Raw genomic sequence first — 72089 nt, forward strand, 5'->3', positions numbered from 1 at the left:
CATGTAGCAGTGCTGTGTACTGTGTAGCACAGCTGTATGTGTAGCTTGCATGTAGCAGAGCTGTGTACTAAGTAGCAGAACTGTGTACTGTGTAGCAGAGCTGTATGTGTAAACTGCATGTAGCAGAGCTGTATGTGTAACCTGCATGTAGCAGAGCTGTGTACTGTGTAGCAGAGCTGTATGTGTAACCTACATGTAGCAGTGCTGTGTACTGTGTAGCAGATCTGTATGTGTACCCTGCATGTAGCAGAGCTGTGTACTGTGTAGCAGAGCTGTATGTGTAACCTGCATGTAGCAGCGCTTTGTACTGTGTAGCAGAGCTGTATGTGTAACCTGCATGTAGCAGAGCTGTGTACTGTGCAGCAGAGTTGTATGTGTAACCTGCATGTAGCAGTGCTGCGTACTGTGTAGCAGTGCTGTATGTGTAACCTGCATGTAGCAGTGCTGTGTACTGTGTAGCAAAGCTGTATGTATAACCTGCATGTAGCACTGCTGTGTACTGTGTAGTAGAGCTGTATGTGTAACCTGCATGTAGCAGGGCTGTATGTGTAACCTGCATGTAGCAGACCTGTATGTATACCCTGCATGTAGCAGAGCTGCGTACTGTGCAGCAGAGCTGTATGTGTAACCTGCATGTAGCAGAGCTGTATGTGTAACCTGCATGTAGCAGAGCTGTGTACTGTGTAGCAGAGCTGTATGTGTAACCTTCATGTAGCAGAGCTGTGTACTGTGTAGCAGAGCTGTATGTGTAACCTACATGTAGCAGTGCTGTGTACTGTGTAGCAGATCTGTATGTGTACCCTGCATGTAGCAGAGCTGTGTACTGTGTAGTAGAGCTGTATGTGTAACCTGCATGTAGCAGCACTTTGTACTGTGTAGGAGAGCAGTAAGTGTAACCTGCATGTAGCAGTGCTGTGTACTGTGTAGCAGGGCTGTATGTGTAACCTGCATGTAGCAGAGCTGTATGTATACCCTGCATGTAGCAGAGCTGTGTACTGTGCAGCAGAGCTGTATGTGTAACCTGCATGTAGTAGAGCTGTATGTGTAACCTGCATGTAGCACTGCTGTGTACTGTGTAGCAGAGCTGTATGTGTAACCTGCATGTAGCAGGGCTGTATGTGTAACCTGCATGTAGCAGACCTGTATGTATACCCTGCATGTAGCAGAGCTGTGTACTGTGCAGCAGAGCTGTATGTGTAACCTGCATGTAGCAGAGCTGTATGTGTAACCTGCATGTAGCAGAGCTGTGTACTGTGTAGCAGAGCTGTATGTGTAACCTGCATGTAGCAGAGCTGTGTACTGTGTAGCAGAGCTGTATGTGTAACCTACATGTAGCAGTGCTGTGTACTGTGTAGCAGATCTGTATGTGTACCCTGCATGTAGCAGAGCTGTGTACTGTGTAGTAGAGCTGTATGTGTAACCTGCATGTAGCAGCACTTTGTACTGTGTAGGAGAGCAGTAAGTGTAACCTGCATGTAGCAGTGCTGTGTACTGTGTAGCAGGGCTGTATGTGTAACCTGCATGTAGCAGAGCTGTATGTATACCCTGCATGTAGCAGAGCTGTGTACTGTGCAGCAGAGCTGTATGTGTAACCTGCATGTAGTAGAGCTGTATGTGTAACCTGCATGTAGCAGAGCTGTGTACTGTGTAGCAGAGCTGTATGTGTAACCTGCATGTAGCAGAGCTGTGTACTGTGTATATAGAGCAGTGTGTCTAACCGCATGTAGCAGAGCTGTGTACTGTGTTACAGAGATGTGTGTGAAACCTGGGAACTATAAAAAAGTGTAAAAAAAAAAAAAACATAAAAATTCAGATCAACCCCCTTTTCCCAAAATGAAAATAAAAGAACTAGAAAAATACACATCATGGGTGTCGCAATGTGTAAAAACACCCATTGTATAAAAATATATTCCCCATACGGCCAAATGTCCGATTCGCCATTTTTGGTCGCTTCATTTCCTACAAAAATTTAAATAAAAAGTGATCAAAAAGTCTTAAACACCCCAGAATGGTATCAGTGAAAAGTTCAGATTGCCCCGCAAAAAAATGGGCCCCACCCAGCTCCCTACACATAATTACAAAAAAGTTATAGGGCTCAAAATATGGCGACAAAAAAATAAATCTGATTTTTTTAATTTTATTTTTATCACTATTAAAACGCAAGAAAAACGATACATACAAGGTTTCGCCGGATTCGATCTGACCTGTAGAATAAAAGTAACCAGTCAGTTTTATCGCACATCGAATGTCGTAAATAAAAATCCCGTAAAACTGTGGTGGAATTGCTTTTTTTTTTTCAACAGGAAGAATGGGAAGTTTTACCATCTGAGAAAATAAGGAGCCTCATCCACAACTACCACAAAAGACTTCAAGCTGTCATTGATGTTAAAGGAGGCAATACATGGTATTAAGAACTGGGGTGTGTAAACTTCTGATCAGGGTCATTTGGGGAGTTTGTGTTGTGATTATGATTTATAAAGAGTAAACACAGTTGTTTGACATAAATGGCTTCAGCCGACCACTAACCATGAGCGAGAGAAAAGTGTCCGTGTTATTATTCATATTCTCTGAACAATGGTTAAAGGGGTATTCTCATTTTAATGATCACTGTTAAATCTGTTAATGATTTGACAGTGATCATTTTTCTAAATACATTTTATTACCCAATTCCCACCCTTTTTTAGAAAATAAGTCACCTCTTACCTGATGTTGTCTTTGGTCTCCCCTGGTTACGGCCACCTCTCCTGTCGAATCCCGCCGGGCCGCGCAATGTCCTGAATGCGCATGCCGCCGCGCATGCGCCATGATGACTTCTTCCTGGCCAGTATGGTACAGAGCCACGAACGCGCATGCCGACTCTGTACTATACAGGCCAGGAATAAGTCACCATGGCACATGCGCGGCGGCGTGCGGGTTCTGGACATTGAGCGGCCCAGCCGTGAGAAAATCTTCAGTCTTCTGCGCAAGCGCGGCCCGGCCGGGAGTAAAATCCAGGAAGTGAACGTCGCGCTCAAGGAAGGTAAGTATGAAAAGGGAAGATGAGAATACCCCTTTAAGAAATCATAAATTCTGCAAGGGTATGTAAACTTATCAGCACAACTGTAAGTAGCTGTGTGATATCAATCTGTGGAATCTGGAAAGCATAAGAGGATGTGCACCATGGCCGCTGTGTGCCTGTGGTTGTATTGTGGACACAGGGCACCAGCCGTGTGCATCCCACATCCGTGATGTCGACCTATTCACTTGAACGGAACGGAAACATGGATCGGATCCCCACAGAAGCACTACAGAGTGCTTCCGTGGTGTTTCTGGCCGTGCCTCCGCACAGCAAAAAAGTAGAACATGCTCACGGACCCATTCATGTGTACGGATGTGTACGGATCTGGGTGGGGGCTCATTTTTTGCAGGGCAATCTGAACTTTTCACTGATACCATTCTCGGGTGTTTAAGAGTTTTTGATCACTTTTTATTTAAATTTTTGTAGCAAATGAAGCGACCAAAAACGGCGAATCGGACATTTGGACTTTTTTTTCTGTTTTGCTGTTTGCTGTATGGGGAATATATTTTTATACAATGGGTGTTTTTACACATTGCGACACCCATGATGTGTATTTTTTTAGTTCTTTTATTTTTATTTTGGGAAAAGGGGGGTGATCTGAATTTTAATGGGGGTTTTTTACACTTTTTTATAGTTCCTAGGTTACACACACATCTCTGTAACACAGTACACAGCTCTGCTACATGCAGGTTACACACACATCTCTGTAACACAGTACACATCTCTGCTACACAGTACACAGCACCGCTACCTGCAGGTTACACATACAGCTCTGCTACACAGTACACAGCACTGCTACATGCAGGTTACAAATACAGCTCTGCTACATGCAGGTTACACATACAGCTCTGATACACAGTACACAAATCTGCTACATGCAGGTTACACATACAGCTGTGCTACACAGTATTTAGCACTGCTACATGCAGGTTACACATACAGCTCTGCTACATGCAGGTTATACATACAGCTCTGCTACACAGTACACAGCACTGCTACATGCAGATTACACATACAGCTCTGCTACACAGTACACAGCTCTGCTACATGCAGGTTACACATACAGCTTTGCTACACAGTACAAAGCTCTGCTACATGCAGGTTACACATACAGCTTTGCTACATGCAGGTTACACATACAGCTGTGCTACACAGTACACATTTCTGCTACATGCAGGTTACACAAACAGCTCTGCTACACAGTACACAGCTCTGCTACATGCAGGCTACACATACAGCTCTGCTACACAGTACACAGCACTGCTACATACAGGTTACACATACAGCACTGCTACACAGTACACAGCACTGCTACATGCAGGTTACACATACAGCACTGCTGCACAGTACACAGCACTGCTACATGCAGGTTACACATACAGCTCTGCTACACAGTACACAGCTCTGCTACATGCAGGTTACACATACAGCTCTGCTACACAGTACACAGCTCTGCTACATGCAGGGTACACATACAGATCTGCTACACAGTACACAGCACTGCTACATGCAGGTTACACATACAGCTCTGCTACACAGTACACAGCTCTGCTACATGCAGGTTACACATACAGCTCTGCTACACAGTACACTGCTACATGCAGGTTACACATACAGCTCTGCTACACAGTACACAGCTCTGCTACACAGTAGACAGCTCTGCTACATGCAGGTTACACATACAGCTCTGCTACACAGTACACAGTTCTGCTACATGCAGGGTACACATACAGATCTGCTACACAGTAACCAGCACTGCTACATGTAGGTTACACATACAGCTCTGCTACACAGTACACAGCTCTGCTACATGCAGGTTACACATACAGCTCTACTACACAGTACACTGCTACATGCAGGTTACACATACAGCTCTGCTACACAGTACACAGCTCTACTACATGCAGGTTACACATACAGCTCTGCTACATACAGGTTACACATACAGCTCTGCTACACAGTACAAAGCTCTGCTACATGCAGGGTACACATACAGTTCTGCTAAATGCAGGTTACACATACAGCTCTGCTACACAGTACACAGCTCTGCTACATGCAGGTTACACATACAGCTCTGCTACTAAGTACACAGCTCTGCTACATGCAAGCTACATATACAGCAGTGCTACACAGTACACAGCACTGCTACATGCAGGTTACACATACAGCTCTGCTACACAGTACACAGCTCTGCTACATGCAGGTTATACATACAGCTCTGCTACATGCAGGTTACACATACAGAACTGCTACATGCAGGTTACACATACAGCTCTGCTACATGCAGGTTACACATACAGCTGTGCTACACAGTACACAGCTCTGCTACATGCAGGTTACACAAACAGCTCTGCTACACAGTACACAGCTCTGCTAGATGCAGGTTACACATACAGCACTGCTACACAGTACACAGCACTGCTACATGCAGGTTACACATACAGCACTGCTACACAGTACACAGCACTGCTACATGCAGGTTACACATACAGCACTGCTACACAGTACACAGCACTGCTACATGCAGGTTACACATACAGCACTGCTGCACAGTACACAGCACTGCTACTTGCAGGTTACACATACAGCACTGCTGCACAGTACACAGCTCTACTACATGCAGGTTACACATACAGCTCTGCTACACAGTACAAAGCACTGCTACATGCAGGTTACACATACAGCCCTGCTACACAGTACACAGCTCTGCTACATGCAGGGTACACATACAGATCTGCTACACAGTACACAGCTCTGCTACATGCAAGTTACACATACAGCTCTGCTACACAGTACACCGCTCTGCTACATGCAAGTTACACATACAGCTCTACTACACAGTACACAGCACTGCTACATGCAGGTTACACACACATCTCTAGTACACAGCTCTATTTGATGGCTACAGTTCTGTACACTCTACCATCTGCTGTGCACATCTGACCCCTCCCACACACGTGACTCGTCACATGGTCATGACATCATCACAGGTCCTTTGCCTCTCCAGCAGCTAGCAGCTCCATCAGGTGAAGAGTGTGTGTAGTAGGGCATATTTTTAGTTAGGGAGGACAGAGTGGCTGATGTCTGACGGAGTTTTGGCTGATGTCTGACGGAGTTTTGGCTGATGTCTGACGGAGTTTTGGCTGATGTCTGACGGAGTTTTGGCTGATGTCTGACGGAGTTTTGGCTGATGTCTGACGGAGTTTTGGCTGATGTCTGACGGAGTTTTGGCTGATGTCTGACGGAGTTTTGGCTGATGTCTGACGGACTTTTGGATGAGGGAGGACAGAGTTTTGGCTGATGTCTGAGGGAGGACGGAGTTTTGGCTGATGTCTGAGGGAGGACGGAGTTTTGGCTGATGTCTGAGGGAGGACGGAGTTTTGGCTGATGTCTGAGGGAGGACGGAGTTTTGGCTGATGTCTGAGGGAGGACGGCGTTTTGGCTGATGTCTGACGGCGTTTTGGATGAGGGAGGACGGAGTTTTGGATGAGGGACAACTGAGTTTCGGATGAGGGAGGATGGAGTTTTGGCTGATCTCTAAGGTCTGATGGAGTTTTGGCTGATCTCTAAGGTCTGATGGAGTTTTGGCTGATGTCTGAGGGAGGATGGAGTTTTTGATGAGGGAGGACAGAGTTTTGTCTAAAGTCTGAGGTAGGAGGGAGTTTTGCCTGACGGAGGATGGAGTTGTGGATGATGTCTGACGATGTCCTAATATGTATGCCGTACATATGTTAGTTTCACCTTTTACGTTGGATTACTGAAATAAATAATCTCAGGTGTGTACTTGTAGTACAGCTGTTTGTGTGAGCATAACATGCAGAGTGTTCAAGAAGAGAATTCTTGAACATATTGGAGATATCGTGACAAACGTGACAAACCACTTTCTAGACGTGCTGTACTCCATCATGAAGGGATTACGGGAACAATAAGGTTCTCTATGATACCGACCATTAAACATTCGATTAGGGGCGGAGACTTCGATAGAATTCTCAAACAAAATGAGTCCAAGTGGATCCACACACTAAACACAACTATGCCTGTGGGTCTCAATGATAACGTTGATTTTTTCATGTTTTTTGTAAACCTGCCAACCAAAATATCCTTCAATCGGGCCAGTATCTTGGTTTCAGTGAATCAACCTCTAATAGGGAATTGGTAGCCATTCCCACACTGGTATTCAGGGTCTGTGTTTATATACAGACGTGGACAAAATTGTTGGTACCCTTTGGTCAATGAAAGAAAAAGTCACAATGGTCACAGAAATAACTTTAATCTGACAAAAGTAATAATAAATTAAAATTCTATAAATGTTAACCAATGAAAGTCAGACATTGTTTTTCAACCATGCTTCAACAGAATTATGTAAAAAAATAAACTCATGAAACAGGCATGGACAAAAATGATGGTACCCCTAACTTAATATTTTGTTGCGCAACCTTTTGAGGCAATCACTGCAATCAAACGCTTCCTGTAACTGTCAATGAGACATCTGCACCTCTCAGCAGGTATTTTGGCCCACTCCTCATGAGCAAACTGCTCCAGTTGTGTCCGGTTTGAAGGGTGCCTTTTCCAGACTGCATGTTTCAGCTCCTTCCAAAGATGCTCAATAGGATTGAGGTCAGGGCTCATAGAAGGCCACTTTAGAATAGTCCAATTTTTTCCTCTTAGCCATTCTTGGGTGTTTTTAGCGGTGTGTTTTGGGTCATTGTCCTGTTGCAAGACCCATGACCTGCGACTGAGACCAAGCTTTCTGACACTGGCTAGTACATTTCTCTCTAGAATTCCTTGATAGTCTTGAGATTTCATTGTACCCTGCACAGATTCAAGACACCCTGTGCCAGACGCAGCAAAGCAGCCCCAGAACATAACAGAGCCTCCTCCATGTTTCACAGTAGGGACAGTGTTCTTTTCTTGATATGCTTCATTTTTTCGTCTGTGAACATACAGCTGATGTGCCTTGGCAAAAACTTCGATTTTTGTCTCATCTGTCCACAGGACATTCTCCCAGAAGCTTTGTGGCTTGTCAACATGTAGTTTGGCATATTCCAGTCTTGCTTTTTTATGATTCGTTTTCAACAATGGTGTCCTCCTTGGTCGTCTCCCATGTAGTCCACTTTGGCTCAAACAACGACGGATGGTGCGATCTGACACTGATGTTCCTTGAGCATGAAGTTCACCTTGAATCTCTTTAGAAGTCTTTCTAGGCTCTTTTGTTACCATTCGGATTATCCGTCTCTTAGATTTGTCATCAATTTTCCTCCTGCGGCCACGTCCAGGGAGGTTGGCTACAGTCCCATGGATCTTAAACTTATGAATAATATGTGCAACTGTACTCACAGGAACATCTAGTTGCTTGGAGATGGTCTTATAGCCTTTACCTTTAACATGCTTGTCTATAATTTTCTTTCTGATCTCTTGAGACAGCTCTTTCCTTTGCTTCCTCTGGTCCATGTCGAGTGTGGTACACACCATATCACCAAACAACACAGTGATTACCTGGAGCCATATATATAGGCCCAATGGCTGATTACAAGGTTGTAGACACCTGTGATGCTAATTAGTGGACACACCTTGAATTAACATGTCCCTTTGGTCACATTATGTTCTGTGTTTTCTAGGGGTACCATCATTTTTGTCCATGCCTGTTTCATGAGTTTATTTTTTTACATAATTCTGTTGAAGCATGGTTGAAAAACAATGTCTGACTTTCATTGGTTAACATTTATAGAATTTTAATTTATTATTACTTTTGTCAGATTAAAGTTATTTCTGTGACCATTGTGACTTTTTCTTTCATTGACCAAAGGGTACCAACAATTTTGTCCACGTCTGTATCTGCCTGGGGATTTTTTTTGTGGGTCTCTCACTATGTACCAGTAACATTCCCCCCCCTCCCTTCCTTTCCCCCCAGTACCGCTCATTTGTATTCATCAGTACTTGATATTGATTATTATTATACTTAATGGTATGTTTTGCGATCTGTGGCTCGCCATTCTTTATGTTTGCGCGTTCAGTCACATGATCGGTGTCACATGCGGGCATGGGGCCGGTCTATACTATGTGACCAGCCGTGACAGGGGCCGGAGTGCGGGATGGAACCCGACCTGGTCGGTTGTTGTAGGGGAGTATCGTTTATTTATGAGGTAAGTTCTAGACTTGACAGCGGCGAATCAATGGATATCGTATATCTGGACTTCTCCAGAGCATTTGACACTGTACAGCATAAAAGGTTAGTATATAAAATGAGAATGCTCGGACTGGGAGAAAACGCCTGTATGTGGGTAAGTAACTGGCTGAGTGATAGAAAACAGAGGGTGGTTATTAACTGTACACACTCAGATTGGGTCACTGTCACTAGTGGAGTACCTCAGGGGTCAGTATTGGGCCCTATTCTCTTCAATATATTTATTAATGATCTTGTAGAAGGCTTGCATAGTAAAGTATCAATTTTCGCAGATGTCACTAAACTGTGTAAAGTAATTAACACTGAAGAGGACAGTATACTACTACAGAGCGATCTGGATAGATTGGAGGCTTGGGCAGATAAGTGGCAGATGAGGTTTAACATTGACAAATGTAAGGTTATGCACATGGGAAGGAATAATGCAAGTCACCCATACATACTAAATGGTAAAACACTCTGTAACACTGACATGGAAAAGGATCTAGGAATTTTAATAAACAGCAAACTAAGCTGCAGAAAACAGTGTCAGGCAGCTGCTGCCAAGGCCAATAGGACAATGGGTTGCATCAGCAGGGGCATAGATGCCCGTGATGAGAACATAGTCCTACCACTTTACAAATCATTAGTCAGACCACAGATGGAGTACTGTGTACAGTTCTGGGCTCCTGTCAACAAGGCAGACATAGCAGAGCTGGAGAGGGTCCAGAGGAGGGCAACTAAAGTAATAACTGGAATGGGGCAACTAGAGTACCCTGAAAGATTATCAAAATTAGGGTTATTCACTTTAGAAAAAAGATGACGGAGGGGAGATCTAATTACTATGTACAGGTCCTTCTCAAACAATTTGCATATTGTGATAAAGTTCATTATTTTCTGTAATGTACTGATAAACATTAGACTTTCATATATTTTAGATTCATTACACACCAACTGAAGTAGTTCAAGCCTTTTATTGTTTTAATATTGATGATTTTGGCATACAGCTCATGAAAACCCAAAATTCCTATCTAAAAAAATTAGCATATCATGAAAAGGTTCTCTAAACGAGCTATTAACGTAATCTTCTGAATCAACTAATTAACTCTAAACACCTGCAAAAGATTCCTGAGGCTTTTAAAAACTCCCAGCCTGGTTCATTACTCAAAACCGCAATCATGGGTAAGACTGCCGACCTGACTGCTGTCCAGAAGGCCATCATTGACACCCTTAAGCAAGAGGGTAAGACACAGAAAGACATTTCTAAACGAATAGGCTGTTCCCAGAGTGCTGTATCAAGGCACCTCAGTGGGAAGTCTGTGGGAAGGAAAAAGTGTGTCAGAAAACGCTGCACAACGAGAAGAGGTGACCGGACCCTGAGTAAGATTGTGGAGAAGGACCGATTCCAGACCTTGGGGGATCTGCGGAAGCAGTGGACTAAGTCTGGAGTAGAAACATCCAGAGCCACCGTGTACAGGCGTGTGCAGGAAATGGGCTACAGGTGCCACATTCCCCAGGTCAAGCCACTTTTGAACCAGAAACAGCGGCAGAAGCGCCTGACCTGGGCTACAGAGAAGCAGCACTGGACTGTTGCATGTCATTCGGAAATCAAGGTGCCAGAGTCTGGAGGAAGACTGGGGAGAGGGAAATGCCAAAATGCCTGAAGTCCAGTGTCAAGTACCCACAGTCAGTGATGGTCTGGGGTGCCATGTCAGCTGCTGGTGTTGGTCCACTGTGTTTTATCAAGGGCAGGGTCAATGCAGCTAGCTATCAGGAGATTTTGGAGCACTTCATGCTTCCATCTGCTGAAAAGCTTTATGGAGATGAAGATTTCATTTTTCAGCACGACCTGGCACCTGCTCACAGTGCCAAAACCACTGGTAAATGGTTTACTGACCATGGTATTACTGTGCTCAATTGGCCTGCCAACTCTCCTGAACCCCATAGAGAATCTGTGGGATATTGGGAAGAGAAAGTTGAGAGACGCAAGACCCAACACTCTGGATGAGCTTAAGGCCGCTATCGAAGCATCCTGGGCCTCCATAACACCTCAGCAGTGCCACAGGCTGATGGCCTCCATGCCACGCCGCATTGAAGCAGTCATTTCTGCAAAAGGATTCCCGACCAAGTATTGAGTGCATAACTGAACATAATTATTTGAAGGTTGACCTTTTTTTTTAAGACTTTTCTTTTATTGGTCGGATGAAATATGCAATTTTTTTTAGATAGGAATTTTGGGTTTTCATGTATGCCAAAATCATCAATATTAAAACAATAAAAGGCTTGAACTACTTCAGTTGGTGTGTAATGAATCTAAAATATATGAAAGTCTAATGTTTATCAGTACATTACAGAAAATAATGAACTTTATCACAATATGCTAATTTTTTTAGAAGGACCTGTAGTCAACCTCAACAATATCAGAACCGTCATTCCAATTGGAGAGGTAGAGGACGAGGTAGGTGTAGATCTAGGACAGGCATGTCCAAACTGCGTCCCTCCAGCTGTTGCAAAACTACAACTCCCAGCATGCCCTAATAGGTGAAGCTATCCAGGCATGCTGGGAGTTGTAGTTTTGCAACAGCTGGAGGGCCGCAGTTTGGACATGCCTGATCTAGGAGTTCCATTTCCAGATACCAATCAAGGGGAAATCAGCAATTTCCCTCCAAACAATGGGACCCCTAACACCCTCAGACAACAGGGGAAGAACGTATGATTGCTCGGGGCGGGGAACATCAAGAAGCGGTAAAATCATCCACACTCGGGTGCCTCCTTCTCCTCAATATCCTCCACTATAAACACCACACCTTTTTTAGGTCAACCTCCTATGAACTCTTATGCCCTGAGAGACCGGGCATAACTACTGCCCCAACAGAACAAGAGGCACTAATCTCATCTTGTACCAATTCAGTGGTCCTCAATCTGTCAGGAGTGGTGCTATCTAATACCGAACAAGCCATTTTAGCGAAAGGCTTGTCTTTTGTACCGACCACCCGGTTTTAACCTGTTTGCATGGGTGAAGGACCTTCACCTGTTCATCAGAAAATTAAGATGGCATAAAATCTTCTGCTCCTCTGACAGAAAGAGATGCTTAGAGTTGGGGCTTGAACCCAGTGATCTACAGGGTTTATGATGATCTGATTGGACTGTTAGATGAAAGTGAACGCCCCAAGGGACCGGGCCCCTTCACCACCCCGAAAAATAAGAGCACTGAAATGCCCCCTAAAACCTTAGGGGAGGCAAATATTGACCTCTATTTGAGATCTGTCACTAGGGACCTTGAGAGAATCGAACTAGGATATGGCTACAAAAACTATGTCTACAGAAATGGAAGCATTACAACACCTTAGCACGAACAAAAAGCTGGTAATTAAGCCCTCAGATAAAGGGGGTAATGTGGTCGTCATGTCTGTCCAAGAGTATATGGACATGTGTGTATCACTTTTGTCCGACATAGAGTTACGAAGTACTCAAATCTGACCCCACCTCTTTCTATTCACAGAAGCTGTCCCAGATGCTGCAGGGGGTCTTTGAGGGAAAACTAATTGATCTGAAGGAATTTGAATACCTTTAGACCACCTTATCCTAGAGTAGCAGTGTTCTGCCATTGCAGATCCGCAATACATTACAGACGTGTGAATGGACCCTAAAGGAGCATTCACACAATTGAAGGATGGTCATGCCAATGTTGCAGATCGCAAACCGCGGATCAGCTGTGTGTACTCAGCATCGTGATGCAGACCCAATGGCTTCAATGGATTTATGATTTGCTATCTTCTGCGACAGACACGGAACCAGAAGCACACTGAAACACACGGAAGCCCTTCCATGTGCTTCCGGGTCCATGCCTCCGCACTTCAAAAGATAGGACGTGTCCTATATTTTGCAGCATCAGGCAAATCAAGGACCCATTGAAGTCATGTCCCATGATCACGTGAATGTTGCCTAAGAGCTGCCCAAAACTATTAAGTCCCTGTATGCTAGATCCCACAGTTACTGACCTTGACCACTTCATAGAACCACAGGGAAGGTTTAATAAATATTTTTTTGTGGACTAAACCTGGAGTACATCTCATAGGGCCAGATTTATCATTAGCTCACGTCAAAATAATGTAGTGAAAAAGTTGCAAAGTTTTGCGCAATCGCTAAAACTGCACAAAAATTCGCGACTTTTTTCTGCTTTGTGCTATGCTCGCCAGTTTTCTGAAAGTGGGAGTGTTTTCTTATGTAAATAAATCTCTAGACAGATTTAATATTGCGACAATTTAAAAAATTTCACTTCACTTTTTAATAGCACATGCGACTTTTTCGTAAAGACGTGCGACTTTTGTAAAGCCGCTTACTGAGAGATAAACTGCTACCGTCAAACCACATTTATCACAGTATTAAAGGACCATTAATAAATCTGACTTAGCCAAAAGTGACTTTGGACATGTAAAAGTGGAGTGAGATGTAAGTGTAATGATAAATCTAGCCCATAGTGTTATGCTGCACTTTTCACACTGGCCACTAGGTCTAATAATAGGTCATGATCTTATGTTCTGCACAGCTGACTTTTCAGTAGCTATCATCATCACAGGCAGAATTACAGTGACAAGTAACACCTCTATATAGATAAGACAGGATCCACTATTCCTATTAGGTGATATCATTCACAGCTGATTGTCTCCCTCTTGACCTCTGCACAGGCCACACCGCATGCCTAGAAACTCTCATACAAGTCAGGCTGAATGCACACGGCTGCGGAACACGGATGTGAGCGGTCCGTGGTATCCCGGCCTGGCATCCTGCTGACAGCAGGAGAGCATGGCGTCTTTGGTTGCTATGACGCCGTGCCCTTTATGCTGCACTTCAGTAATACACTCGTATAGATCATACCAGTGTATTACTGTAGTGCAGCGGCTGCATGAAGCGCATGGCGTCAGAGCAACCAATCAGCAGAATGCCAGGCCGGGATACCACGGACCGCTCAAGTCCGTGTTCCACGGCCGTGTGCATTCGGCCTCAATGGGATCAGCTATTGTCCATTGAGTGTATGGTCTGTGTAGCTGCTAACAAAGAATAGAAAGTCTTAACCCCTTAGTGACCAGCCTGTTTTGGGCCTTACTTACCAAGCATTTTTCTTCCTTTTTTTCATTGTCGCTTTACAAGAGCAATAACTTTTTTATTTTTCCATCTATATAGCTTTATGAGGGCTTGTTTTTGTGGGACAAGTTGTACTTTTAATGGCGCGATTTTGGGGTTCACATAACTTTCTGATTAACTTTTATTAACACTTTCTGGGAGGGAGATGGGGAAAAACAGCAATATTGCCACTGCGTTTTAATGCTATAAATTTTATGGCGTTTTGGTATAAATAACATAATATCTTTATTCTCTGGGTCAGTACGATTACAGTGATACCAAATACATATAGCTTTTTTCTGTTTTACTACTTTTGTGCGATAAAACCCCTTTTTTTTTTAAGGAATCAAATCTTTTTGCATCGCCACTTCCGAAGACCCATAACTTTTTTTTTTCTTTCGAGTTGTGTGAGGGCTTGATTTTTGTGGGATAACTTGTAGTTAACAATGATATCATTTTGGAGTAAATTCCGCTTTTTGAGCGCTTGCTATGTTTTTTATTTTGTAACTATAAATTAGCAATTCTGTAATTCTTTTTTTTTTTTTTTTTTACAGCGTTCCCTGTAGGGGATAATTTACATTATGTTTATTTAGTGTGGGTCATTATGGATGCGGAGAGACCAAACATATGGGAATTTAAAAAATATATTTTTTTTTTCATTGAAATGCGTAATTTCAATGGAAAAAAGGCATATTTTACTGGAATTTTTTAGTTTGATAAGTGTTTTTTTTTTTTACTTTTTTTTACCACTTTATAGTCCCACAAGTGGACTATAACAGACAACATTCTGATTGACTTTAAAATGCAATGCACTATTCCTATAGTGCATTGCTTTTTAATGTCAGTGCTATACTGACCTTGACCCGCAGGCTGCGGGAGAGAGGCACAGCCTGCTGGAAACTACTCGAGGCTGGTTTGGGGCCTACATCAGACCCCAGCCTTCCACACATGCGATGGGATGCGGGGTGCCTATGGGAGACAGAGGGAGTCCGCTCCCTCTGTGAGTGCTTTACATGCGGCGGGCGCCATTGCCCACAGCATATAAAGCATTTAACAGTCTGGATCAGCACTCCTGCCAGTGCGGGCTGTGAGAGCCAAGCACCCATTTCCCGCTGCATGGAGGACCCGTGAAGGGCTTAGAATGAGCTGCTGTGAAAAAAAGCATCAGCCCAGCCTAAGACCCCTTGCTGACCGCCATAAAAATAAGTATGGGTGGTCACTAAGGGGAAAACATGTTTTAGGCCTAGTGGCGAATGTGAAAATTGCAGGATTATGTAATTTTTTTTACAATATAACGACATGGAAAAATTTTAAAAAAATTTAAAACTTGATTTAAACAATGCAGTAGGTCATTTTCTGATGACACATTACCTTTAATCCTTTCATGACACAGTGATTTTCTGTCTTTGCTTTTTCATTAGTTTTTAATTTTCTATTCACATAGCCATATGAAGGCTTGTCATTTGTGGGACAAGTTGAACTTTTTAATGGCATCATTTAGTACTGCATATGATATAGTGGGAAGCTGCAAAAAGATTCCAAACGGGGTAGAAATGGAAAACAATTTGGCCTTAGTTTTACGAGTTTCTTTTTATGGCATCCCCTATGCAGTAAAACTGACCTGTTATCTTAATTCTCTGGGTCAGTATGATTACAGAGATTACCACATGTATATAGTTTTTCTTGTGTTTTAATACTTAAAAAAAACTGTATAAAAATATTTTTTTTTCTTTTCGTCACCATATTCTGACTCCCATAACTTTTTTTTTATATTTACCTTTTTATTTTTACTTTCTTAATTTCCCCTAGAAGACCTGAACGTACAATTATTACATTGCTTCTCCCATACACTACTGTGATTCAATACAGTAGTGTATGGGAAATTCTGTATATGCCTGCATTGGGATGTCTTCTTGTAAACACTATTTCTGATGTTCTGTTTCTTTCTTGTTATATTATATGGATGTTGTTGCTTTCATCCTTTGTATGTTTTATATGAAAACCCAATAAAATGATTTAAATAAAAAGTCTATTAAAGATACAATGGAGTCACGTAGTATTAATCCTACTCTTAATTCCCTGATGCACTGCAGATTTACAATCACAGTATCAAGTTTATCGAACAATTTGACATTCTTGGATTCTTCTTTCTAGAGTTTCAAGAACATTTTATGTATAACTGTCTGGTCTATTGAGGCCTGTCTACTAGACCGCCCACGATCCCAAGAAGAAGAGGGTGTGACCACTATATAATGTAGCGAGCATATTGAATGAGTGTGCTTGGCTCTTTCCATATTTCCAGAGACTTTATGCCCTCTTGCACACAAACGTGTGCGCTTCGTGGCCGTGCTGCGGGCCGCAATGCACGAACACCCACCGTGGGGCAGCCGAAGCGGATCTAGGACCCATTTACTTTAATGGGTCCGCGATCCGGCTGTTCCGCAAAATATGGACATGTTCTATCTTTTGCAGAACGGAAGTACAGGACAAAACACCACGGAAGCACTCCGTAGTGCTTCCGTAGGGTTCCTTTACGCAACATTGCACACGGATCAGTGCCTGTGTATTGCGGATCCAAAAAACGGCCACGGAGCGCACATGTTCGTGTGCAAGAAGCCTATAACTGGTCGCCTACCCTCAGGATAGGTCTTTCAGTATCCGACACCCGGAACCCCTGCTGATCAGCACTCCTCTGATAGACGCAGCCTTCTCGCAGGTTTGCCTAGGCCAGTGATGGCACGCATTCACAGGAGCGCCAATGCCTTCTCAAACAGCTGATCGCGTGGGTCCTCAGTGTAGGCCCTCAGATCAGATATTGATCACTCCTGAGGATAGGTCATCAGTTGTAAAATCTTGGAAAAAACCCTTCCAAATCAGTGGGTCCTAACAGTTGCACCGCCTAACACCAGACTTTTATGGCAGCAATATGCTCATCAGCAACATGAATATGGGTGTGATTGGACCATTGGCTTTTAGCTGCAAAGAGATGTATAGAGTCTGGCCAGACACCCTCATAAATAGTAAAAATGTTGGTGGTCTAGGCTAATGAAAGGGTAAATGGTACTTTGTTATCCTGTTTTTACAAGAATCCTCTCTTATGATAATTTTGTTCAGCGTCTTTTTCCAATCCTGCACCCACCATGGAGACCAGTGCTGGGTCAGGGATAGACAGGAAAATGTAAGTGGACTGGGAGCCCCTAGACAACTGAGTTCACCCACTCTCCGACACCAACCCTGTGGCCTATGCACTAAAGTCTGTGCACAATAGGCCTCAACACTGGCACCTGACGACGCCAAGCGTCATGTAGTCACCGGGCTGCATTTCTAACATACATTGTGTATTTTGCAAATAACGTTTTTGCCTCTATGCATTACACTCTCCTCACACACCTTGCATTGGGTTACATTCTCATGTTGCGTGACAACGATATTCTGGTTACATACTACCTGGAGTCATCTGGGGACGTGCAAGCCGCCCACCCATCGCTCTTAGGCCTCATGCACACGGTCGTTCCGTTTTTTGCAGTCCGTAAATTGCAGATCCGCAAAACACGGAAGCTGCCCGTGTGCCTTCTGCAATTTGCGGAATGGAACAGGCGGTCCATTGCAGAAATGCCTATTCTTGTCCGCAAAATGGACAAGAATAGGACATGCTAGATCTTTTTTATGCCTATTCTTGTCCGCAAAATGGACAAGAATAGGACATGCTAGATCTTTTTTTTGCGGGGCCACGGAACAATGGATGCGGAAATGCATCCATATGTCTTCCGTATCTGTTCAGTTTTTTACGGAACCGTCTATTGAAAATGTTATCCCCAGCCCAATTTTTTCTATGTAATTAGGCTGCCGGAAAAGAATAACGCTAGTGTGAAAGTAACCTTAATGTATACAGTATATGCCATATGGAAAAACGGAACAGAACCACTACTGGGGCGGGGGACGGAAAAACAGCCCTCAAAACACTGAAACAGACATATGGTCGTGTGAAGGAGCCCTTAGGCATTTAACTCCTCACGCACCAGATGTACAGTACAGACCCCCGGCACCTGTTAGAGGGCTCCGCTCCCTGTGTTGACTACGTGATGCGGCAGGGGGCGCGGTCCTGGGGGCGGAGCTTCATTCCCCAGCCGTCTGTGCGGCCTCCAGATAACAGCTTCCCTGCCCTGTGCCCATTCTCCTGGTGGTCTCTGCGAGCCTGGTACATGATGCACTTCAGTAAGATAACGGGCTTCAGCGTGGACCTCAGCCCCAGTGCCTACGGGGTGTACACGGCCGGGGATGTGCTGACCGGGCAGGTGGCACTGGAGCTCTGTAAGGCCATGAGAGTTACCGCTCTGGAGGTCTGTGCCAGGGGGCTGGCCACCGTGCACTGGCTGGAGACCCGCAGCATTGGCATGAATACAGTCTACAGCGACTTCACCGCCCACGAGACTTACTTAAGAAAGAGGCAGCACTTGATAAGAGGTAGGTGGGTATCGTGCCCCTTACAGAATGAGATTAGTTACACTGCTCCCTCTGTGTGGTGGGTACAACTTACAAGCCCCAGGAGCAAGCGGGGATGCCAGCTCACCCCCCCCCCCCCCGCGCAGGTAATTCAGGCTTCTTGGCAAAAAGCTGGCATTCACCCCCTGGCATAACTTATCAGCTGCCCTCATTTTCCAGTGGTTGTTCCAGCATTTACCTCTGGACTGCTGCCTATATTCCAACTGCCTACAAGATTGCCCCCAACCAAGTTGGCATCAGTGTTCTCCTGATAACCTGCATGACTGGCACTATGTACCAGGCAGAACTGCATGTAAAGGAACACAAAATGCTTAGCCTAGTGGTGGCAAATCACCAGTTACTGTACACAGGGAAGGGCTCTGGGACTCCACTTTGCAGTATGCTTTATGTACATATTTGGTGCAACAGACATGAGTGGTAGACATCCGTATACATGGCTAACAGAGTATGTTCACACCCGCTGCGTATCCGCTGCGCTTTCTCATTTTGACAGCTCAGTTGAATGGATTTAGACTGTTGACAGGCTCGTACCACAGTGTTGTGCGTGGTAACCTCCATAGCACGGTCTAGAAAACTGCACGTGAAAAATCATCAGCCACATAATCTGCGGACAACGGAAGTGGTCTCAGCGCAATTTCGGCATGAAATCTGCGCCGAAACGCCAGCGAAAAGTCCATTGTGTGAATACACCCAGAGGGTGCCTTCACACGTAGCAAATTGTGTTGCAGAAATGACCTCGGACTGAAATTCAGTTCCATTCACATGAATGAGGCTTGCCAAAATCAATGTGCTTCCTGCCAGATGAATGGAATAGGCCCCTAGCATGCAACATCCCTCATGACAACACTTCCTGAGCCTCTGGGAGCAACAGGGGTGTTCCCGTTGCACCTAGAGCTCAGCTGTTTCTGCAGCTGCTGTGCCCCCTACACGTTAATTGACAGGGCCAGGATGCCTGACCCCATCAAAGTGGAGAGGGTGCAGCAGTTGCAGAGAGCAGAGTCTCTGGGTGTAACCGTAACGCTTCCCCCCACCCCCACCGTTGCTCCTAGGAGCTCATTTGCATATATTAAAACTTTATTTTCCTCAGCAATGCGGGCACATATGGACAGGGACCAACACATGCCTTCAGCTGCCAAGTGCACATGGAACAGGTCAGCCAGTTTCATAGGTACACATCTGCTGACCAATGCCCTCTAAATTAAAGGGGTTGTCCGGGATTGGGGACATTGGTGTAATAGTACTAGAGTGACATCCATCCATCCCTGTCCTACCTTTGCCACATATTTCTGAAGCCCCGTTTTCATATAGGAAATTCTTAGCCGGAAGTGACTGTTTTCTTATACTCAGTGACGTACCGGGTCTCTTGCAGGAGAGCAAAGCCTCTTCTTCCGACTGCTCAGGGAGCCTGGTGACGTCACCGGCTCTGATGGGAGGGCTTCAGCGCTGCTCTAGCCAGTAAAACAGCTAGGGCAGCGCTAATGCCCGCCCATCAGAGCTGGTGAGGTCACCAAACACACTGCCGGGCGGAAGCCTCTGCCCGGCAGTGTGTTATCGTAAACAAAAGAGCCTTTGCCCTGCGCGACTTAGTGCAGCGCAAAAGAGAGCATCGGAGCAAGTGGGTGAAAATGGAGGTTTGCTCTGAACCCGGACAACCCCTTTAAGCCTCATTCACACGTCAGTGATTTTTGAGCCAAAACCAGGTGCGGCTCTAAACACAGAACAGGTGCAGATCTTTCCCTTATACCTTATCTCTGCGGAGGCTCCAATCCTGGTTTTGGCTCATAATCACTGCCCAAAACACTGACGTGTGAATGAGGCTTTATGATGAGGCAGTCCGTGCCCCTTAATTGAAATCTATGCAGCGACTGAGTCCGCAGGAGCAACACGTGAGGCATGGTGGGCCGATAGGGGTAGTAGTTGATTTACTCATGGCTAGCAGAACCTCCCTGGACCGGCGTGTAGTGATGGGAAGGACAGCACCAGTTCTTTTGGGGCACTCTGTTTGTCCAGAGAATCCCGCCAGCTGGTGTTTGAGGTGCCCTGAGTGGAATGTTTTTTTTGTTAAGGTGCCTTGGCGGCAGGGTTCCTGGTATTCGTGACGCCAGCAACGTTAGGTGCTAAAGAAAAGTAATAAACTGAGTCCAGACCTTGTGTGAAGTTCAATAGCAGCTTTAGGCCATATGCACACGACCGTTGTGTGTTTTGCAGTCCGCAAACCGGGGATCCGCAAAACACAGATGGCGCCCGTGTGTGTTCCGCAATTTGCGGAATGGACAGCCTTTAATTTAACTGCCTATTCTTGTCCGCAAAGTGCGGACAAGAATAGGACGTTATATTTTTTTTGCCGACCACGGAACGGAGCAACGGATGTGGACAGGACATGGAGTGCTGTTCCCATCTTTTACGGCCCCAGTGAAGTGAATGGGTCCGCATCTGAGCCTCCAAAGCTGAGGCTCGGATGCTGACCAAAACAACGGCTGTGTGCTTGAGGCCTTACTTGAATAAATGTTCTCCGACAGTTTACAGGCGTTATCTTGGTTCCAGCAGGCATTATATTACATTTGAACATAACAGTTACAAGAAATAGATAGGCACATTGTTACGGACCTGAAATAAATAACACAGGTGACATGGAATTAGCCTATAGGAGACAGTAGCAGGGTGCAGAAGTGGTAATGGCACTCTGGGTCATTACATCTACACCAGCTCATAGCTGGCTTAGGCCCCTTTCACACGATTGTGACTGATTAGGTCCAGATGCGTTCAGGGTGCGTTCAGTGAAACTCACACTATTTTGCAAGCAAGTTCACTCAGTTTTGTCTGCGATTGCGTTCAGTTGTTCCGTTTTTTCCGCGCGGGTGCAATGCGCATTGATGCGTTGTTCACACGCGTGATAAAAAACTGAAGGTTTACAAACAACATCTCTTAGCAACCATCAGTGAAAAACGTATCGCACCCGCACTTGCTTGCGGATGCAATGCGTTTTTCACGCAGCCCCATTCACTTCTATGGGGCCAGGGCTGCGTGAAAAACGCAGAATATAGAACATGCTGCGATTTTCACGCAACGCAGAACTGATGCATGAAAAACAACGCTCATGTACAAAGACCCATTGAAATGAATGGGTCAGGATTCAGTGCGGGTGCTATGCGTTCACGTCATGCATTGCACCCGCGCGGAAATCACACTCGTGTGAAAGGGGCCTTAGATTTCAGTAATCGTTTACTCCAGTTTCTGGAGTACATGATGATCAATGTATCAGGGCTGATAGTCCCGCCAATGCACTGCCCTTGCCATGCCTCTATTCAGAAACTGGTGAGGGTGGCATAAAAATACCAATTACGACTAGGTTTAAAAATGTGGCAAAACTGACTTTTACAACTTTGCAATGCCAAATACAAGGCGTAGGGGATCTCTCCCCCTGTTCCCATGATAACAGAAACGACTTGACGTAGGCAGGAGGCTTTATCACTGCGGAAACTTCTCCATGTTTTATCTTGTATTATAGCATTTGTAGTTGTTCACCTCTACATGTCTGGGGAGATTTCTTAGGACTGTGTGTACGCCAGTTGAGAAAAATGGCGCAGACTTGTAAACAATGTTGAATTGGTTGGCCACACCCACTTTTACAGACGACTGTTGCTTGAGTCAGTAACTGTTAGGCCCCTTTCACGTGAGCAAGTTTTCAGCGCTAAAGCCTGGCCCATTTATTTCAATGGGTCTGTGTACATGAGCATTTTTTTTTTCACGTATCACTTCTGCGTTGCGTGAGAATCGCAGCATGTTCTATATTCTGCATTTTTCACGCAGCCCTGGCCCCATAGAATGAATGGTACCTTCATTGAAAAACACATTGAATCCGGAAGCAAGTGCGGATGCAATGCATTTTTCACTGATGGTTGTTAGGAGATTTTGTTTGTAAAACTTCAGTTTTTTTTATCACGCGTGTGAAAAACGCATCAAAACGCATTGCAATCGCACAGACAAAACTGAGTGAACTTGCTTGACAAATGGTGCGAGTTTCACTGGATGCACCCTGAACACATCCAGAGCCAATCCGTCACGCTTGTGTGAAAGGGGCCTAATGTGACATATAACCTTTATACACGTTTTACAGTAGAACTTGACCTAATTCCTTAAATATCCAGTTTTACTTGGTGAAATTAGAGCTAAGAAGATAAAGATCAGAAATAGAAACTAACACGCCCCTGAAATTCTTACCATATTTTCTTATGCTTGGAAGAAAAAAAAAAAAAGCTACTTTGCCAATTCCATCTAGAAATGAACCCAGTCACCCCTGAGAGCTTTCAATGGAAGGGAATGGACGTATGCGCCCTCTTGTGGTAGTGTTGTGAAATGCCTCTGTACGTGGCCAAAGCATTACATGGATCCGTCCTCTGTCTTTTCTGTTTTCTATTGTGCCATAGAAAATGGATCCGTTCCCATTGACTTACATTGTGTGTCAGACGTAGCGTTTTGCTGTCCGCCTCCAAAGCGGAACGGAGACGGAACGGAGTCAAACTGATGCATTTTGAGTGGATCCTTTTCCATTCAGAATGCATTAGGGCATAACTGATCTGTTATGGACTGCTTGTGAGAGCCCTGAACGGATCTCACAAACGGAAAGCTATAACGCCAGTGTGAAAGTAGCCTAACTGGTTTATAGTCAGCAGCAAAGCAGATGAGATTTTCACCGATGTCATCCACGCTCCGCAAAGTATCCGCACCAAAATCCACATTTAGACTGGCGCTGGTGTAAATAAATGTGCCCCTATGGCCTCATGCACACGACAGTATTTTTTCACGGTCCGCAAAAACGGGGTCCGTAGGTCCGTGACCGTTTTTTCGTCCGTGGGTCTTCCTTCATTTTTGGAGGATCCACGGACATGAAAAAAAAGTCGTTTTGGTGTCCTCCTGGCCGTGCGGAGCCAAACGGATCCGTCCTGAATTACAATGCAAGTCAATGGGGACGGATCCGTTTGACGTTGACACAATATGGTGCAATTGCAAACGGATCCGTCCCCATTGACTTTCAATGTAAAGTCAGGAGTCCCTTTACTTTCACACTTACGTTCAGAGCGGATCCGTCTGAGACGGATCCGCTCATATAATGCAGACGGTGGCTCCGTTTAGAACGGATCTGTTTGCATTATATTGTTAAAACATTTGTGTGAAAGTAGCCTCAAACGGATCCGTCCAGACTTTACATTGAAAGTCAATGGGGGACGGATCCGTTTGAAAATTGAGCCACCGTGTGTCATCTTCAAACGGATCCGTCCCCATTGACTTACATTGTAAGCAGCATTCAGGTGTCCGCCTGCTGAGCGGAGCGGAGGCTGAACGCCGCCAGACTGATGCATTCTGAGCGGATCCGCCTCCACTCAGAATGCATTAGGGCTGGACGGATGCGTTCGGGGCCGCTCGTGAGCCCCTTCAAACGGAGCTCACAAGCGGACACCCGAACATTTTAACTTGAAGCGTCCCCATCACCATGGGAACGCCTCTATGTTAGAATATACTGTCGGATATGAGCTACATCGTGAAACTCAGATCCGACAGTATATTCTAACACAGAGGCGTTCCCATGGTGATGGGGACGCTTCAGGTTAGAATATACTAAAAAACTGTGTACATGACTGCCCCCTGCTGCAGACCCCCCCCCCCCCTGTTTTTAACTCATTGGTGGCCAGTGGGCCCCCCCCTCCCTCCCCTGTAGTTAACTCGTTGGTGGCCAGTGTGCGCCCTGCCCCCCCTCCCTCCCTCTATTGTAATAATAGCATTGGTGGCAGTGTGCGCCCCCCCCCCCCCCTCTATTGTAATAATAGCATTGGTGGCAGTGTGCCCCCCCCCCCCCCCCCCCCGATCATTGGTGGCAGCGGAGTAGAAGCATCATACTTACCTGGCTGCTGGCTGCTGCGATCTGTGTCCGGCCGGGAGCTCCTCCTACTGATAAGTGACAGGTCTGTGCGGCGCATTGCTGTCACTTACCAGTAGGAGGAGCTCCCGGCCGGATGCAGACATCGCAGCAGCCAGCAGGTAAGTATGATGCTTCTACTATTGCTAAGGCTAAGTAACAATGGCAACCAGGACTGCAGTAGCGTCCTCGTTGCCATGGTTACCGATCGGAGCCCCAGCGATTAAACTGGGACTCCGATCGGAACTCCGCTGCCACCAATGATCTGGGGGGGAGGGGGGAGGGGAGAGGGGAGGCCGCACACTGCCACCAATGTATTAAAAGAATAGAGGGAGGAAGGGGGGGGGCGCACACTGCCACCAATGTATTAAAATAATAGAGGGAGGAGGGGGGGGCAGGGGGGGGGGCGCATACTGCTACCAATGTTAATGCAATAGAGGGAGGGGGGGGGGCGCACACTGTGCCACCAATGTTATTAATACAATAGAGGGAGGGAGGGGGGGAGGGGCGCACTGGCCACCAATGAAATTTAAACTGGGGAGGGAGGGGGGTCTGCCCGGATCTCTTACAGGGGGCTATGATAGCACAATTAACCCCTTCAGGTGCAGCACCTGAGGGGTTAATTGTACGGATCACGGCCCCCTGTATGAGATCGGGTGCTGCCAGGCAGCAGGGGGCAGTCATGTACACAGTTCATTGTATATTTTAACTAGAAGCGTCCCCATCACCATGGGAACGCCTCTGTGTTAGAATATACTGTCGGATCTGAGTTTTCACGAAGCTATGAAAAAGCTTTTATGCAGACGGATCTTCGGATCCGTCTGTATGAAAGTAACCTACGGCCACGGATCACTGACACGGATGCCAATCTTGTGTGCATCCGTGTTCTTTCACGGACCCATTGACTTGAATGTGTCCGTGAACCATTGTCCGTCAAAAAAATAGGACAGGTCATATTTTTGGGACGGACAGGATACATGGATCACGGTCTCGGCTGCAAAACGGTGCATTTTCCGATTTTTCCATGGACCCATTGAAAGTCAATGGGTCCGCGAAAAAAAAACGGAAAACGGCACAACGGCCACGGATGCACACAACGGTCGTGTGCATGAGGCCTTAATCTGTATAATTCTACACCGTTTAATGTCAAACAGACATAAGGTAACCTGATTTTTCCCACTGAAGGGAGACTACAGGTGAGGGATTATTACTTGGAAGTCATGTTAATCCAGAGTGGCGTGGTCAGAGACCTCTTCTATGAGACGTGGAAAGTTGTGCAGCCCCTGCTGAGAATGCTAATACTAAGCATATGCTACAATCCAGAACACATGCTTAGCATAGGGAGTGTGCCACCAGGTCCTACTGCTGTCATGCCTCTGCTTCTTAGCTGCATTACAAAAATCCACTTGCGCCTCAGAATCTGAGAAGGGGGGGGGGGGGGGGGGGGAAATGTACTAAAACTGATGTTTCATAGGTCTTAGTCCACACTGCGTTGGCCTCTTCAGGGGCATTCACACAACTGGGCCTGCTTTGTTTGTTGTTCTGCATTCTGCGGATCAGCATGCCCCGCGCCCTTTGTTAGACATGCCTACATGTTCTATGTTTGTGGGGTTTTTTTTGCGGGGCCGTGGAACAGACATGTCCACATCTTTTGCAGAGGGTGCTGGGGGCAGCCAATAGCAGGCGGCGTCAGGCCTCCGTACTGTCCCCCACTGTCGCCGGATGTTTTGATTTGCGTGACGGGGAGATGCAGTGGTGGGTGCTGGGGGGCCATTACCAATCAGGTCCTGCTATGTAAAAGATCCTTAAATACGCTGTTTGGCTATCTACTAGCGCCTCTCTCCTGTACAGTACTATATGTCCTGCTCTGCCTTCTGTTTGTGCCAGGATGAGTTGCTCCTTTGGACACCAAAAGAGGGTGGCTCAATTTTTTATATTTTTTGGGGTACATTGTGTACTAAACAGCACTCCTCTCCTCCTCATAGAAAGTGTTTTCCAGCAGCTATTTTTAGTATATGTAAGAGCTTGCTGAGTGAGTGCCAGAAAGCTGCTAGAAGGGGTTGTCCATTTACTATAATGTTTCCCCCCCCAGTGGTTGAAGCCCCACCGATCACTAGAATGGGAGCTTGTGTTCTCCTTTCTGAAGGAGCGCCTGACACACATGCATATGCAGCCTCTGCCTTCGGATGTATAGGACTCTATAGCGATCAATGGAGCAGCTTTGTGCTTACACATCCTATGCTCCATTCAAACAGGGGGAACACGGGCCCCCTTTCTAGTGTCGGAAGGAGCACCACTGGTTTGTGACTAGAGGATAAGTTGTCAACCCCTTTAGAACAAAAGAAACCATTTACCATTCCATCGATGAAGCTTTGGTCCCAGCTGCTGCAGCCCCCATTGGACCAGAAGTAGTCATGTTAACTGCTGCAGCCATAATTTCAGAATTTGGCACCTCTTTAAACGCAACATTTTTCTCTAAAATTGTTACTCCAGTTTTTTACACTACCCCATACTGGAGTAAGATTGTGTCTACACTTAATTAACATAGATAACCGTGTCCACTTTTTCACCAACTTTGAAAAAGTAGCAAGTATGCAGTAAAATCAAAAGAAGTTGCAAAGTAATAAAATAAAAATGTAACCAACTTTTTTCACGCCCGAATTTTGGCACATAAGGGTTGATAAATACTGTTCACGGTCTTATATATTAGGTATTTAGCGTACTCTAAAAGCTCTTCGACAACCTAAACACCCCTTTAGTGCCAATTAGGAAAACACCCATACCATATTGAGCTTGTTTTTGTTCTCGTCATGACCCAATTGTTGGAATGCATCCAGCCCTGTATTAGAGCAAACAGATGTGAATCTGTGATTTATATTCTAGAGAGGGGAATGAGGCTTCACATGACTGAGACTTGAGCGCAGAAAAAGAGTAATGTAAAAAATGTACCAAGCAATGTTTTTCTCTTCAGATATTTTTGTAGGAAAATGTAAAGAAACTTCCAGACAGCGGCTTTATGGAGGAGCAGAGGACAGGGCACTGGATACAGCAGGGACTGTTTGCTGACAGTGGAATGATATCACAGGAATGTGCTCGGAACCTGCCAAATCTTTCTCTATATTGGTCTCCTGGGAGGCTCCGCAGAAGGAAAAAGCTGCGGATGGTCAGCAAAACATGTTTACTATGAGGGGCCTCTTTGCTAGAAACCATAATATGAAGTACCATAGCATGCAGAGCCTCATCCATGGTCATGAAAGCAGTGGAAACACTGACCGCGTATTAAATTAGTGTGATATATAGCGGAGTCTGCTGGCATGGAGCGAGGTCACCAGTCATGGTCTGCAAGCGAGGTGGCATCTGTAGTGGACACAGCGGGGAGATTTATCAAAATGGGTGTAAAGGAAAACTCATAGCAACCAATCAGATCTTTGCATTTTCAGAGCTCCTTAAGAAAATGAAAGGTGGAATCTGATTGGTTGATATGGGCAACTAAAGCGTGTTTCACAATTGCGCTGTGGCTTTCTGTTTTTGAGATCCAGCAGAGGATCTCCAAACCGGAATTAAACGGATCCGTGTCATTTAATACATCTGGATGCATCCGTTTTGGCCGGATCTGGTTGTATTAAATCTAAACTGGATCTGGTATGAAAATCATAATCAAAAGTCAATGGGTGCCGGGTCGTTTTTTTTGCTAACAAAAATTAAATGGATCCGGCACCATTGACGTACATTTTATTTATTTTATTTTTTTTTTATTTATTTTTTTATGCCTGATCAGCATATTCCGTTTCACAGACCGGACACAAAGCCGCAGCTTGTATCAGTTTTGTATCCAGTCAAAAAATGCAAGAAAACGGAACGGGATACATCCTGATCAGTTTTGTCCCTATTAACAATGAATGGGTACAAAACTGATCTGTCCTCAGCCGGATCTCAAAACTAGAAATCCATGACGCTAGTGTGAAACAGGCCTAAGCCAGTTTTCCTTTACACCAGTTTTGATAAATCTCCCTCAGTGTGTGTGTGTGTGGGCTCCGCTCTCCTTGAATTTAGGTGCCCATTTTGCAATTAATAGAGTGATTTCCCATCCAGACTGAGGTCACTTTGCTGGGGTGGATGGGCAGATATTTTTGTTCAAAATATATCTTCTAAGCACTCTCATGTTTATATTCATAGTAAATGTGGTATTGGTTTATATATAGAAAAGACTATACTTTTTAGTACATTTATAACAGCTGATTTTTGCCTATAAACAAGTTTAAAAAAATGCACAGAAAACCACACAACACAAAGAAAACAACTTTGTATGACACCAGCCTTATGAGAAATTATTCAGCCCATGATTTTGGGCATACATTCTCTGCTCTGTGGCAGCTCATTAACATACAGGTAAAAGATTTCTCAGCACAAGGTAACACAAGTGGATATTGGATAAAACAAAGGGGGTCATTTACTATCAGCGCTACGCCAATTTTTGGCTTAAGTCAGAAGACCCCATTGCTGCACAGGTGTTTTTTGCACTTTGCCCACCACTAACGTGTGGTAAAGGATTGGAGGGCAGAAATTTACTAACACTTAAGTGGGTTATCGGGTGACCTAGGGAGTCTCATCCCCTTTGTGGCCCGCTATTGGCTGCTGCCCCCTTTGCGACGGGGAGATGCAGCGGCTGCAGTCAGGGATTGGAGTCGTTTTTACTCCTGTCACATGGACTGCCGGAGGTGCGCCAAATTTATGACTAGGCCTGCACTATCAAAGACCAGCGTAAAAAGCCGGACTTTGATAAATAAAACCCTAAGGCCTCTTTTACACGAGCGTGGTGTGTGAGGGCCTGATAAGATGCGGGTGCGTTGCCGTAAAATGCACGATTTTTCCGCGCAAGTGCAAAGCGTTTTAATGCGTTTTGCACGCGCGTGAGAAAAATCTCCATGTTTGGTACCCAGACCCAAACCCGGACTTCATCACTGAAGTTCAGGTTTGGGTTAGGTGTTGTGTAGATTTTATTATTTTCCCTTATAACATGGTTATAAGGGAAAATAATAGCATTCTGAATACAGAATGCAAAGTAAATTAGGGATGGAGGGGTTAAAAAATAAAGTTAACTTACCTGCTCCATAGCTGCCGGTCTCTGATCTATCTTCAGGACCTGGCAAAAGACCTGTGGTGATGTCACTGTGCGCATCACATGGTCCAATCACATGGTTCATCACCATGGCGAGGGACCATGTGATGAGACCTCACCACCTTAGCCGGCAGCTCAACATTACAGAATAAGAAAGAGATCCGCAACTACGCGATCAAGTGGACTCTGTGAGTACATTTTATTATTTTTTTTATAATTTTTTTTTTTAACCCCTCCGTCACTATTTTACTTTGCATTCTGTATTCAGAATGCTATTATTTTCCCTTATAACCATGTTATAAGGGAAAATAATACAGATCGGGTCCCCAGCCCGATAGTCACCTAGCAACCATGCGTGAAAATGCACCACATCCGCACTTACTTGCGATTTTCACGCGGCCCCTTTCACTTCTATGGTGCCTGTGTTGTGGGAAAAAAGCAGAATATAGAGCATGCTGCGAATTTCACGCAACGCAGAAGTGATGCGTGAAAATCACAGCTCATGTGCACAGCCCCATAGAAATGAATGGGTCCGGATTCAGAGCGGGTGCAATGCGTTCACATCACGCATTGCACCCGCGCGGAATACTCGCCCGTGTGAAAGGGGCCTAAAAGTGAATCTAAGGCACAATGAAGGCAGATTAGACTTTCCTGTTCTATCCATCTGAATGGGACTTGTAGAAACAATCTAATGGAGATGGATGGCAAATTAGTTTCTCCGCCAAAACTGCCACATGAACTAAGGATTCGCATGCGATTTCATTTTTTTTTTTTTTTTTTTTTCTTTCAGCGATTTGGAGTGCATAGTTTTAATGACTTTTTTATGAAGTGATTAGATTTAGTATAGTTCATACATGTATAGTGTACAACATGTGTTTCTCCTATTTTTTAAAGTCCTATATGGACTATGGAGGAAATAGAAAAAAAAAAACACCATTGACCACAAAAACCTTAGAAAAAAACACCAAGAAGCACAAAACGGTGTATGTACACTCAATATGTTGCTATACATTTTAAAGGGGTATTCCCATCTGTACATTTATAGCATATCCAGAAAATGTGTCATAAATGTCCAATCCGCTCTTAATGGAAGAATGGGACCCCATCATGCTGCAGTGAAGGGAGAGGTGGCTACGCATGTGCGTCTCTCTCCAGCCACTGCTTTTGGGAAACTCGCCAGGTGTGCTTACTGGGCTGTACAGTAAGGCCTCATGCACACGGCCGTTGCCCAGCCGTGGCCATATTGCTCCCGCATACAGCGGGTCCGCAATACACAGGCACCGGCCGTATGCGCCCCGCATCACGGATGCAGACCCAGTCACGTGTTCTGTTGTGTTTTTTTTTTTTTTTACGGTGCGGACGGATCACTAATCAAGCTGAATGGATCTTGTTCTGTCCCAGCCACCGCACGAATGCAAATTGCGGTCCCCAATGCATGGACGCACAGTCTTATATCAGTGAATGGAAAGAGCTGCGCATGCGCCCCCACATTTATATTCACTGCACGAGATGGGGTCTCATTCTTGAGATTTGAATGGGTCCCAGAAGCAAGATCCACACCTATCAGACATTTCTACCATATGACCTAAAATGTCCATATGGGACAACCCCTTTAAGGAAACATCTGACCATAGCATTTTAGTTCAGAAAACCTTTTTACCTTTTTTTTTTTTTAATCCTGTTTAGTTTTAAAAATTATTCTTGCAAAGGCGGCTTTGACGTTTTTTTAAAGTTAAATTGAAATTCTTACAAGGGCCAAACATCTTGGTGGCATACACCAGCTCGTCCTACATGTACGTCGCTGTGCAAGCTCAGAGCAGTTGTCACCTGAGAAGACTTACCTGGCCATTTCAAGGTGCTGTCTGGCCGATCACTTTCTTTTTAGAAAGGCTCATACTGGCACAAACAAACAAAAGAAGTTTATGGGTCCATTTAACAGGAGCATATGGTAAATGGAAACAATGGGAAAAGCCCATGACTAATACCATAGGGAAATTCCAGTAATTCCCAGTTTCCCTTTCAGTTCTCTATTTAGACAGTATTTTTAAAAAACTTATTGACCTAACAGGAGTTAGGTAAGGTCGCGGTAATGTCTAAGCGGCTGAGGCACACTTTATAAAGGCTGCTACATTTATAAAGAAGTCTATTCAGGGGAGAGAGCTATGTGGTTCGGAAACTGTGACCTTGTCTACTCTCCACACTGTAGTACTGCATGTGTCCACCAGATGGCAGGATCCTCCCAGTCTTACTTTGTGCTGACAGTGGTATCTTTGACTTCTTTTCAGGATGTAGACCATTTTGTGGTTTAGGAGTATAAACTGCACATCTCCAAGTATCATAATGTCATAAGCCTCAAAACATTCCCTACTTCACATCTCAATATCCCTCTATGATTCTTAAAGGGGTTGGCCACTTTATTTCAACGTTATACCCGGAATCTTGCCGTGGATGAAACGTCACTTGCTAATACATGTTTATTACAGCTTCTGGGCCATTTTTACATTTATTTGAAGCCCCCCTGGCCTTTAGACAGGGCCAGAAGTTTTAATAAAGAGGTATTGGTAAGTGATTATCATCCACAGTAAGGTGTCAATACTGAGTTAAGGTCCTTTTACACAAGCGATTATTAACTGAAAGATCATTGTTGGTATGACCATTCCTGATATTTGACCAGTGTAAACATGTCAAGCAGTTGAACAAGAGTAGCAGCAGATCTTCTAAACATGCGACTTGCTGCTCTTTGTAATGGAAATGAATAGTATTTTACAATAGTAGCATGAATAGTAGTATAATAGTAGTATACGCAGTACGGGCACGGAGCCCTTGCGTTCGTGGGCAAGAGGCCTAATTGTGTATCCACAGATACCTGTCAGTCACTGATAGTTGTATATGGGGAGATGTTATCAAGGATTGATAGCATTCTCAGTGTAAGTGTGTATACATGCATAGCAGTCAGTCACTGGTAGTTGTATACAGGGGAGCTGTTATCAGTGATTGTTAGCATACCCTGTGTGAGTGTGTATACATAGCTGTTCTTCACTGATAGCATATGCCAGAGACTTTTGTAAGTCTTTAGCTGACACTCTAGGATTCTTCTTCACCTCATTGAGCAGTCTGCACTGTGCTCTTGCAGTCATCTTTACAGGACGGCCACTCCTAGGGAGAGTAGCAGCAGTGCTTAACTTTCTCCATTTATAGACAATTTGTCTTACCGTGGACTGATGAACAGCAAGGCTTTTGGAGATACTTTTATAACCCTTTCCAGCTTTATGCAAGTCAACAATTCTTAATTGTAGGTCTTCTGAGAGCTCTTTTGTGTGAGGCATCATTCACATCAGGTAATGCTTCTTGTGAAAAGCAAACCCAGAACTGGTGTGAGTTTTTTTTATAGGGCAGGGCAGCTGTAACCAACACCTGCAATTTCATCTCATTGATTGGACTCCAGTTGACACCTCACTCCAATTAGCTTTTGGAGATGTCATTACTCTACGGGTTCAGATACTTTTTCCACCTGCACTGTGAATGTTTACATGGTGTGTTCAATAAAAACATGGTAACATTTAATTCTTTGTGTGTTATTAGTTTAAGCAGACTGCGATTGTCTATTGTTGTGACTTAGATGAAGATCAGATCACATTTTATGACCAATTTGTGCAGAAATCCATATCATTCCAAAGGGTTCACATACTTTTTCTTGCAACTGTATGTGCCTCTACACCAGACATCGCTGTGCTGACCACGCCCTCTGCACTGCCGGCTGCTGCTTATTGCTCTCTCCCTGTATTCTTGAGGAAAAAACATTAACCCCTTCAGCTGCACAGACTCTGGGCTGAAGGCTTTACTGAGTAGCTGCAGGCAGTGAGGAGACAAATGCTGGGCACAGGAGCTGACAGACTGGAGGAGTTCTGCAGAGCATTGCACAACAACAAGTAGGGAGAAGATCCGGGGGGGGCGCAGAGATTGTTATTGCAGGTGAACAAAGAACCAGGGAAATGAGGAAATATATATTTTATTTTATTTTTTACCTAAAACTTGCTTAGCTTAGTTATATATTGCTGCCCATCAGATTTACAGTGCTGTTTTATTTATTTTTTATAACTCGGACAACCCCTTTAAACAAGCAAGAGGATATGCAGTGAGAGGAGTTTAGAGGCAGCACCCTGTACAGGCCAACATCAGCTTTAAAGGGATTCTGTCACCTCCCCTAAGGCAAAAAACGATTTAAAACCAGCCATGCAGCACAGCTTACCTGGATTAGGCTGTGCTGTTCAATCTTGAAATCCGTCCAGCAGTTAGTTCAAAAAACGAGTTTGATCAATGAGGAAATGCGTCCTGAAGGTGCCCAGAGGGGCGTTTTTTTCTTCTGAGAGAGCCCAGTCCCGCCCCTTTTTCAGTGCCCAGCCCGCCTTCCTTTTACTTCCTAACCGCCGCCCCCAGCCTGCCACAGCCTCTCCTGCCTCTCCTCCCCCTCCCTCCTTGCCGAACGAAGTCTCGCACAGGCGCAGTACCCACTGAGGGCTGCGCCTGTGCGATCATCAGGAGACTGAGGGCGGCAGCTTCATCTTCGTCACTGGGCATGCGCCGAGCCCAGTGACGTCCGATGCTCGCTCTTCCCTGCTGAGGGAAGAGCGAGCATCGGACGTCACTGGGCTCGGCGCATGCCCAGTGACGAAGATGAAGCTGCCGCCCTCAGTCTCCTGATGATCGCACAGGCGCAGCCCTCAGTGGGTACTGCGCCTGTGCGAGACTTCGTTCGGCAAGAGGGAGGGGGAGGAGAGGAAGGGGAGGCTGTGGCAGGCTGGGGGCGGCAGTTAGAAAATACAAGGAAGGCGGGCTGGGCACTGAAAAAGGGGCGGGACTGGGCTCTCTCAGAAGAAAAAAACGCCCCTCTGGGCACCTTCAGGACGCATTTCCTCATTGATCAAACTCGTTTTTTGAACTAACTGCTGGACGGATTTCAAGATTGAACAGCACAGCCTAATCCAGGTAAGCTGTGCTGCATGGCTGGTTTTAAATCGTTTTTTGCCTTAGGGGAGGTGACAGAATCCCTTTAAAATTCATCATAAAAGGAAGTTCCATCCTTTTCCAGGGCGCAGAGGGTGTGTTTGTTTTCAGAATTGGGAGGTATTACCACAATTACTTGGCTTTGCAGTATATAGTAGTCTAGTGTTCACAGTGGCTATAATCACGTGCACACTGTGACACATTCTTTAGTGTTATGGTAAATAATCGTGCCAGTGTTGATTATCCATTTACTAGAGTAAGATGCACATCATTTATTGAGCGGTAGATGTGCATCTCTGCCCCTCTGTGCGCCAGGAACTCCAGTCTATGCCAGCTAGGAGCTGGTGCAGACTTGAACAATAACTTATATATATATATATATATATATATATACACACATACACCAGCCTAGCAGGCTTAATACCACACTTGACCCAGATAAACAATTACATATCGATAAAATGTAACTTTTAATTGTAAGTGTTAAAAAATTAATTGTGAACCAAACAAAAAAGGTTTAAAAATAAACTGTTCCCTGTGTTTACTGTCTAACCTATTAATATTGTATTGCTAATAACAGGGATGTGCACTCTCCCTGCTAAGTAGCGCGGGTGCTGCTGCCTCCTGAGTAATTGCCAGTTACTTCACTGCTTCTCTTTTGGAACCTGAACTTCCTATTGTAAATGCACTCTTAAGCCTCATGCACACGTCCGTGGAACACGGTCCGCGTGATACCAGCCTGGATTTCTTCTGAGTGCAGGAGCGCACAGCGTCATTGGTTGCTATGATGCCGTGCGCTCCCTGCTGCCGCTGCAGTACGGTAATACACTGGTATAGATTATACTAGTGTACTACCGTACTGCGGCGGCAGCAGGAAGCACACGGCGTCATAGCAACCAATGACGCCGTGCGCTCCTGCACTCAGAAGAAATCCAGGCTGGTATCATGCGGACAGTGTTCCATGGACGTGTGCATGAGGCTTTATGTGTATGCACTCTTTGTGACACGAATAGAACACTAAAACCTAACCCTGCCCCCAGACATGTGTCGCCAGCTAGACTGGCTTCCTCAGGGGTTTTGGGCAGAATTGAAAAGGAACGCCACACACTAGATATAAATAGCTAATACAAACAGATTGACAGGTGAGTCATCAAAAGACAAAGGAAGACATCATCTGAATGGGTATTAACATTCATAGTTACCCAATGTCGCAACAGAGTTTCCAGCCTCCATTACACGGCTCAGCCACTCGGGGTGTTTGTAGGGCGTATACTCATAAACATCCTGCGCGATGTCGCACTGCGCACCGACTTGGAACTTGAATGTGAAACCCCGGCCTAAACTGAGGATGCTCGCGGACTTGAATGATTCTTGAGATGAATAATGCGAAATGCGCATGTTCTGCGCAGCAAATGGATGCACATGAACTCTAAAATAACCAGGGATGCACACTCCAAAATAACTGAGGGTGCGCACGAACGTAGAAAATGCGCATGTCCTGCGTGACAAAAAGGTGCGCTTGAACTTAGCGGTAAGTGTATAGCAAAAAGGAGAAAAAGACCTGATAGAAGTGACTGGCTGAACCCAATAAGAGACATAACAACCTGTCCAAACATGTATACCATCCTGAACTTGTAGTGCGTTAAATGCATGACTTAATACTCATCATACAAGATGCATATCTAAATCCTTTGATAAAAAATAATTATCAATGTGGCATTACTACTGCTCACGTCCAATAGATATGCATTACAGTAGCATGACCATATCTTCCATCAGCATTGGTCTAAAGAAAAGAAGAATAAGTAAAACCTTCATTCAATCCCTTTGGGCTTAAACTGTCCAGCCTATAAATCTACTTGGTCTCTTCTTGTAATAGGATCTTGTCCAAATTTCCCCTTCTGGCCCCAAGTGATTTTTTGCAGTTGCCCCAGAAAAGAAGACATTTGGGGTCACCTGCAAGATGTTGTCTGACATATCTCAAAATTGCAGTATCCGCTTTGGTATTGATGCTGCTAATGTGCTGACAGATACGACTTCTGAACTCTTGAATTGTTTTACCCACATAAATCTTATGACAAGGACACTGAGCAACATAAATAATACCTGTGGTCTGACAATTAATAAACTCTGATATTGCAACGTGCCAGTCTGCAGGGGTAGAACATGTGAGGTTCACGGTGGGCCGGAATGTATATACAGTTCATCGGTTACTCACAGTTTAGCAGTCGCCTCTCTGGGCCAGCAGTACAGTGAAGGGGAGAACAGCACTGGTTTCTCCAGGGCATGCTCTGTTACAGGGGACATCGGCCAGGTGGTGATTGAGTTGTCCTTGATGGTGATTGATTGCTGAGTGCTTTTGTGGCTGGGCCCCTGACTTAAGTAATGTTGTGATGCCAGCACCTTTGTGGTGCAAAATGTTGAGGATAGTAGTGGTATGAAGTTAGAAGAATGATGCAGGTTTAAATCCAACGGTAAACTTTACTATAACCAGGTTCTTGATAACCGTTTACATCCAGTAATAAAACAGTCTTTGGTATACCTGCAAGTTGGATGTGATGAATCCCATTAACAGGCTGTGCTGGTAGTAATGTGTCAGGCTAGGGTGGGTAGTTAGGTACTCGCTGATATTCAGCTCCTTAATCTGGTTCTGTTTCTCAAGCTCTTTATGGCGAGGCTGCCAGAAGCTACTAAGTCCTTCACCTTGAATCCAAAGGTCCTTAAAAGCCTGAATAAATGGCTGTTGTCCTTTTGTGTTTATATCCACTCTGTTTCCCTCAAATTGCCTTGCATTAAACACAGCTACCAGCTGCACTCTCACTCCTTCACCTCCTACTCCTTCTCTCAACTGACTAACTAGGCCTGAACTGCACTATATATACTGTGGTGCTCCCCCATCTAGTGGTGGATGTATGTAGTGCACCTGACAGCCTGGTAAAAAGGGATTTCACATAACACAATGCAGCATGATATTACAGAAGATGACAAAAAGCTTTTGCAGTTCCCACATGAGCTAGTGGGACGCTGCATACCCCCCTTTGTTTAATATGTGTCGCCCTCGACACATTCTGTACGAAGTCTCCTGAAAGATACAAAAAGGGAAAAACATGCAAACCAGCATACAGGTATAAATAACAAGTAGCATGAAAATGCACATTATGAAAATACACTAAAGTACAATCTTGGTGACAAGGGGCCGTCGTCGTTCTCCAAGACTGGTGAACTGGGCCGCGGACCTGGCACAGCGAACGGTGAAAACCAGGATAGTCCATAATAGAATTAACAGTAATCCTTCCCTGAGCAAAATGTCAATAGAGGAAAATCACGGAGGCTCAGGTACGTTAAAGTCTATCTCCGGGCACAAGGCTTAAACGTTGCAACAAACAAGTAGAAGGTTTGTAGAGTCCCTTTGGGGTAAGGCAAAACAATCAAAGTAACAAGTCTGTCACCTGGCTCTGTAGCTTCAAATTGTAGGAAAGGGAATTACTGTTGAACAGGCAGGGCTGGAAGTCTTCTTCTTGGCCACGGTTGCAGAAAGTCTCTGTAACGAGCAGGTGGTTGTCCCTTAGTAGTCCGGTTGGATCTCCGAAGTGGTAGAGACTCCATAGGCGTTGGTTCCAGAGAACGGGGTACATCAGGGTTTTCTGAGGATCCTCCATGAGGTAGTCCGTCTGACTGAAGTGGAACTGTATTTACTTTTGCAGGTACAGGAATATTAAGCCACGGCATAAGGAGCCACTGTAGAGGATCTGATTTCCGTAATAATTTCCCAATGGTCTGCATTTGTCCTTCTGGTTCAGCTGGTTTTTCAGGCACTTGTACTGTGGATGGAATTTCCTCTTGAACAGCTCTTTCTAGACACAACTTTAAGGCGGTTGCGATGCACTATTTGTGGTGCTCTGTTTTCCTTAGTGATTTCATAGACCTCATTCTCACCTTTAGGAATAGCTGTAATGAGGTAGGGTTCTCTTTACCATTTGCTATCCAGCTTGCTAGTGCAATGATTATTTTCAGCCACACATGGTTACCAATTTCTAAAGGTTCTGCTTTAGCAGACTGATTATAGTCATTCTGTTTGTTGCGTGCATTTGCCATGCAGATTTGGACAATCTCCTGGGCATCAGCTAGGCGTTTTTGATGTTCACTCACCCAGTTAGTTAATGGTAGAGGATTAATTGAATCTGGAACTTGCACATCTAGGGTGTGATCTGCAGGCAACTTTCCTTGGCTGGCAAACCTAAGATAATATGGAGTATACCCAGTAGAACAATGGATAGCATTGTATATAAGTATATATATCAATTGAGGTAGTAACGTTGGCCACTCGGTCCTCCTAGCATGTGGTGCAGCCCTCAACATTTCAATTAAGGTTTGATTCATCTTTTCACAAAGTCTGTTACCTTGAGGATGGTAAGCTGTTGTTCGGATCTTCTGGCAATTGTGAAGTGAGCACAGCTCATGAAACAATTGGGACTCTAAGGCAGATTCTTGATCTGTAAGAATCTTTTCAGGTCATTCATAGGGCAACAGGAAGTTTTTCCAGAAAACATTTGCGGTGGTTTTGGCTGTCAAGTCTTTAACAGGTACGGCTACAACAAATTTGGTGTAGTGATCAATTGTCATGGCGTAGGTATACCCTGAGCGACTTGGTTCCAACTTTACATGATCAATGGCCCCTATTTCTAGAGTTTTGCTCACGACGGAATGTAATGGTGCTCTCTGGTCATGCCTTTCACTTCTTCCAATGGCACAAGTAGAACATTCTCGACAACAACTCTCTATCTCCTCTCATTCCAATAAAATCTTCGGATAGTAGCCTCAGTTTTTTGTACCCTAAAGTGTCCCTATTTATCATGGTACATTTCAAGGACGATTCTGGCATCTCGGCGTGGTATTAAGATCACGTACAGCCGATCGTTGGGGATTGGATCCAGGGTTCTTCTTAACATTAAGCCCTTTTGCATGAAGAGTTGTTTTCGGTGTCTCCATAGCTTGAGTAACTTTGGATCTGCTTTTCTCCGGCGGATTCTTTCCGGGGTTCTTCCACTGGTGAAGAAGTCTGTAAGTTCACCCAAGACTCTGCTTTCTGATTGCAACTTGATCCAACCTTCTTTTTCAACTGAGGGTTTCTGATCTGTCTGTTGTTGGAATTGTAAAACTTCTTTACCTTTTTGACGCTGATAACATCTTGTTGGGCAAAATGTCGGTAAAAAGCAGGCATCTCCACTTCTTCCCATACATCTATCTGTTCAGTAGGATCTTCTTTGGTGGGCAAGAGAGATAAGGCATCGGCATTTTCATTTGACTTGCCTGTTCTGTACTTGACGGTGAAGTCGTGGTTGGCAAGACGTGAGGCCCATCTTTGTTCTAAGGCTCCTAACTTGGCTGTGTTGAGATGCGCCAGTGAATTGTTATCGGTATAGGCCACAAATGGGGTTGTTGTAAGGTAGTCTTTAAACTTTTCAGTGACGGCCCAGACAAGTGCTAGGAAGTCTAACTTGAAGGAACTGTAATTCTGGTTATTTTTCTCAGCACCTCTAAGAGATCTGCTAGCATAAGCAATTACTCGCTTTACCTTTTTGCACCTGAGACAGGACAGCTCCCAGGCCTCTCTGACTGGCATCAGTGTAGAGATGGAATGGCTGTTGATAATCCGGATAGCCCAAGATGGGTGGCTCTGTCAACTTCTTCTTCAGGAGTTGGAAAGTGATTTCCCTTTCTTCATTCCATTCAACCGATATCTGGGATTTCTGGTACTTTTAGGATGTCCTCTTAGGAGCTCTTGCATCGGTTCAGCAATCTGAGCGAAGTGAGGGATGAAACATCTGTAGTATCCTGGGAAACTAAGAAAACCTCTTTTACTGTGGTAGGAGTAGGCCAATTCCGGATTGCTGCTATCTTTTCTGGGTCTGGCTTGATACCTTCAGCGCCAACTACATGTTACAGGTGCTTAACTTCTGACTTTAGTAGATGGCACTTATAGGCATGAACTTTACCTCTGAAATAGATAATCACACTTTTTTTTTTTTCTGGGCCTAAAGATCTCCGTGAACTCAGGTGGTCGTATCCTTACAGAAGTGTATCGAAAGCCCACTTCTACCAACAATTTACTGCATGGGCAGAGCTATCATCCGCTGTCACTTAAAAGAGGAATACCTACCGGTCAATACATCAGAGCCCGGAGGAATTGTACGTAAGAAAGTATTAAAGAAAGTAGTAATGCCACATTGATAATTATTTTTTATCAAAGGATTTAGATATGCATCTTGTATGATGAGTATTAAGTCATGCATTTAACGCACTACAAGTTCAGGATGGTATACATGTTTGGACAGGTTGTTATGTCTCTTATTGGGTTCAGCCAGTCACTTCTATCAGGTCTTTTTCTCCTTTTTGCTATACACTTACCGCTAAGTTCAAGCGCACCTTTTTGTCACGCAGGACATGCGCATTTTCTACGTTCGTGCGCACCCTCAGTTATTTTGGAGTGTGCATCCCTGGTTATTTTAGAGTTCATGTGCATCCATTTGCTGCGCAGAACATGCGCATTTCGCATTATTCATCTCAAGAATCATTCAAGTCCGCGAGCATCCTCAGTTTAGGCTGGGGTTTCACATCCAAGTTCCAAGCCGGTGCGCATTGGGACGACGCGCAGGATGTTTATGAGTATACGCCCTACAAACACCCCGAGTGGCTGAGCCGTGTAATGGAGGCTGGAAACTATGAATGTTAACAACACCCATTCAGATGACGTCTTCTTTTGTCTTTTGATGACTCACCTGTCAATCTGTTTGTATTAGCTATTTATATCTAGTGTGTGGCGTTCCTTTTCAATTCTGCCCAAAACCCCTGAGGAAGCCAGTCTAGCTGGCGACACATGTTGGGGGGCAGTGTTAGGTTTTAGTGTTCTATTCACCTGTGTTCTGTTTTTGTCACAAAGAGTGCATTTACAATAGGAAGTTCGGGTTCCAAAAGAGAAGCAGTGAAGTAACTGGCAATTACTCAGGAGGCAGCAGCACCCGCGCTACTTAGCAGGGAGAGTGCACATCCCTGTTATTAGCAATACAATATTAATAGGTTAAACTGTTCCCTATGTTTACTGTCTATTTTTAAACCTTTTTGTTTGGCTCACAATTTAGTTTTTAACACTTACAATTAAAAGTTACATTTTATTGATTATGTAATTGTTTGTATGGGTCAATTTTGGTATTAAAGGGAACCTGTTGCCTGGAATTTGTATAGAGCTGAGGACATGGGTTGCTAGATGGCCGCTAGCACGTCCGCAATACCCAGCCCCATAGCTCTGTGTGCTTTTATTGTGTTAAAAAAACAATTTGATACATATGCTAATTTACCTGAGATGAGTCCTGTCCCTTAGATGAGTCCTGTCCCTGAGATGAGTCGGGGACAGGACTTATCTCAGGTTACTAAAGTTAATTTGCATATGTATCAAATCGTTTTTTTGGCACAATAAAAACTCAGAGCTTAATTTTTATTTTATTTTTCAGTTAATATACCTATACCCAGTTTTTGGCGTAAGTTGTAATAAATCCAGCGGGCTGCACTAAGACTTGCCCCTCCCCTTTTACTGTCCCTTTTGAAAAATGGTGACAAGCTTAAAAAGTCGCAAACTATTGCGCACACCACAATAGTGTAGCTAGTGCATTAGCTTAAGCATTATCTCATTACTGAAGCAGATTGCCTACTTTTATCTTCATGTGGTTGGTTTACATATAAGTATCCTTCCTTTTTCTCATAGTAGTGTTACCCTTTTCTACACTGGAAGTCACTGGGAATGGAAATATGTCTTAATACGCCTAATTAGACAAAGACATTAGATGAAGTTCATTAAGGAACATCATTTTTGAGATGGTAAATCTGTTCATTAAATCATAAAGTATTCCAACCAAATTTTTCCTGTTTTGGCCTACTCTGGGCCTTCTTCAGATTATAGATCTAAAGTCGCTTTGGTTAAAACTTCGATTGAATGCTGTACGGAGATCCACCTCCATACACCATACAAATGCATGGACTCCGGCGAGGTAAAATTCATTATCACTTGAAAACCATTTTAAAACTTGAATACAAAGTCGGCTTCAGTACTGTCTGGTACTTCTGTACCAACGCCGACTTTGGACTCGAGTTTTAAAATGGTTTTCAAGTTTAAAAAGTTATTCACCAAAGTCTTGCGAGGCTTCGATGTTGACGAATTTAGCCTCGCCAGAGCTCATACATTTGAATGCTGTTGGTAACAATGCCTAAAACAGACAAGAATAAGACATGGTGTTTTTTTTTTTTTTTTTTTTTTTTTTTTGCGGGGCTACGGAACAGACATACTGATGCGGACAGCACACTGTGTGCTGTCCGCATTTTTGGCGGACCCATTGAAATGAATGGGTCCGCATCCTATCCACAAAAAAAAACTGAACGGACACGGAAACAAACAACGTTCGTGTGCATGTAGGCTACTTTCACACTGGCGTTTTAGCTTTCCGTTTGTGAGATCCGTTCAGGGCTCTCACAAGCGGTCCAAAACGGATCAGTTTTGCCCTAAGGCTTATTGCACATGATTGTGTGCACTCCGTGGCCGTATTGCGGACCACATTTGCGGATCTGCAATACACGGGCACTGTTCCGTGTGCATTCCGCATCACGGATGTGGACCCATCTAGTTTAGCAGATGGTGCTATACAGATACATTTTATTGAAGAACACAGTAGCTATACTATATTTTTTTAACTACATCCCGTTATAAACATATTCAGATGACGGTGCCGATTTGAAAAATGTTGTATCATTTTCAAAGGACAAGCCCTTAAATTTGTAAAATTAAAATTAAGGTGGGTTCACAACACATTTTTTATCTCTGTTTAGCATGTAGATCAGGGAACCTCCAGACGTACACGTTAAACATGCCCATCAGTTAGATGGAAGATTAAAGCGTATCCTTCTGCCCTCAGTCTGGCTGGTATACTGCAATAAAACAGCACGGAATAACGTAGTAGGCTGCGCTATTCCATCCTGCGGTGTCCTGTTAAAAAAAATAAAATCTATAATTGCCTGTGGGTGACAAATGCCTCTGTATGGCATCAGTCACTAGCCTCCATTAAATGGATGCCTCAGAGAGATCCTGTGATGTCACTGGCCATATATGGATCTCATGGAGACACAGCAGAGGGAGCGCGGTACAGCTCTGCTGCCATGGAGAGGAGCTGTCTGCTATTCTGCTGGCAGGGCTGTGCACGAGTCCCATGAGGATTTGTATCTCCTGTGCCCTACCGCTGCTACCTATGATTATTAAAGTGCCATTCATTCCATGGTGCTGTACACATACATGTCCAATGAGCATGAACAAGAAGGAGAGGACCCTGCCCGCTAGGGCTTACAATCTCCATATAATGCAGTGAGAACAGAGATGACGGTCTCGTAATAGGCTGGAAACCCTTGAAGGATAAAAAGGAGAACAGCATTTAGGGACAAATACTCAGAGGTTTCATTCGGTACATGTTTGTGTGGACAGCATGTGATCTTATGTGCAGTCATTTAGCATATTCTAGTCCACTGTTCACACTGACACAAAGTTAGGGTCCATTCACACATCCATATGTGTTTTGTGGATCCACAAAACGCAGACACCGGCAATGTGCGTTCCGCATTTTGCAGACAAGCATGGGACCTGTTCTATATATTTTTTTGGGAACGGAATTGCGGACCTGCTTTTCCAGATCTAGGCAGCACATAGTGTGGCCCCTCAGAAATGAATGGGTCCGCAATTCCATTCCGCAAAATGCGGAACAGAATGGCGGATGTGTGAATGGGGCCTTATTCTGATGCCACAGGCAATACTGTACAGCAGTCTTGAAAAGTATAGAAAAAAGTCACATCCAAAACCTAGTTGGACTTTGTTCACATTGCAGTTATTTCTCCACTTTTGACGGCAAGAATAATGCACCATTCAGCACTAGTCTCGCCGTCAAAATAATGGAAACCTCAACGGATCCTAATAGAAGTCAAAGGGTTACGTAGTTCACTGTTTGGATCCTAGCACAGCATCCTGGGGGTAGTGCCCGATGAATGTCCACGTAACCACACTGGTTTTCTGTGATAGGTATGTGGATGTTTTAAGGCCCTTGGGACGATAATGAGGAACAGACATTCATTCAGCAGATGATCGGCCCATCGATGAGAAAATGCTGATCGGGTCTGTCAATAATCACTGTCCTGTGTAGAGAGGCGATGCGCTGCTGGATGTACCATCTATGGAATGTATTGTAAAAAAAATTTCGGTTAACCGCTTCCGCATGAAAAAGAATGACACTACTATAATTACCTTTTAATGTGAGTCACTCATTTGGCACAGCTTGAATTAGTATATCATACAACGTGTCATTGTATGGCTATACATAGCATTTCAAGGAAATACTGGCTACAACCTGAAGTCCTTTATGTCAGGAAGGGTTATGACGAATTTAAATAACACTGTTCTGGTTTCGAAGTGGCGACATAGCCCTGTGTTTTTTTTTTTTATCCGAAATTGCATAAACCACCAGGGTTGTCAAATGGGTTTTCCAGCATTTGATACTGACGCCCTGTCCTCTGGATAGGTCATCATTATCTGATCAGGGAGGGTCTGAGACCCGGGACCCCCGCCAATCAGCTGTTAGAGAAGGCACCGGCGCTCCTGTGAGTTTCACGGCCTTCTCTCTGCTCACCAAGAACCCCTGGAGAAAGGATGTCGGGGAAATATCTCTCAATGTTTGGGAATCTTAGTGTATTTGGAATGACTAAAAAGCGATCATACCCTCTATATTGGCCAAGTAGGGGTCAGTGCCTGGTGGATAGTATAATAGGGAACATTGAGAGATTATTTTTTTGCTAGTGGTTGCTGCTTTGGGGAAGCAAGGGGGCGATGTTAAGGGTTGCAGGTTTAGGGGGACAGCAATGTTAAATATCGTACTTTCAACCAGTGGCGTACATAGAGAAGTACGGGCCCCATAGCAAGGATCAATCCAGGCCCCCCCCCACACAGGACAGAAGGGTTTCTGCCTAAACCCTTTTTAATGATCCTTGGGCCATTTTTTTTCGACTGCCTTATTTGCTAAAAGATGTTCCTTAAGGCCTCATGCACACGACCGTTGTTGTGTTCCGTTCCGCAAAATGGGATTCCGTGATCCGTTTCCGTTTTTGTTTCCGTGTGTCTTCCTTTATTTTTGGAGGATCACCAGACATGAAGGAAAGTAAAAAAAAAAGTCAAGTTTGCCATGCAAATGATAGGAAAAAAACAGACGTGGACGCGGATGACAATCTTGTGTGCCTCCGTGTTTTTTGACGGACTGGAACCACGGACGCAGATGACAAACGGTGCATTATCCAAGTTTTCAACTGACCCATTGAAAGTAAATCGGAACAACGGACACGGAATCCATAAGGGTCCATTGACAAGTTGGCAAAATGGGACGTCAAATACCGCAATTTTGCGGAACAGGTGTGGACCCATTAATTTTCAATGGGGGCGGAATGTGCTGTCCACATTGGTGGATCCGCACTTCCGTTCTGCCAAAAAATGGAACGTGTCCTATTCTTGATCACAATTGCGGACAATAAAAAGCATTTTCTAGGAGAGTGCCTGCAATGTGCAGTCTGCAAAATGCAGAACGCACATTGCTGATGTCTGAGTTTTGCGTTTCCTCATTACACATACGGACGTGTGACTGGACCCTTAGGAGGGTAGAGCCCTGACCAAGTTTTCACCCCCAGGAGAAAAGAGGATGATCCCAACTGGGCCCCCTCTTGCCCTGGGCCCCCTAGCAGTCACATGGTCTGCTTTCAATATTCTTTTGTGATGTGGAGTTTTAGACATAGTGATATAGCACATGAAGGCTATCACCTTTATTGGGCTCTGTTCACATCTGGGTTACAGGCTCAATTACAGATTCTGTCAAATTGGCCAGAAACATTTGCGCCAGATGCAGCACTATTTTTCCCAGCAAAATGATGATCCAACAGACTTAGGCCTCATGCACACGGCCGTTGCCAGCCCTGGCCTGCAAACAGCAGATCCGCAATATGCGGGCACTGGCGGAGTACTTCCCGCATCACAGATGTGGACCCATTCACTTGAATGGTTCCGCAATCCGGAAGGTGCGGTGTGGAACAGAGGCACGGAACCCCACAGAAGCACCACGATGATAGAAAAATAGGAATTCTATTTTTATTTTATTTTTGCTGTGCTGTGCGGACGCATCACGGATCCATTCAAGTTGAATGGGTCTGGATCGTCGCGGCAGCCGCACAAATGTTGCCCGTGCATTGGGGACCACAAATTGTAGTCGCCACTCGCCAGTGCACAGAACGGCCAAGCAATGGACATGTGCATGAGGCCTTAAAGAACCTGTCACCGGGGTTTTGTGCATAGAGCTGAGGACATGGGTTGCTAGATGGCCGCTAGCACATCCGCAATACCCAGTCCCCATAGCTCTGTGTGCTTTTATTGTGTAAAAAAACTGATTTCATACATATCCAAATTAACCTGAGATGAGTCCTGTCCCTGACTCATGTCACATACAGGACTCATCTCAGGTTAAGGGAGCATTCACACAACTGTGTTTTTCTTCCGTGTCCGTTTTCGCAATTTTTTGCGGACAATGCACGGACCCATTCATTTCTATGGGTCTGCTAAAATTGCGGAATGCCTTTCATTGCCATCCGTGTGCTTTCCGTTCCGTGTGTCCGTTCCTTTTATTTTAGAACATGTCCTATACTTGGCCGCAAATTGCAGTCCGTGGCCCCATAGAAAGTCATTGGGTCCGTAAAAAATGGATAGCACATGGAAATGCATCCCTATGTCATCCGTTTTTTGCGGACCCCTGGACTGAAAACATTCTAGGAAACCCCATTTCTGTTTTTTGTGGACCGTGAAAAACGGATGATGCACGGAAGCACCACGTCTGTATTATACGGACTTACGGAACGGAAACAGAAAGATAACTGAAGACATACGGAACAGTCGGATCCGTGATTTGCAGACCGCAAAACCAACACTGTCGTGTGAATGCTCCCTAACTTGCATATGTATCCCAAAATTTTTTTACAACATAAAAGCACACAGAGCTATGGGACTGGGTATTGCGGATGTGCTAGCGGCCATCTAGCAGCCCATGTCCTCAGCTCTATACACAAAATACCGGTGACAGGTTCCCTTTAAAGACAGTGGCCCAGATTTACTAACCCTATAGGTCAGGGATGGCCAACCTGAGGCTCTCCAGCTGTTGTAAAACTACAACTCCCATCATGGTCTACAGCTATCTGCCTACAGCAGGGCATGGTGGGAGTTGTAGTTTTACAACAGCTGGAGAGCCGCAGGTTGGCCATGCCTGCTATAGGTAGAATAAGCTTAGACAGGCTGTCTAGTCTGGTGCAGACACTTTTCTCTCACTCTATACCAAACATTGCTTGGCTTACCTTGAGACAGACTTCATGCCAGAATTGGGGGGCATCTTGTGCCCCACCCCTTCACCATGAAGCTGCCTTTTCTGCTAAGCTCGCCCCTTATCCAGTAAGAAGGACAGATCTTTGGCACAGACTGAGTAGTAACGCTTGTCAGGTGATGGGTCCAGCACTACTGGCATGTTCCTTGTTTTGCTCCTCTCTGTTCTCCTGACATGTGTCTTCTAATACATGGTGTCTTTATGAAGTAGCAATTCTGGAGCATCTTCTAAGGCTCCATTCAAGCGTCCGCAAAATGGTCCCACATCCGTTCTGCAATTTTGCGGAACGGGTGCGGACCCATTCATTCTCTATGGGGACGGAATGGATGCGGACAGCATTTCTATGGGGGTGCCGGGCTGGTGTGTTGCGGACGTGTGAATGGAGCCTTTGTCTGTATTGTGCCAGCCTCCATTATTACTATTAGAAGTCTGTGAACAGAAAATAGTTGCCTGTATCAGACTATGTAGGGAATAGTAACAGCCAGTTGTCACTTTATTTCTAAGGCTAGGTCTACATGACGACATTTGTCGTACTAATGTCACGCGACAATTTTTATAATGTCGCGCAACAAATGTCGTGGTGTAGACCTAGCCTAAACCTTTCAGGAGGGATAACAGAGGAACTGCAGAATGCAGAGTTAGGCTAGGTCTACACATTTGTCACGCGATATTTTGTTGCACCAATGTTGCACGACAATTTTTATAACGATAGGCTATAGTGTCGGCGACAGTCGCAAAAAAATCCATTTGAGATGGATTTTTTTTCTGGGACTGTCGCAAGTTGCAGTGCGACACCATAGACTGCCATTAGGCTAGGTCTACACGACGACATTTGTTGCGCGACAGATAGGGCGCAACAGTTGTCGTGTGACATTTTGTTGCACCAATGTCGCGCGACAATTTTTATAATGGCAGTCTATGGTGTCGCACTGCAACATGCGACATGTTGCGACTGCGACGCGACAGTCGCAGAAAAATCCATCTTGAATGGATTTTCTGCGACTGTCGCGTCGCAGTCACAGCATGTCGCATGTTGCAGTGCGACACCATAGACTGCCATTATAAAAATTGTCGCGCGACATTGGTGCGACAAATGTCGTCGTGTAGACCTAGCCTTATAAAAAAAAATAGTCGCAGGACAAATGTGGTCTTGAAGGCCTTCCCCGGTGGTCGCCACCGCCAGGTGATGTGCTGGAGCTACCCGCAGGCAGGGTGACAGGGTGTGGACTGCGCTTGTTTTGCTCAAGAAAACTTCGATCTCCGTCCCCGAATCGGACGTTCCTCGGCTAGCCACGCCCCCTCCGAGCTCCCATTGGCTGGGAGAGTTGTTTCTCCTTTGAGGACACGCCCCACTGAGTTCTGGGTATAAAGGGAGTTGCTGGCGCTCGGCTTTGGTGTTGTGCGTACAGAGCTGGTCAGTCAGGATGATATTTGATAACGTGAGGCAGTTCCTTGTAGTCCTTGACTGCTCCGAAGAAGACGGTCCTCCGGTGTTCAGCGGCGGCCACACGGTGTCCGGGAAGGTGCTACTGGAACTTGTGAGGGACGCCAAGGTGGAGTCGGTGAAGCTGCATGCGGGCGGCTACGCTAAGGTGCACTGGACGGAGTCCCGCAGCGCGGGCTCCAGCACTGCCTACACCCAGACGTACAGCGACGAGGTGGAGTACCTGAATCTGAGGGAGAACCTAATGCAGACAGGTGAGGGCCAGTCCTGCTCCGTACACCCTTTACTTCAGCATGTCCTCTGCTGTCAGCCCGTATTCTTCAGTGGGGTTACTGACCTGAAATCCCTTCTCCCAACCAGCTCTTATAGGGCACATGTGTGTGTGCTCATGGAAGATGCCAGTGGCTGTCTGCAGTGCCAGCTGTGCTGCCACTTTTACAGGTGCTGGAGGCAGCTGTTGTCTCTTATGTCTTGGTGCTGCAGTTAGTCGTGTGGTTTCCTGTCATCTAACATGCTGAACCATGTAAAACCCAAGCATGTGACTAACCACAAATTTAAAGGTACAGTGTAGTGGGCTGTGGAGCCGGGGTGGTGGTATGTGTGTGGCAGGAAGTACTGTAAGATCCAGTTCACATGTCTGGAATTCTCTTTGTGTCTCTATGCAGACAACGGCACGATTCATGTTCTACCGGCAGGAAGACACGAGTTTCCCTTCACCTTTCAGCTGCCAGAGTAAGTCTATGAAGCCAAGACTTTCCATTAACCAGCTGCAGTGCCAACTTTGCCATTATGAGGACCTGCCTACACCAGGTTAACGAAGACTTGCATGTGACATAAGGCAGATGGCAGCTTGTGCCCATGTTTATAGACTTCTAGAGTTAAGGTGCATTAAGTGGACACTGACGTTGTTAATTATCTTTAGGGCGACGTTCATCTCCGGGTGGTGTCTGAGTGTAGAATGGGCACGGGCCATTGGTTTTGTTAATAAAATGGCAGCATGCAATTTGCCTGTGGAGAAATCCATACTCATCTGCTCCGTTCTGGCTGTCATCACTGGACTTCCAGGCTCCATCTATCAACTTCTGCACAGACTGGGTCATGTGTGCCACTGCTGCAAATGGCTGGCAGTAGTAGCGACTTGTCACTGCTGGGGCACATGACACTTGGATAGGTCACTGCTTAGAACAACCATTTGGTTCAGTGGTGCACGTGACCCTGTCTAAGTTGACAGATGGGGTCTGAAAATCTAGTGAAGAGAGCAGCAGGTGAGTGGACTTTTCCAAGAGGGCATGTTTTTAAACTTTGCAGTGGGCAGACAGCAAGGAGTCCTAGTATGCATGCACTCCCTGCCAGATTTCCCTGTGCACAGTAATGGGAAGAAATCTGTCAGTCGGTAGTTGTAAGCGTTTGGACGCCCACATGTCATAAATGCTTCAAACTCCTCACTAGCTGCTTGACTGCTGAAATCAGAGGATGGCATAGCAAGGGTCATGGGGTTCCTTTTAAACTGTAGGATCATGCTTGGTGAACTTTCATGTGTATATCAGGGTGTTGAGGTTGTTGGCACTTTGTACCATCATGGCGCTTCCTCTGCTAATGTAATATCTTGGCCACTTCTTACAGGAACTTGGTGACCTCCTTTGAAGGTAAACATGGATGTGTTCGCTACTGGATCAAAGCAAAACTGCACCGTCCATGGTCAACAGTCAAGAAGACAAAGAAGGATTTTACTGTGATTGAACCCATAGATATCAACACCCCAGACCTACTGGTAAGATAACAGCCATTGTTGGGGTACCTTAATACACCACTAGTCTATCCAGAGAGTCCCATTGTGCTTCAGTGGAGTAGCGGCATGAATGGGGGGCACGTTCTTGTGTTTGGAACCCCCCTGATCACACATGTATCCCTTATCCCAAAAAGTTGTCATTCTGAGACGGCTACAGAATTCTACATTTAAATCAGTACATTTTAAAGGGAACCTGTCACCAGGTTTTTGTGCACAGAGCTGAGGACATGTGTTGCTAGATGGCCGCTAGCTCTGTGTGCTTTTGTGTGCAAAGAGAAAAAAAACTACTTGATACATATGCTAATTAACCTGAGATGAGTCAGAGCTTGAAAATATGACTTCTCTGGTCACACAAGTAAGTGTTAATTTGCATAAAAGGCGGGAAGTAAAAAAAATGCATAATACTTATTGAATTTGTCTGCAAATGAAATTACACTTTTTGTGATATATTTAGGGTAACATAATGAACATTTAGAAACTCTCAGTGAGGGTAGCATAGTAGAGGTGACAGGTTCCCTTTAAAGAGGACCTTTCACCATGGAAAAAGTATCTAAACTGACTATACCGACGTGTAGAGCGGCGCCCAGGGATCCCCCTGCACTTACTGTTATCCCCAGGCACCGCTCCGTTCTCCGGTTATAGCCTCCGGTATGTTCCTAGTTAGGCTCCACCCAGGGGAACCTGCAGCGGTCTCCTTCTCCTATGCTGTAGCGCTGGCCAATCGCAGCGCTCAGCTCATAGCCTGGCTATGAGCACTGCGATTGGCCAGCGCTACAGCGTAGGAGAAGGAGACCGCTGCAGGTTCCCCTGGGTGGAGCCTAACTAGGAACATACCGGAGGCTATAACCGGAGAACGGAGCGGCGCCCGGGGATAACAGTAAGTGCAGGGGGATCTCTGGGCGCCGCTCTACACGTCAGTATAGTCAGTTTAGATATTATTTTTTATTTTTTTTATTTTAAAGGTCCTCTTTAAGTCCACTTTCACACTGGCGTTTTGGCTTTCCGTTTGAGATCCTTTCAGGGCTCTCACAAGCGGTCCAAAACGGATCAGTTTTGCCCAATTTCATTCTGAATGGATAAGGATCTGCTCAGAATGCTTCAGTTTGCATCAGTTGAGTCTTCATTCCGCTTTGGAGGTGGACAGCGTTTTGGTGTCTGTCTGACGAAACTGAGCCAAACGGATCCATTCTGACACACAATGTAAGTCAATGGGGACGGATCCGTTTTCACTGACACAATCTGTCACAATATAAAACTGATCCGTCCTCCATTGACTTTAATAAAAAACGGATCCGTTCTGAATGGATGCAGACTTTTGGATTATCTGAGCGGATCAGTCTGTGCACATCCATGACGGATCCGCACCAAACGAGTGTGAAAGTAGCCTAAGGCCTCTTGCACATGACCTTATGGCTTTTTCAGTATTTTGCAGTCCGCGTGCATTCCGTTTTTGCGGAATGGAACAGTACTATCCTTATCCGTTATGCGGACAATAATTAGACATGTTCTATCTTTGAACTGAAATACGGAAGGCATGCGGATCTATTGAAATGAATGTCAAATTGAAAAGGAAAAGTCCGGCTTGCAGACAACGTGTTCAAGCTTTAATAAAGTGCTTTAAAATCCAACATGTACATTCAAGTCTACGCGTTTCGGATTTATACAGATCCTTACTTATGACAAAGAAAAAAATGTAAGGATGTATATGAAATTAACTGAAACGCTTAGACTTGGATGTACATGTTGGATTTTAAAGCACTTATTTATTAAAGCTTGAACACGTCTGGAAGCTGGACTTTTCTTTAATTCGCTATCGCTTAGTTCCTGGCGTATGTGCATGTCTTCCTCCAAACACAAGACCAGGTTAGCCTCTACACCTTCCCTCCCCCCCCCTTTATGGATTTATATTGAAATAAATGGTTCTGTATACGGAATGCAAAAGACAGAACGTAAATGGAACAAAAGTTTGTGTGCAAGAGGCCTAAACTGTATAGCTTACTGACATAAACCTTTCTTCAGGCTCCTCAGGCTGGTACTAAAGAGAAGATTGCACATGCCTGGTACTGCAACCTGGGACAAGTCTCAGTTACTGCCAAGATTGACCGGAAGGGATATACTCCAGGTCTGTAGAGATACGTGGCTGCTTTGCTTTCTTTGCATAGTTGTATCAACCACATAGCCTTTCTCTTAAAACTATTCGCCTATCACATCACATGGTCATAAAGGGCTTGTTTAGTTTACAAAAATAAATAAAATCAGACAATGCCTGTAAATCCTTATATTTTATATATTTTTCATTTATTTTTTCCCCTGGTGGAAACCACTGTTTAAGGGCTCGGTCACACGAACGTGTGTTGCATTTGCGGATCCGCAATACACGGGCACCATTCTGCATCACGGATGTGGACCTATTCATTTCAATGGGTCCGCAAATCCGGACATGCGGAACACAACACTACAGGAGCCCTACAGAGTGCTTTCTGGGGTTCTGTTCCATACCGCAAAAAGATAGAACTTGTTCATCTTTTTGTGGAACGGAAGGATTGCGGACCCATTCAAGTGACTGGGTCTGCGATCCCCACAAACAGTGCCCGTGCATTGCAGACTGCAATTTACGGTCCACAGCACGGTCTTCACACATTCGTGTGAACGACCCCCAACAATGTGGTTTAACAAGTGACAGGGTTATGTGACCTGTCGCAGGCGGTGATTTGAATACCCCTTTTAATTCTCATTTAAGGTTATAAAGGGGTTCCACAACAGTTAACCCAATATTTTTTATTTTTTTTTCCCTACAGGTGAAGTAATTCCTATTTTTGCAGAGATTGATAACTGTACCAGTCGAACTGTTCTTCCTAAAGCAGCCATAATACAGTCTCAGACCTTTATTGCACGTGGTGCATTGAAACAGAAGAAATCTGTAGTAGCTACCTTGGCCGGAGATTCCGTACTTGCAGGAAAAAGAGAGACTTGGCATGGTAGAGCTCTGAAAATCCCTCCACTTGGACCATCCATTATGCAGTGCCGAATTATTAGAGTGGAATATGCTTTGAAGGTAATGCTTCCTCATGATCCCAGTAACTCTGTATAATGTCCTGAGGTTTACTGCATTACATGCCATTTATATCTATTTTCTTTTTTTCTTAGGTGTGTGTAGAAATCCCAGGTTCCTCCAAATTACTCTTGGAGCTGCCATTGGTGATTGGAACCATTCCACTCCATCCTTTTGGGAGCCGAACCTCCAGCGTTGGTAGTCAATACAATGTGAATCTGGACTGGCGGTACATGACCGTCCCAGAGCTTCCAGAACGTAAGTTTCTAAGTAATCCTGTATCTATTCAGATATGTTGTACTCAATAAGACTGGTTGTAGTTTGGGTTCCCAACCTGTAATTTGAAAGAAGCATTTATTTTACTTCATTACTTGGCAAGCACGTGTTATCTGCAGTGTGTTTTATAAAAAACAAAAAAAACATTAAATTGTGACGTTTCGGTCAAAAACAAACCTTTTTCAAACACTATTGACCTAGAGATGGAGGCTAAGAGCAGAAGAAATAGTGTGAGGTATGGTGTAACTTCAACTAATGCAGCAATTTACACCATACCTCACGCTATTCCCCCATCTCTATGGTGATAGTGTTTGAAAAAGGTCACGATTGTGATTGCTTTGTGAAAAAACACAATAAAAGAAGAATTCCATTACTTGCAGTGTTCAGCTTCTTATTTTTCTAAGGCTGGATTCACATATGTGCTGCGAATTCCAGTAGTCTGTTCTGGCGGAGAAACAGACTACCGATATCCAGTGTATATGCTGGGTTTCAGCCTGACAAATACTACACGCAGTATTTCCTTGTTTGTCTGAACGCGGCTGGATCCCATTAAAATGAATGGGGATCTGGCGGTGCACATCCGGCTATGCTGGATACCATGAACTCTGGCAGTCTGTTTCTCTGCCAGGACAGACTTCCGTAGTTCAGTGCATATATGAACCCAGCCTTAGTCTTCTTAAGAAGCTATATTTCAAGATAACTAACATTTGTCTTTTACCATAGCGCCTCCTGAATACTCATCCATTGTCTCAGAAGAGGAGGTTCAAAACCGCCTAGCTCCTCCACGCCATGCTAGTATGGGCTGTATTCTAGAAGGGCCATTTTATGCATATATCCAGGAGTTCAGAAACAGACCTCCTCCTATCTACTCGGAGGTAAGAATTGACATTGTCTTTAAAAGGAGTCTGTTACCTAATCTGAGTATTTTAGATCAGGTTATAGACTGTTTGGGGTCCCATTACAATGGTACCTCTCTTGTTTGTGTCCCTTGTCGAGATCGTAAAAAAAAATACTTAATAAACTTGTGCAAATTAGCTTTGGCAAGCACCATGGGGCGACGTTACTGTAGCAAGTGCACAAGCCCCTCTGTGATGTGCCCAGAAAACCACACCTCTTTCAGCCCTCTGGCCCGCCCTTCTTTCCTACTATCACGTCCTCCTCTGCCTCCCAGATCTTGCGCGTGTACCGCTCCACGGTTGGCCTGCACATGTGCACTGCTCTGAAACTGCTAGTCATATTGTGCTTGCGCCGGTCTTTTGGCGCGGAAGTGACGAGCGGCACCCAAAGACCGGCGCATGCGCTATGACTGGTTGTTCCTCAGCCCATAATGGGCAGAATAGTGCACATGTGCAGTGCATGAGTGAGATCTGGTAGGCAGAGGAGGATGTGGTGGTAGAAAAGAAGGGTGGGCCAGAGGGCTGAAAGGTGTGGTTTTCTGGGCATATCACCCAGGGGCCTGGGCACTTGCTGAAGCTAATTTACATAAGTTTATAAAGTGTATTTTTCACGCTCTCGACGAGGGACACAAACAAGAGAGGTACCATTGTAATGGGGCCCAAACTATCTGTAACCTGATCTGAGAGGTCTAAAACAATCAGATTAGGTGACGGACTCCCTTAAAAAATAAAAATAAAAAAAAAATAAAAATGCCTGTCTGTCTCTTCTGATTAACTAAATTTTACTCAGTACTCTTTAGTTAAATGTACAAATTGTATAGTCGTTATGTGGAGTTTCGGACCTGTATGTCTATTAAAAAGAAACTGTCAGCTGGATGAGCCCCACTAAACAAGGCATACTGTCTGGTAGGGTTGATACTGCTGATTAAAACGATACTTGTATTGTGAAAATCTGTTGTGATGTTTCTGAGGGGGGAAAAAAAACGTTGTGCATATTTGGGAGGGCTTCAATACACCAAGGGGAGGGGCCAGCACTTGCAAACGAAGGTGCACTAAAGGTGTATTCCACACCTCTTGGTGCACTGGAGCCCTAATTTGCATAAGCAGTGTTTGCTTGTTTGTTCCCCTCTGGAATGCTGAAACTAATTTTCACAAGACAGTATCAACAGTGGGCCTGGTTTACGAAGGTAGATCCTGGTGACAGGACCTCTTTAAAACCAGGTCTATTGGACTCCTTTCTTAAAATACAAACTCTGGGTTAGCCTTGTCAGTCTGCGTCCCCCCATTGGCACACTGGGTGCATCTAGAGCCATACTATACTGGCATGGCTGTTGTGCCCACCAAGCAGACCCTCACAGATACCACTTCGATGCCTAACCTAATATGCATTAGTCTTTCACCCTGAAAACTCTAGAAACTTTTTTTTAATCCTGTCCTAAGTGGGAACCAAGCTGTGTTAATGGCTTTGTTAAGCAGAAGTCTAATCAATACCTAGAAGATGAAGACACTGATTCAGAGTATAAAATGCAAACACTGAATACTTTTATTTTTGTAGGTTGATCCCAATCCAGCCACTCCAGATATACGTCCACGTTGCATGACCTGTTGAAGGAGGATGCCTAAGAATTTTATCTACAATTCAATGAAAGCAGATGATTCTTGCAAAGACTGAAAGTGCCCCCTAACTTCTGTCCATAGGGCTGTTTGTCATTACATCTCTCACTGGGGTGGGACTTGAGGCAGATTTAGGAGTGTGACAGGTCGTTTTGCAGCTGGGATCTTACAACCCACTCAGTATGTAGGGAGGCTGCGCAAAAAATGAATAATGTGCAGGGCCCTGAAGTCGGAGATGGATAATCCAATAACCACTAATAATTCCCTGGTCCATTGCAGGCCAGGAGAGGTGTTAAGGTTCCATTTGACTGCACTGTGGATGGTCTCAAGATGGTGTTTTTCCCACAGATAAATCTCTAACGCGAAAGCTGTTGCCTTATTTTGAAGGATTGGAAACCTTTCATGCGATATATTAATCCTGACTAGCTGTTCTGAGACGTTTCCTTTTGTCTAGTAATATTGCATATTGTAATGAAGGACTTGGTATACTAGACACAAGCTAAGACAATCTAATTATACCAAAATATTTAACGACACGTTGCTGTATACAAAGAGTGCTGTGGCCCCAATTCGCTATTTCTTGCGGTCAGATTAGTTAATAACTCTGGTTTATATGTAGATTGAAGTACATGTAAAAGTAACTATTTTATATGGTAGACTTCTTCTGAAATCACATCTTTATGAGGAAACGCATCAACACTGCGCAATGTAAAAGCCATATATAAAATAAAAATGTGAAATAACTTTGAAATTATGTTCCTAATGAATTTGGCTTTGTCAAACACCTTGTAAGCTCTTGGTGCGAGTGAAGAAGTCAATTGCCATAAAGTAAAATGAATGATTCAGTTTTTTGTATGTAAAGCACAAACGTACTTTAAAATGTGACCATTTTTACAGTATTATTGAATTGGGAAATTGGTCAAGATTTAAAGTGACTTTGAACCTTATGGTGCTAAAGTGCCTTAAATGTTCAGAAATTTTTATTTTTTTGTGTATACAGTGTATATATATATATATATATTTTCATATAGCCTTTTGTTAAATAGGTCTATTACTTTGCCTTATTGTATAACATGGCATTCTTGCCTTTTTGGCCATGCAAAGGTACTTTGGTCTATAGTTAAATTGCCAAACTTATTCCTCAGAACTTTAGTTTTTTCTGGATTTAACTAATGACCTATTCCTAGGATGGGCCATAAATATCAGATCTGGGTTCCAACACCTCAAACCCCTACTGATTTTTTTGGTTGTGGGGAGGCAATCAGGCAGTAGAGGTGAACGCCAGAACTACACAGCTGTCTACTGTGTAAAGAACGTAAGTGGTTACTACAGTGTTGCTCCCATTCACTTCAATGGTAGCAGTGTTCCAGCTCCATACACTAAACAAGGTATGTTGCTGCCTAGTTCTGGTTCTTGACCTTCTCCCAATAAGCTTATCAGTGAGGGTGTGGGATGTTGGATCCACCAACTGATTATGAATTGTCAAATCCTAGCTCTGTTTACATCTGCATTGTGGTTTCCATTATAAAGGGAAACCAGGACACTGTCAGATTGTTCTTATGTTGGAAATCAATGAACCTGCTTTACTTATAACTGAGCCTCTGATGCAGGTTTAAACAGAGCTTATGTGTAAGAAGTGAAATGTTGCATATTTTCTATGGCATTATTATTGCACTTTATTGTGTTACTGTATTGAGATAAGAATTGACTCACTGCTTTGAGCCAAAATGTTTTTTTGTTTTTTATGCATTTGTATTGACCAACTTGGTTTTTCCTAAAATAAAGCATTTTATATTACTATCAACTGGTCCCTGCCTTTTAACAATCATCTTTTATTGCCTAGTAGCAATCCAAATTGATTCAAAAGAAGTTCAGGATATCATGGTTGGAGGACTCTAATCTAGGCATCATATTTCCGGTGCACTAAACGTAGCAGCTTTAAGGGTGAATGGAAGAAACCAAATAAGTTCTTATTTAAAAAAAATAATTGAGAAAATGCCCCTTTTCTTAGGAAGACTGTGCTTAGTGGAATAAGGCCCCTAGGACAGATGTTGCCATTTCTAAAGTAGCCAGAAAATCTGCTCTACCTTTTGAGGATATGGGGACAAAAAAAGGCTGATGGCTTTTTACAGGGTATATGGGAAGCCTCCTCCTTTTCCCAGCTATTGTGCCCACTTGTACCGCTCGCTCTTTGTTTGACTTTCTGAATTGGAAGACCAAATTAAAAGTAAATTTCCTATGGAGGAGTTTTTAGCGGTGCTTCCTACCATAAAAAAAAAAAGCAGACTATCTTCTTTAGCAGGTGCCTTGGCAGACTCAATTAGGCTTGCTGCTAGGTTCTCAGCCATCTCTAATTCTGCACGCAAGTGCCTTGTTTAAAAATTGGGGTGGAGACTTTCTTTTTAGAAAGTCTTTTGTGCAGTCCCTTGTGAGGGAGACTATCTATCTTTTTGGTACGGCCTTGGAAGAGCTCTTGAAAAAGGCGGCAGCTAGAAAGAAAACGTTTCCAGGTCGGCCTTTCCTCCTCCAGAGGAAGGTTTAGCCGTTCCTTTCATCCCTTCAGAAAGAAGAGACAAAGAATATAAGTTCAGATCCCAAAGGAAGGGTGGAAGAGGATTTTGCTTTAATCACTCCTTTGGCAATAAAAAGAAATCTGACCAGCAATGACGCCAGCAATTGTGTAGGAAGGTTTCTTCCTGCATGGAAGCAGATTTCCAAAAGCTCTTGGATTTTGGACACAAAGGGTCAGGGATTAAGATTAGAGTTTCCCTCTTTCCCCCTCCAAGGTTCATTGTAAGAAAGCCTCGCAGAATAGAACGGGGTTCCGTGGAATCTTAGGTTAATCGAAAAACGGGTCCTGGTTCCGATTCCACGAGGGGAAGAGGAAGGTTTTTATTCCTTCTGGTGAAAAAAAAAACACTGTTCTTACAGAACAATTTTAGAAATGTAGAAAAAAAAAAAAAGCGACATGGTATGCAAGTAAAAGAAGAAATTCAGGATGGAAACAGTCTGCAATAAATTGGCTTTTTCCCCCAATTTGTTTAATGTCGGATTTAGACCTAAAAGATGTCTATTTTCACGTCCCTATGCATCGAGACTTAGAATTAGCAGTAGAATTTAGAAGGGAATACCAGGCATCTGCAATTCCAGGCCCTTCGCTTTGGACTTTCGATGGCACCAAGAGTGTTCACAAAGGTTGCATTAGAAATGGGGGTGCTTGATGTCAGATGAAGGGATATTCTGTTTATTCCTTATCTGGATGATTTTGTAACAGCTGGAGGAGGGCAGTAGATGTAGTGTGTCAGAGTTGAAGAAACTGGGATGGATCCTGAATCTAGAAAAGTCAAGACCCAAACCTTCACAGATTCCTACCCCAACCCCCCAATTTTTTTTTTGTGGGGGTTAATCTTGGATTCAAAGAAGCAGAACTATATATAAATATAATTTTTAACAGGGGTTAAGAAATTCACATTACAAGTGAGGATACGAGATTTGAACAAGAATCCACTAATCTCATTAAAGAAAGGTATGTCAATTTTGGGTACTCTGACATCTTGTATTCCTGCGGTACTATGGGCCCAGTTACAGTCCAGAGAGCTCCAGCCTGGAAGGGGGAGAGAAGCCCCTAGAGGCAAAAATGTTGGTTTCAGACCAGACTATAGAGGGCCTGGATTGGTGGTTGGTAAAAGAGAACCTAACTCGGGGGTTCCTTTTGGAAAATGGGAGACCTTTTATAACAGACGCAAGTCCTTGAGGTTGAGGGGCTCACATTCAGAACCATTCCTTTCAGGGGCTGTGGAGAGTCAAGTTGAAAGCAGCATCCTCCAATATGAAAGAACTGATGGATGTAAAGTATGCAATGTTAAAGGTTCTTCCAATATTATGAGTCAGACATTTAAGGATCATTCATACAGACTGAGGGAACCAAGAACAGAAGTCTGATGGCCAGGGAGATTCTTTTGCTAGCAGAACAAAGTTGCAGGTCTATTAGACCAGGCATCCTCAAACTGCGGCCCTACAGCGGTTGCAAAACTACAACTCCCAGCATACCTGAACAGCCTACAGCAGGGCATTATGGGAGTTGTAGTTTCACAACAGCTGGAGGGCTCCAGTTTGAGGATGCCTGGTATACAGGTCCTTCTCAAAAAATTAGCATATTGTGATAAAGTTCATTATTTTCTGTAATGTACTGATAAACATTAGACTTTCATATATTTTAGATTCATTACACACAACTGAAGTAGTTCAAGCCTTTTATTGTTTTAATATTGATGATTTTGGCATACAGCTCATGAAAACCCCAAATTCCTATCTAAAAAAATTAGCATATCATGAAAAGGTTCTCTAAACGAGCTATTAACCTAATCATCTGAATCAAATAATTAAGTCTAAACACCTGCAAAAGATTCCTGAGGCTTTTAAAAACTCCCAGCCTGGTTCATTACTCAAAACCGCAAACATGGGTAAGACTGCCGACCTGACTGCTGTCCAGAAGGCCATCATTGACACCCTCAAGCAAGAGGGTAAGACACAGAAAGAAATTTCTGAACGAATAGGCTGTTCCCAGAGTGCTGTATCAAGGCACCTCAGTGGGAAGTCTGTGGGAAGGAAAAAGTGTGTCAGAAAACGCTGCACAATGAGAAGAGGTGACCGGACCCTCAAGAAGATTGTGGAGAAGGACCGATTCCAGACCTTGGGGGACCTGCGGAAGCAGTGGACTGAGTCTGGAGTAGAAACATCCAGAGCCACCGTGTACAGGCGTGTGCAGGAAATGGGCTACAGGTGCCGCATTCCCCAGGTCAAGCCACTTTTGAACCAGAAACAGCGGCAGAAGCGCCTGACCTGGGCTACAGAGAAGCAGCACTGGACTGTTGCATGTCATTCGAAAATCAAGGTGCCAGAGTCTGGAGGAAGACTGGGGAGAGGGAAATGCCAAAATGCCTGAAGTCCAGTGTCAAGTACCCACAGTCAGTGATGGTCTGGGGTGCCATGTCAGCTGCTGGTGTTGGTCTACTGTGTTTTATCAAGGGCAGGGTCAATGCAGCTAGCTATCAGGAGATTTTGGAGCACTTCATGCTTCCATCTGCTGAAAAGCTTTATGGAGATGAAGATTTCATTTTTCAGCACGACCTGGCACCTGCTCACAGTGCCAAAACCACTGGTAAATGGTTTACTGACCATGGTATTACTGTGCTCAATTGGCCTGCCAACTATCCTGACCTGAACCCCATAGAGAATCTGTGGGATATTGGGAAGAGAAAGTTGAGAGACGCAAGACCCAACACTCTGGATGAGCTTAAGGCCGCTATCGAAGCATCCTGGGCCTCCATAACACCTCAGCAGTGCCACAGGCTGATTGCCTCCATGCCACGCCGCATTGAAGCAGTCATTTCTGCAAAAGGATTCCCGACCAAGTATTGAGTGCATAACTGAACATAATTATTTGAAGGTTGACTTTTTTTGTATTAAAAACACTTTTCTTTTATTGGTCGGATGAAATATGCTAATTTTTTGAGATAGGAAATTTGGGTTTTCATGAGCTGTATGCCAAAATCATCAATATTAAAACAATAAAAGGCTTGAACTACTTCAGTTGGTGTGTAATGAATCTAAAATATATGAAAGTCTAATGTTTATCAGTACATTACAGAAAATAATGAACTTTATCACAATATGCTAATTTTTTTAGAAGGACCTGTATACCTTTTTGCTGTAGAACAGGAAAGTTATTTTCCCTGTCGCAAGGAGGATCTCCCTGTGGTCTGGATGCTTTTTTCCCACAGATGGGATTTTCCTCTCTTATGCTTTCCCCTAAGGGTTATCCTGATAGCTCCTTTTTTTGGCCCAGAAGAGTGGTTTACCTGGCTAAGTTGTCAGAGACGGACCCGAGGATCCTTCCAGAAGTCCACGACCACCTGACTCTGGGTCCGATTTTTCATTCGCAAATGGAGAACCTCCATCTGACTGCATGGAATTCAAAATGGTCCTGTTGGCCATTAATTGGTTTTCTTCAGCTCCTGCTCCATACAGTATTAGAACAAAGTTTTATGCAAATCCCTATGTATAGCCTTACGTTTGTCAGTGTTAAACCTCATCTTCCAGTTCTCTGCCCAAGCCTCCAGTCTATTCAGATCGCTCTGTAGTAGTATACTGTCCTCTTCCGTGTTAATTACTTTACACAGTTTAGGCTACTTTCACACTGGTGGCAGCAGGGTCTGGCAGGATGTTCCAGAGGTAAAATAGCCTGCCGGATCTGTGATAATGCTAGCCCACTATGCTGCCGGAAGTCCGCTCCGGCCCCATTCACTATAATGGGGGCAGGCTGGAGGTCCAGCTGCAGTGCAGCACAGTAGACGAGCCAAGAGGCGGCTGGACAAAAAACGCAGCATAGGGCCAGAGTGGACTCCCGGCGGCACGGTGGGCTAGCGTTAGCACGGATCCGGCAGACTGTTCCCCTGCCGTACCCTGCTGCTGCCAGTGTGAAAGTAGCTTTAGTGTCATCTGCAAAAAAATTTATTTTACTGTGCAAGCCTTCTAGAAGATAATAAAAAAAATATTGAAGAGAATAGGGTCCAATATTGACCCCTGAGTTACCCCACTAGTGATGGTGGCCCAATCCGAATGTGTACCGCTAATAACCACCCTCTGTTTTCAATCACTGAGCCAGTTACTCACAGTCCAAGCATTCTCATTTTATATACTAACCTTTTATGCGGTACAGTATCAAAAGCTTTGGAGAAGTCCAGATATACAACATCCATTGACTCACCGCGTTCAAGTCAAGAATTGCCTCCTCATAGAAACTGATTAAATTAGTTTGATATGAGAAATCCCTCAGGACACCATGCTGATATGGTGTTATTTGCTTATTTTCAATTAAAATATTGCAGAATATCATCTCTGAGAAAACCTTCAGTTTACTCACGACCGATGTTAAACTTTACAGGCCTATAGTTTACAGTCCTTTTTTGAATATTGGCACCACATTTGCTCAGCGTCAAACCTGTGGAACCCTCACTTGTCGTTGTTTTTTTTTATTTATTTTTTTATACAAATATATGGGAAGAAAGGAACAAGACGTATATACATCTTTCATATCTCCCGATATAGATCCAATTACAAAACAAGATATAGAAATATGGCACATTGCTCTACTAAAGCCAATTAACATATAAAAATAGAGTACCCAACAGAATAATACTAATTTATCTTCTCCCATACACAACTCTATTCCCACCCCTCCCCTCTCCCGTATACCCCCCCCCCCCCCCCCCCCCGAGCCGGGCCACGGCTGTCATGGAGGAAACGGACGCATCTCGCCCTCTTTTAGGCGTTGTACTAAAGGATGACTCCATATTTGCCTTTTATACAATTTATGCAATTGTACGCGGGTACCTGTAAAGTAATTAGCGTATTGACTATTGAATTTAACTTTGGGGTTATTTGACAATCGGTTCCGCTCCAGTAGTATAACTTACCACTATGTCCGGCGTTTCTCGCCTTTGTATTTAATAAGCTCAAATTCTTTGACTCTTTGCATTAGTCTTTCCATACTTGTATTGTAGGGGCCCTATCTGACATCCAGTTCTTAAGAATTGATACCTTGGCCAACAGGAGTCCTTTCAACCACCAAATGTTCACTTTTTAGTGCTTTATGTTTAAACTCCGGGGAGAAAAGTCAGAGTATAGCAGTTTCAATAGTTACAGAGGGGATATTTGCAGTTGTTGAGCCCATATATTGAAATATCTCTTGCCAGAAAATCTTGATAACCGGACAGCTCCATAGCATATGGACGTATCCGGCGTCAGGGAGGGAACATTTCAAACAGCAAAATTCCTTACCTTTTTTTCCGTACATTTTAGATAGAAGACCCGGAGTAAGATATAATCGGTGTACTATTTTAAATTGTGTCAACCGATGTTGGCGAGAAAGAGAGGCCTTCTTAATATTTTTATATATCTCACGCCATTGGAGTGGATTAACTTCCTATATATCCATTTCCCATTTTTCAACACTTTTGAATTTGATAACTGTGCTTAATTCCTTTATAAATCTACCATAAATTTGTGAGATTCTAACTTTTTTCCCCAGTGAATTATAACAAAAATCTAGCAGTGTCTGTTTACTTACGGTTTGTTATTTTATTCTGTGTATATGCAAGTGCATGCTTAAGTTGGGCATATCTATATTGTTTTAACGCAGTAATTGGTGTATCATGGAATATTTCCCCTATAGATTTCAACTTTCCCGCAGTGCATATGTGAAAACATCGTAGTCCCTCTCTAGGTCCAATAGTTATTGTCATTTAACGCTGAGAACTTGTTTAATAAAGGGTTGTCCCATAATGGGGTGAACTCTTGGGCGTGCATTACCTGCAACAGGGCCTTTGTTTTATTCCAGACTTTCTGAAGCATTAAGCCTATAGGGCAAATACTTTCATCACAACCCAATAGTCCAGTCTCTAGTGTACTGAAAATATTCTGTAAGGGGCACTGCAGTTGTCCACTGAGATAAGGTGTCAGTAAGCCATCCCCGGTGTTAATGCACCACTGTAATTGTGAACATAAATAATAGCTCTGGAAATGTGGGAGGCCAAGGTCACCATTAACTTCTGACAGACACAAGTACTGTAACTTAATTCGCACCCTCTTCCTACCCCATACCAGATCATTAATCAATCTATAAATCAAATTGAATACACTATCATCTATCCAGATGGGGCAGGGACTGACCACATACAATATCCAGGGTAGGAGAATCATTTTAATCAGTGCAATTCTGTTAATCTGTGAAAGAGGCAACTTCTTCCAAACCCTAACCCTCTCCTTTATTTTATTTACCAGGGGGGTAATGTTTAATTTCTTATAGTCCCTGATTGAGCTGCCAATCCTTATGCCTAAATATTCCAGATGATCAAGTGGGGAAATAATTTTGACCTTAAGATCGTTTTTTTTGGGGGGGGGGGGGGGGGGCGCGGTTCAGGGGGAAGAGGACGGATTTCGACTAATTTATCTCATACCCAGCTACTCGACGGAACTCATCTATTATCTGCATGACACGTGGGACAGTTCTCCACCCGTCATTTAAGTATAGTAATACATCGTCTGCATACAAACTGATCTTGTCCTCCGCTCCCCTTCCCCCGAAACCCACGATACCCTGATCAGCTCTAATTCTACATGCCAGTGGTTCCATGAAGATTGCAAACAGCAGAGGGGAGAGTGGACATCCCTGCCGTGTACCAACGACCAACAGAATGGGAAATCGCCCCATTAATGTTGATTCTGGCCACGGGGTCTTATATAACATTTTCACCCACCCGATAAACCTTTGGCCCAAGTTCATCTTGTGCATGGTCTGCCACAGAAAGGGCCACTCCACCCTGTCAAAGGCCTTAGCGGCATCTAAGGACAGGATGCACATTGATGAGTGTCCTCCGTATTTTCGTCTGGATTTGTCGTCCGGGGATAAACCCTGTCTGGTCTGTGTGGATCAAGCCTGTTATTACTTTTTTTAATCTGTTTGCGAGGACTTTGGCAATTATCTTGTAATCTACGTTGAGCAACTATATCGGACGATAAGCCTCAACATTATTTCCATCCCTTCCTTTTTTCAAGATCAGTGCGATAACTGCCTCCCTCAGTGACGGAGGCAGCTTTCCACTGGAGGCGGATTCGTTTAACACCTGTAATAGCCCGGGTAGGAGGACCTTAGCATGGCACTTATATATACCAAACGGAAGCCGATCCGGGCACGTAGACCCCTGAGTTTTCATTATGACCTCCCGCAGTTCCACCAAAAGAATAGGGGAATTCAGGAGAGCTGTATTCGATTCAGACAATGCAGGAATCCTAATTTGTTCCAGGAATTCCTCTATGTTCGTCCCTGCATCCTCTGATTCGGAATGATAGAGGTTGTTGTAGTATTCTACGAATTCACCCTGAATTTCCGCTGTTTTTACTACTATACGGCCATCACTTGTTAAAATTTGTCTGATCTTTTGGGGTACCTTTTGATTAGATATTATGGCGGCCAATAATTTACCTGGGGTACCTCCTTCACAGAAGTGCTCATATCCCTGGAAGAATAATTTATTTTGGGCCTTTTTAGTCATGAAATTTATATAATGATCTTTAGCTAATTTTAATTTGGCTCGCACCTTCTCGTCATTTTTTATTCTAATCGTGTCTTCCAGATTTTTTACATTTTCTTCCAGGCTATTTTCCTCCTTATAGAACTCAGTTTTTTTCCTTTGAATTATTCCGTAATACAGCCCACGTATATATATGCTTTCATTGCGTCCCACGCAAAATGAATGTGTTGTACCGATATTTACGTGCCAAAAGTAAGCTAAATCCTTATTTATCCTATCTGTGTCTTTTATAATAGTTAACCAGTGGGCATTTAGTCTAAATGGTCTGACAGTAGCGGGTTGTCCCTCCATTTTAATGGCCAATAACATCGGTGAATGGTCCGAGACTCTGTGGGTCTCGTATTTCATTTTTAAGGTTAGAACAAGCATCTCACTGTTGGCCAAAGCAATATCAATTCTGGACTGGGCATTATATGTTTTGCTAAAACAGGAGAACACTTGTTTATTGCCATATAGCCATCTCCAAACGTCTTTTAGCCCTGTTTCCTGACAAAACCCACAAAATAAATTATGTTTTCCCTGTTTATATTTTCCAGCAGTGGATAGTCTATCTAAATCCGGGTCTAGTACGCAGTTATAGTCTCCGCATACCAGCACCGGACACCGCTCTCTGCTGTAAATAAACATAGTCAACTGATTAAGAACTGTCATGGCGAACGGGGGGGGGGGGATGTATAAAAAGGCTAGAATACACTTCCTACTATTCCATCGGCAATAAAGAAAAATATATCTCCCCTCTATATCAATCAATTGTTCTAAGGGAACATAATCTATGTTCCTGTGGACATATACACTAATCCCAGGGGAGTATGATGAAAATCTGGAGTGGAACTGATGACCCGCCCATTTCTTTATTTAATAATCTGGAGTATCTGGTGCTGCATGTGTCTCCAGTAGTGCTACTATTGCAGGGAGATGTCGAGAAATCAGGTCAAAAACTATAACCTGTTTTATTCTGTCTCCTAATCTGTGTACATTCCATGTTAGTACTTTATCATTCATTACGTTATAGAGCTATAAAAGAAATGTCCATCTCCCCCGAATGACAGCCATGGCCATGCCCATCCCCAGCCCCTCCCACATGCCCCCTCCCCAATCCCCCCCCCACTCCCCCAATCTGGTTCACTGGTGAGTTTCACCCTGTCAACCTCTTACAGTACGCCCATCCGCTAATGGGCGCCCATCCCCCGCTCCCCCCGCCCGCAACCGATCCCACTCACCTATCTAAAGTACTAACTTCTAGTTATCTACTCAATCCAGCCATTCCAAGGCATCTGCGGCATTATTAAAAAACATAACTGTATCCCTATACACCACTCGTAGTTTGGAGGGGTACATCATCGAGTATTTAATATTACCCTCTCGCATTCTTTTTTTTATATCATAGTATTCTCTTCGCTTATTTTGTGTGTCTCTAGAGAAGTCCGGGTAGATCCGTATTTTGTTACCATTATATTCTATCTCCTGGAGCTCCCTCTTGCGCCGGAGCACCCAGTCTCTGTCACCTGAGCATACTATTCTGATCAGGAAGGAACGAGGGGGGCCACCAGCTGGAGGTTTTTTGAAGGGGATCCTGTGGGCATGCTCCACACAGAGCTTGCCTGGGTCCCCTCCAGCTCTAAGCATCTGAAGTAGCCATTTTTGTAAAAATCCAGTGGGGTTGTCCCCTTCCGCTCCTTCCGGAAAGCCCACTATCCTCAAGTTATTTCTGCGTGCCCTATCTTCCAGATCAATCAGCTTCATACTAACTCGCTGATTTTCCCTCTCTAAGCTGTCGATTTTCTTAGCCATCTGTATCTGTTCTGTCTTTGCCTCAGCCAACCCTGTTTCTACGTTCTTGATACTCAGCCTAATTTTATTCATGTCATCTCTTATCCAAACAATATCAGTTTGTAGAGTCTTAACTATAGTAGAAATATCTGCGACTGATTCACTTATGGTCTGGACTGCCCCCAGTATATTCACCAATTTATTGTCTATGATATCCAGTCTATCTGCATCGGGTTCCCTCGGTTTATATGCCGCGGGATCTACCTGCAGAGGCTGGTCTACCAACCCCTCCGTGGTCTCTGCAATTTTCTTTCCACCTCTAGGCTTTGAGACAGGAGATTTCAAATATTTCTCCATTCTCCCCTGTGGGCTGTTTCCAGCACCAACTTTGGGGGACCCAGTGCCTACGGATTTTCTATTATATTTTGGGGGCATGATGTTGAAAACTAGCTAGTGTCAATATAAAAGGTTATTTCCCGTTTCCAGGATCTTTGACAACAGCCAAGTCTCCCCGTATCTAGTGTCTCTCTCTCAATTGATGGCACTGTATGACACCACGTGTACACGCTTAGAAAACGGAGACTCTACTGCGTATATCCTGTTTAGGAAGTGGACACAAAGATAACACAATCTAAAGAAGGTTGTTACGTCTAAGTTTCAGTGATTTGTGGGAGCGAACATTTCACGATATATTCCATGTACATAATTTGGTTATGACAGTATCTCCGTGTCGCCCACCTATCAGTGAAACTTGTGCAGTACATATATAACATACATATGCGCATTTGAATAATACAATCAAAAAGAAATAAATCAATATGCATATACGCCAATATCAGAGTGCATATGGGTTAATATAGTAATTGAGTTAGTCTGTAACCACTATTAGACCCCTCTCAAAATACAGTCCCAGCAGATGTTGGCAATTCCATCCCAGTTGTATTTAGACTGTTGAGAGTTATGGCCTATGGTCTATCCATAACCGCAATGTGGACGCAGAAAAGATGTGGTAGCAAAGCAGTCCAGTTATATAGGCACACTGTCCATGAAATGTTCATGTAATGTAGCATAGAGCTCAGTAATATAAGGCTCGTCCTAATTAAATTAAGGGTAAAGTGAGCCCTACGTATACCTCAGGTGGCCCTCTTTGTCATTAGGCGATATAACCCAACGGCACAAACGTACGTTTTTAGGTACCCCCTTTTTTTTTTGGGGGGGTCACTAGTGCTCAATCTCGACTTGGGCAAATTATCTAATCCAGGCATGCTCAACCTGCAGCCCTCCAGCTGTTGTAAAACTACAACTCCCACAATGCCCTGCTGTAGGCTGATAGCTGTACGCTGTTTGGGCATGCTGGGAGTTGTAGTTTTGCAACAGCTGGAGGGCCACAGGTTGAGCATGCCTGATCTAATCTGTCCCCCCTCAAATAGAGTCATGTGCCCGAGAGTTAATCAGTCATGCAAGTTGCATAGGTAGTATATTCTTGACCTGGGCCCAAAATCCACATCGAACAAGGTTAGTTAACAAGTCATCCTGGTTAGGGTCAATTAGTAGCGGTTAGTAATGCTCCTAGGCAGGGATACTCTCACCGGTCTTCAGTCAGCTGACCAAGAGGGATTCACATAGATTGGAAGAGGTAGAGGACGATCCGGTCAAAGATCTCAGGGTGGTCTGGTCAGGGATCTCAGAGTGCGGCAACTTCCACCGGCCTGAGGTGGTTGGTCAGTCAATCAGCGGTGGGGGGTCCAGGAGCGCACCAGCATCGGCCCATTCGCTACAACGTTAAGCCACACGCACACTGGGGGCCCGGTCTGGACGCATCCAACACGCCCACGAGCCTGCTCCGCTGCCCTGTCTGCTCTGTCTCCCGGTAAGCTCTCGGCCAGCTCTATCTCCCAACTGACTCACTCCAATACTGGAGTATAACGCCAGTCGCGCAGTCTGTAAGTCCGGGCAGACGTCCACAGGTTCCAGACAGCAGCGCTCCGGCCAGCGGACGGTGGACGCCGATGGTACATTGGCAGGCACTGGGGGGAGGCAGGGAGACGGCGCCCACACGGACGCGCGGCACGCTCACGCAGCTGCTCCTCTACGTCATGCCGCTACGCTGCCCAGACAGGGCACTTTTAATGGAACCCTCCCTTGTCAGTATAGTCTCCTTAAATATGAGAAATAAAGGTCTGTCTATTACATGATTTAATTCTCTTAGGATACGGTGTATGCAATCTGTATCCAGTGATTTTTGTTTTAATCTTTTTAAGATGCCGCTGCACTTCTTCCTGGGTCAGACAATGGGGAGTTTACTTTTACACTCTGCATATCATCAGAAAAATATTTTATAGCGTTGCTTTCACCTCATCGCTCTCTGCAACTCCTCCCTCATCACTCTGTAAAGGGCCAACACTTTTAGGTTTAACGTTTTACCATTTATATAACTGAAGAACATTTTAGGGTTAGTTTTACTCTCTTTGACAAGAAGTGTCTCTGTCTCCAACTTGGCTGCTTTGATCTGTCTTTTACATATTCTATTTTTTCCTTATAGTTTTTCAATGCTTCATTGCTACCCTCCTGTTTTAGCAATGTAAATGCTTTATTTTTGTCATTCATTGTTCCCTTTACATTTCTATTTATCCACATTGGCATTTTTCTTGTTTCTTACCCTTTTATTCCCCTAAGGTATGTACATCTCACAATTAGAGTTTAGGATAGCTTTTGAAAATATCCC

The 72089-nt window shown here is 44.4% G+C and overlaps 1 protein-coding gene across 2 annotated transcripts; it reads left to right on the forward strand.

The window, feature by feature from the left end:
* Positions 1 to 18462: 18462 nt before the first annotated feature.
* Positions 18463 to 59244, forward strand: ARRDC2 (arrestin domain containing 2). 2 transcript variants are annotated; one of them, XM_044268908.1, is made up of 8 exons: positions 18463 to 18806; positions 50479 to 50545; positions 51437 to 51584; positions 53622 to 53724; positions 54401 to 54657; positions 54750 to 54912; positions 55654 to 55805; positions 57382 to 59244. In XM_044268908.1, exons 1-8 carry the CDS (start codon positions 18545 to 18547, stop codon positions 57433 to 57435), a joined length of 1206 nt encoding a protein of 401 aa, XP_044124843.1. In that variant the 5' UTR covers positions 18463 to 18544; the 3' UTR covers positions 57436 to 59244. The 2 variants fall into 2 exon arrangements, with proteins under 2 accessions (XP_044124843.1, XP_044124835.1); XM_044268900.1 differs by lacking the exon at positions 18463 to 18806 and adding an exon at positions 49752 to 50067.
* Positions 59245 to 72089: the final 12845 nt, after the last annotated feature.

The sequence above is a fragment of the Bufo gargarizans genome, chromosome 1, assembly GCF_014858855.1.
Source record: "Bufo gargarizans isolate SCDJY-AF-19 chromosome 1, ASM1485885v1, whole genome shotgun sequence".
Classification (NCBI taxonomy): domain Eukaryota; kingdom Metazoa; phylum Chordata; class Amphibia; order Anura; family Bufonidae; genus Bufo; species Bufo gargarizans.

Coding starts and splice junctions, on each gene's coding strand:
- ARRDC2 (XM_044268900.1), top strand. CDS start 49,794: ATGATATTTGATAACGTGAGGCAGTTCCTTGTAGTCCTTGACTGCTCC. Junction 51,585..53,621: donor TCAACACCCCAGACCTACTG/GTAAGATAACAG, acceptor ACCTTTCTTCAG/GCTCCTCAGGCTGGTACTAA. Junction 54,913..55,653: donor CGTCCCAGAGCTTCCAGAAC/GTAAGTTTCTAA, acceptor CTTTTACCATAG/CGCCTCCTGAATACTCATCC.